This window comes from Nannobrachium achirus (assembly GCF_963921795.1).
Source record: "Nannobrachium achirus genome assembly, chromosome: 1".
NCBI classification, from domain to species: Eukaryota; Metazoa; Chordata; class Actinopteri; order Myctophiformes; family Myctophidae; genus Nannobrachium; species Nannobrachium achirus.
Window position 1 is genome coordinate 32498238 of NC_137810.1, and position 64960 is coordinate 32563197.

Consider the following 64960-nt stretch of genomic DNA (forward strand, 5'->3'; position numbering starts at 1 on the left):
CAGGGGTTCCCAAACGTTTTTGTCTCAGGGCACCCCATAAATATCTTTTTAATCCGAGGCACCCCTACATTATAATTTTCACTCCCGCCTTAAATTTATAGCATATCGTCGTTGTCGGGTGGAAACCAAACCGTTCGTTTTGTATTTATCATCTATAAAATGTACTAAACTAGTGAAAACAGCAGATCTACAAGCACACAACGCCTCGCATCGTGAGGCGTTGTGTGCTTGTAGATCTGCTGTTTTCACTAGTTTTGTGCGACAGAGGTTTCTGCCTGACAGTGATGATATTTTAGTGATTATGTTGCGAGGAAAACGTTGAGATAATATCCATTTTGGTTAGAACTGACTGAAAATAACTTTGTACTTCAAATTTAAAATGACACTAAATATTTCTTCAAGTGTCCAAATAAATTCCAAATATTATCAAATGATCTCGCGGCACCCCTGGACTGCCGTCGTGGCACCCCAGGGTGCCCCGTCACCCACTTTGAAAACCCCTGGTGTAGACAACATGTGTCCTCCGATACACGTGGGGTCGCCAGCTGCTTCTTTTCACCTGACAGTGAGGAGTTTTACTGGCGAACACAATTATCCCACACAGTTCCGCTTCCTCCTGAACAGGCACCCTCCCCTGCCGGCTTCCAACCCGCGAATGCAGCCCACTGTGTGCACCATGGAGGAATCGCACAGTGATGGGCAGGAACTCAACACCTGCACCACCCAAACACCCTGACACAACATTTTTGTTGGCTGCAAAGTATGCACATCTATAAGTTGACTCATCCAAAATTGTTCAACATCTTAGGAATATACAGCAAAGAAACTTAAACGACACTGTGCCAAAAAAGAAGAAAATGGTCTTCATACGTTCTAACATTGTTTTCGGAATATGATGTTCCACTTTTATCTATTTTTTTGTTTTACATAATTAGGTTTCTTAATCAGTGCTTTGTCATCATTTCAAGCAACAAATCGCAGCTGTGATGAAATACATCAAAATATTTCTCCCATACAACTCCCCAAGACAGCTGAACCCCCGACTGCTCCAGTGGAGCAGTGGTAAACGGTATAAGAGTGGTTGCACTGGTCAGCTCCCAGGTTAATGTCTGTGTGTGTCTGTGTGTGAATGTGAAGCAGGGCGTTCTTGAGAATTAGAATTAGTTCTCGGTGAACCTCCCCTGGGTAAATAAAGGTTAAAAAAACAAAACAAAGAAACACTACATTATAGAAATGGAAATCACCCAGAACAAGTAACAACTTTCTCGTCCCCTGTGAACATGTGTTAGTATGAGGTTTGTCAGTACAAACATTTTAATCTCGCAGGATATGAAAAACTAGAAACCTTGTAAAGAAGTTGCACTTTCAAATCTTTATGGACATGCAGGTTGCAGGCTGATTGAGACAAAATAATGTGGGTTAGATTATTATAGCCTATTTATCTATTCATCTATAGGCGCTTAAGGCATTTTGGGAATGCATTTTATTGGAAAAACAGCATGCTCTTATAAATTATTTGTCATTTAATTTATCAATATATCCTAGCGTAATATCAGCTACTGCTGATCACTACAGGTGAATTCCCAGTCTGAGACTGATACTACGAGTCAAAAGTACTTTCCCTGCAACATTTTAAATAAGAAAGTCTGACTTTCACATCAGTGCCATTGTCTAATCCGTCATGTTAACAAAAGACACATTGTAAGAACGCCAAACCTGAACAACATATAGTCCACTATATTGTTTTACATTGCCAATTCACATAGAGAAGTGTGCGTGCGTGGCTGCGTGCGTGCGTGCGTGCGTGCGTGCGTGTTCTTTGATAAAGGCCACCAGACAGAGTAGAGTCTAGACTAGAGAAGTCTATGGCGGACATTAGCCAGTCCTCCTTCCACTGTCCCTTCATACCAGAATAGTAACAGGTGCATTACACAGCATTTAAGCCTTCCAGTGTGCAGCATGTGGTCAGTAACTCTGTGTCAAGGTCAGACAGGCAGACATGGTGGAGTCTCACCTCCAGCATGGGTGCAGCTTTGTCATGGATAGAGAGGATGTGGGTGATGTTGTGCCGTGCCAGCAGCTCCCTGTCTTGAGAATCTGGGGATCGCAAGAAAAACAACAGGAGTCTCAAGTCACCACCTCCCTCCAATCACAAATCACCCCACCTAACCCACAACTAAATAAAGACTTTTCTCCGTGCCAACAACACCCTGCAGACACTCCCCATATATAATGTCCCAAGCAAATATGGCCTTATAGGTCTGCTCTTATTTTGAACTGAAAGAAAAACCGGAAAACCAGCGTTTCTAAAACAGCCCAACACCTTGGCCCAAAGCAAGAAACAGTAAATGTTCTAATCAAATTTTGTTCCTTAAAAGGAAGCCAAGCTAGGGCAGATGTGCCCATGGCAATGTTTCTCATGCTTTGCACGTTTTGCAGCATGCTGATGCGATCTATACATGCCCAGCCAGGGCTAAACCCTCTGTCAAATCTGTTTGAAAATTAGGCCCATTCCTAAACTGAAATAAATAAACCAAAAAAAGTTTTTTTGTAAAAACTGTCTATAGACTTCAACAAAGTATATTAGGTTTGAGGGTATGGATTATTTTAAAAAGGTCAAATGCAAATGGTCAATGTCTATGCACGACATGCAGAAGGTTTTACCAGGTTTCTAGGTCAGATAATGAAGTGCATGTCCTCTAGTAGTGTGTAGTTGTTGTCTATAAGATAAATGGGATTAGGGAAACCCTGGAGGTGCTGATGTTCTGTTAGAGCTGGTGACAGGATACTGGCGGTCGGCCGTCTCCCACCAATATAACAGTCACCCTACACCAACTGTTCAGCTCCTCTCGGCTTTACATGTTTAGAGTCGGAAAGGGTAGCCAAGAAACACGGCTTGATAGCAAGCACACGGCCACACGCACACTCAGCTGTTAAAATAATATTACAATATATGATGAGCAAAGCTCGAATGTCAATATAAGCATTGGTGGCATTTGTGAAATGGATGGAACAGCATCATTAAGACATTTCCTGACACAGTTTCTCAAACTTTTCCTATGTAAAGAAGTTAAGTTCTTCATAAACAGTGCAGTCTCTGGTACACAGGATTAAGTGGTGAAAAGTAACTAATGACATTTTTTCATGTAGGCCTACTGCAGGGATATTTCACTTTCAAAAAAACTTTTGGTAATTTTATCATCTAATCAGGCTTTTATGAATACCCTGAACAGTTTTTAATTAGCTTGATTGAATATTTAGATATTTGATGTAAATGTCCATATCCAGGCCCCCCACACACACCCATTGTAACTTCAAACTTCATTTTAACCATGATAGATTCATTAAAAACACCCATTATTTTTTCTGGTGACTCATACTACCCTCCTAATATGTGAGCAGGCCGTGTTATTTCGATAACTTTTTTCATTTGTTTAATAATTATTTTTTTGTATTTCATTTTTTCCATTTCCCCAAATAATTATTAAAAATAAATGAAAAAAGTTATCGAAAAAACACGGCCTGCTCACGTATTAGGAGGGTAGTATGAGTCACCAGAAAAAACAATGGGTGTTTTTAATGAATCTATCATGGTTAAAATGAAGTTTGAAGTTACAATGGGTGTGTATGTGGAGAGAGGCCCTTCCACTGCTCCCTGTTGAAAGTGTAATATCCCTTTAAGCCCTATTTTACACTTTGACTATTCTAAAATAGTCAACCTCCAAGTACTTGTAGATCATCTATTTTCAAAGAAAGTTTGAAAAATTATGATTACTTTTAAGATTTTAGAAATTGTGAATACAGGACTTTTAATTATAACAGTATTGTAGTATTTCTACATTGTGGTATTGCTTAAAAAACAGTACTTGTTCCACCGCTGTGTGGTACAGAAGATCAACAACCTTATTATCACAGAGTGTCAGTTCTTAGGAAAGGTGTTGAGTGGAGAGTCTACAAGGGACACCCCCACGTGAAGGGGGAACCCCTCCCACAACCATGAGCCTACAAACAACCATCCCTGAAAGTAATCTATTTTCTCCAACTGCTGACGAAGGCTTTAAGGTCCTTAAAAGGTGTCTCTCCACCAAACAGACTACTACACACCACCGGGGGCAAGTTTTCTGTGTTTATTCAGAACTAGGTTGATTTATTATCACCACATCAGCTATAGTTTTCACACAAAATACTTACCTTACCTATTCTGACCTGGGTGTGTCATAAGACTCTGGGTGATTGGTGCTATTTAATATGAGTTAACTTCATCAAGTGTCCCGCTAGCCAATCACAGAACGTCCTGCAAAGTTTGGTCAATGGGACCCTGGGCGAAGAACAAACTTTGAGCCGTTTGTGCCAATATGTAGGCCATATCTAGGCCACATGTAGGCCACACTTCAGTTTACTTTAGGTCCCGGACATTTCCCTTTTACGTACAAACTTGGAGCCGTTTGTGCCAAGATGTAGGCCATACTGTATCTAGGCCACGCTTCAGTTTACTTTAGGTCCCGGACATTTCCCTTTTACGTACAACAAATTTGGAGCTGTTTGTGCCAAGATATAGGCCCTATCTAGGCCAGATGTAGGCCACGTTTCAGTTTACTTTAGGGCCCAGACATTCTTCGGGAACCGGACAAAGCCAAAGTTGGAGCTTAGCTCTTCCAGGAGCACCGCTCGAAAATATGAGAACATTCCTTGAAAATATCAGTTCACAGATCACGACACGTTTTGCTGTGATACCTATTGTGAGCTTGTAGATCGGCTATTTTTGGCAAAGAGATTTGGTGTGGAAGGAGAGGACCAAGTAGGCTACAGACCCCTGAGGGACCCCGATCAACAAAGTAGGGTTTAAGTGGTTCATATTGTCTATAGAAACAGAGCTCAGTGCTGCATGTCACCACATGTCGCTTCACAGGAGGAACTGAAACGCTCTGTTAGATTGCCATAACAATAAATCATTTATATTCAGAAATTACGTGGAATAAGTGGGTGGTACTTTACCTTTGAAGTTTCCTAGATAAAGATCCGGCAGGACCTTAAGTAAGATAGAAACTAAGGTTAGAAACGTAACAATCGTAAGTCATGTTGAACTTATAAACTTTCACTTTCCAAACACTTAATGTAATGTTAAACATTGTTATACGTTATAAGTTGTTGTCATGTCAGTATTATAATTTATTTAAGTGCTGGGATCCAGTTCAATGTACTGTACCTTGCTCATTCCTTTACCCATGTCCAAAAAACCTTTAAAATAATTAATAAAAAAAAAAAGCAAAGCACATGAAGTTGAGTTCCTCAATTTAACTCCCAGATTAGACCATTCTCCACCCAGTAGCCTTTTTGTTGAAGCTGCTCAAATTCAAATTCCTCAAAGTAGAATAATCCGGTGCTCCGGTATTGCGTTGCAGCAGTACAGCCCAACTCAACAGGTAGATCATTTAGAGATTTGACATGTGCCATGTCTTTTGGTAGTCTCCTCCATAGAAAGTGCTCTGAGTGTGACCTGGGGCATAATAAAGCTCTCAACAAGTCTGGTTCATGGCTTGAGTGCAAGTTAATTCAGAATACGCTGGTTTGGGATGACGCAATGTGACCTTCGCAGAGCAACGCCTTCTTGGATATATATTTAGCCCACCAGGGATAGGTCATGGGACAGTCACATACCAACCACAAGATGGTTGAGGGCCATTCCGTCCTGGCACTTCAGGGCAGAGGAGGACAGAGCCAATAGCGAGTACTGTATATGAGGTAGTGGCAGCTGGCCATATTTGGAGCAATGACCTCTGAGGGAAGGAAAAGGCAAAATGGTATATGTCATTTTGGCCAGTTGTTTGGGTGGGCTTATGCATTTAAAGGACTAAGCTTGAATGTATACAAAGTTATTGCCAGACCCATGAAATGGGTAGGCCTACATAAGCAAATGTCGGTCTGTCCGGGTTTTCTATATAAAGGGTATATATGATGATGACATGATGATGACATGCCTACAAAAGGCATGATGTCATAAATGATGATGACAGACAGGGGTCTGGCACAACCAGGTTGACCTGGTCTAGTTTTGATGTATGTTTACTTCATGGAAATATGATTGATCTGGACTCATTGAACAATGAGCATACTGTAACACAAATGATAGCCTATACAGGTGCATGAAACAATTATATTATGGCCTATATTACTTTTCTAACGAGAGAATGCTGATGTTTTTTTGTTTTGTTTGTTTGTGTTTTATCTGTCTGTCATTTAATGTTGTATGAATTGAGTAAAAAGGGACCCCAATGCAAACAAGCCTAAAGGCTTTCCTGTGGTCTTTATCCTTTTAGTTGACCTTGTATCAGTGAACTGTACTGACTTGTAAGTTTTCCTATGCAAACTTCTAAACCTTTATTTAATATTCAATCAATCAATCGATTATTACTTCTCCATGCCTTGCGCTTTCATCCATAGTTCCCCTGTAGTTGTCAACACGGACATTCTACCACGTTCTTGTAATTTTACTCACAAATCCCCCATTAGGCTGTGTAATGAGCTGTTTTTGTTTGTTTTTGCTTTTGATGATGATGATGATGATGATAATGATGATGAGATAATGGAATTGATTGGACATTCAACAGAATGTGATTTTGTTTTATCATGTGACTTACAGTAAATGTTACACACACCTTCTTCACACCTCCTGTTCAGCGAGGTATTTTTAGCGCAGTTTGTTTTGTCTTGGGTTCCTGTGTGTGGTTTGGTTTGCCATGACAAGCAGAGAGTGGAGGCGTTTACAAAAAGCTGTCTGTCACTGTGGCTCACACATTCATTGATGATTATTAGAATCTTTACGCACGCTACGCATCTTGGATTTAGGATCCAAGTGCACGCGCATGATGCAGATGCTGTCTCTATTAATTAAGACAAACCTTAAGTTTGATATTCATATTGTTACCAATATTGTTACTAGTGTTACAACTTATCGTAGCCTACTTGTTTCCTACCTGTTATCTTTGTTTCATCCTTGAATGACAATGAATGACAACTGAATTTGATGGATAAATAGGCCTAAAGGTCTATCTATCAGTGGTGTAAAGTAACTTAGTACATTTACTCAAGTACTTAAGTACACTTTTGAGGTATTTGTAGCCAACTTTACTTGAGTATTTCCAATTCCAATTTCCAATACTTTTACTTCTATTCCACTACTTCTTGGATCCAAATGTTGTACTTTTACTCCACTACAATTATTTGAAAACTTTAGTTGCCAGTTACTTTTTTATTGTGATTATTATTACAAAAATACATTAATCACTTCATCCCTGTGGGTCATTCCTAGCATTCTGTCACCATTTCAGCCAAGAAACCTTTACAAAAAAGGATTTTAAGATTATTTTCTGAAAGAGGGAATGTTCAGCTGTCAGAAAAATATATCTTCCCAGCTTAATTAATGATTTCCAAAATGTTCTGACCAAATGCATCACACATGAATGGGACAAATGTCCCCCCTGTTAAAGGTTTGTTACAGGTTTTTAACAGGGGTGACCATGCATAACGGGGGAAATGTTATGCTTTTTTATTTTATTACTCCTCATGTAATGAAGAATATGGTATCACATTGGGAACACTGAGTATGAGTTTTATGTATCAACCATATTTTCAGAATTGTGAAAATGTATCAATTCCCTCTATAGTTTAGCGTAACAGGGCGGAAATGTTATGCTTGGCCACACCAGTAATGTAACCTAAAATATTGATAAAAAGGAAAATTAAACCATGCTACTTATACTTCTTATGGTAAATGGTTTCCTATCAAAAATATATGCTACTTTCTGAAGTCATGTGGCTAGAGGAATTAGTCAGGGTACATTTACAGGTGGATTTGCATCAGCGTAACAGGGGGGACAGTCAACTGAGGGACACAGATTGATTTAATGATTTGAAACAAATACATTAATCACAATTAATAACATTTGGTGAGAAACAGAATAGGCCTACTTACTATACTTTTTTTTGTTTGAATTGTATTAGGCCTACTTGTATTACTACCTATTTGTAACTGAAGCTGAGTAGGCCTAAAATCCTAAATATGAGCTGGGACATGGCATTTAGCTTACTTCTACTCAAACCTAAGTGATTATCTTATTTCACCCTGAGTTTTTTCTTTTTTTAATATTTTTTCTATTTTGCTTATTTTACGAGATATGCTGTAGGCTATTATATCATGGGGACACAATGGCACTTGGCATTTCCATTTAAAAAGAAAGATATAGGTCTACCGTAAGGTAAGAAAAAAAAGAAAGAAAAAAAGAGACCCGGAAGTCCAAAGTGCCTGTATCCGCGCTGCGTTCATTCCAAGCTGGTTCATTCACCAAAGCTAACTTGACGTGCTGCTAGTAAATGATTTTCAGTCTCGGTTAGACAACAAGATTTCCTTTGATTGTTTGTCTGTCTGTCTTTGAACCTGTGAGCAATGTCGTTGTGGTTACTGGGAGGACGATTCTGCACGCATAGAACTGAAATCAGAAAAGCTATGAAAGGGATCCAGATGTACTGGTAAATGTCAGCAGCATGACTGCAGTGCAAAGTATGCTGCATTTCTCTTAGGGAAGAATTCGCTTTTTTAGGTTCAGTTGTTTTGTTGACATTTGCGCTACATTTGTTTTTAGTTCCGTATATTTGCACTAGAGGGTGCTGTTGTGTAGAACATTATATTAAAGTAGCTATAGCCAACTTTTTCTTGAAAAACGGATGCTAAAATAAAAATAATGCTTTGAAAATATTTTATAAAGAAATAAGCTTCATATATGTCTTTCTATTCAAAAATGACCACAAAAAGCGTAAAACAATGATAAAATAATCATTTTGGCCATTGTCAGACAGACACTTTGTTTACATCCTAGTCTAGACTAGGATGTAAACAAAGTGTCGGCCCTACAATGAAAAAGTTGACTATAGCTCCTGTCAAAGTAGACTGGTTTGTGTGATTATTGAATGTAGGCCCACTGCATCACAAGAGGGCAAGCTTTGTTTTGTTGATGTATCGTATTCTATTTTCACTGTTAGAATTACCAAGATTATTTTATGTGTTTGCTTCTTAGTTCTTCTGTGACGACAGGAAGAAAGCAGGTAAATGGAGTGGACTTGTATTATGAGCAGACTGGTAGAGGGAGCCATGCTGTCCTCCTGTTGCCTGGCGCACTGGGTAAATAAGACAACGTGAATGCTATTAGAGCAATAGTTCTCAAACTTTTTCGTGCAAAGGACCCCCAAATTCACATGTTATTTGGCTGCAGACACCCATTGAAAATGTTTTGTGCAGTAGGGACCCCCAGAAGGGGCATGAAGTGACCCGCTGTGAGCTTTTATATCTGCTATTTTTGAATAAGCAATGTAAGGTATATGGTCCCTGGACCCCACTTTGAGAACCAATGTGCAGTAGGCTAAAACTAGACTCCCATATCTCTCCCTTTCTTCTTCTCTGACAGCTTTAATTTTATAATCATTGCACATACATAACCCCAGAGAAGGGTTATTTGTTATGAATATTATTTGTTTCTGTTTTGACCTCTCCTCCACAGGAAGTGCTCAGACTGACTTTGGGCCTCAGTTGAAGTCTCTGAATAAGGAGGCTTTCACAGTGGTTGGCTGGGACCCCCGGGGATATGGACGCTCTCGCCCTCCTGAGAGAGACTTCCCCCCAGACTTCTTTGAGAGAGACGCCAAGGATGCAGTGGATTTGATGAAGGTCTAAAGGCCCTTTTCCACCGGCAGCGATAACGATGATGATAGCCATAAAATATCACAGCGATAATTATGCCTTCATATTGATGTCCGATAAAGTTATCGGACATCAATGTGAAGAGGCGCTAATTAACAGCTGCTCGCTCAGAGCGCACCTCGAGCTGTTTGTCAGAGACCCAGTTCCATATCACTGTGATCTTAACCACATCGTTGTTGATCCAACTTTGTCGGCTATCGTTGTCTTTATCGGTGTTTGGTGGATGCTGCCGATCCACTTCAATTGAAAACCCACTTTTTTAAATCGTTATCGTCATCGTTATCGCTGCCGGTGGAAAAGAGCCTTAATCCAGTGCTTCTCAAACTTTTTAATTTCAAGGACCCCCAGTTTGGCATGCATTAGGGGTCCATTTGTTGCACACTACACTGTCAGTTACAAACCTGTTATTTGGATCCTATTCCCTAACTAATACTTTTGCTGGGGACCCCTGGGAGAACACCACTTTGAGAAACATTGGTCTAATCAATCAATGATCAATCGACCTGTTATGTCTCATTATTCTGATATTCTCCCACCCAAGCTACCTGCAGTATCTGAATCATGGAATGCAATGCATACCTGAGTGTGTCATACTGTATATCAAATGCTATGTGTGTCTTTATCAAAGGGAAGGATAGACAGTTGAAATAGAAAGTATGTGGATGAGAAAATACAGCTAAGTAATGAATTTCAAAGTCATACAGACTTACAGAGTTAATACCTTGATCTAATGCAGTTGTGGGAGTATTTGGTGCATTTGAGGTAAACATTTATACCATACATAATAAATACTAGACGTTGTGCTAAACTTGGCTAAAGCATATTAGCCTGCCTCATGGTGACCTGATATCAGTCTTCTGCTTTAGAACATACATGCCTGATTTATAGTTGGTTGTGTGTCATATGCCGATAATAGCTGACGTGTGAGCTTGTAGACTGGCTATTTTTAGGGTGTGACACCCGCGTGCAACCAAGTATAACTCAGGCTTTAGGCGATCAAAGAACTTTTCAGCTAAAAGGTTTTCCTTGGCAGGCGTTGGGCTTTCACAAGTTTTCGTTGCTGGGTTGGAGTGATGGAGGAATTACAGCCCTGATCGCAGCAGCCAAAAACCCAGGCCTCATCAACAAGATGGTAGTTTGGGGATCCAATGCCTATGTCTCCCAACAAGACATCAGCATTTACAATGGTACTAGAGCTCCACCTCTGCAGCTACAAGCGCTGCTTTTGTGAGCTTGTAGATCTTCAAGTTTTTGAATTTCTTAGAAAATCTTAGGATATAGTGACATGCCCAAAATGTGGCACCTGTGTGTGTTCATGTGTTTCTGTCTGTGTGCACACCTAGCTATCCGTGATGTCTCCCAGTGGAGTGCGAGGATGAGGCAGCCCATGGAGGAGATGTATGGATCAGAGCTCTTTGCCAAGACCTGGGAGGGTTGGGTGGATGGGATTTCACAGTTTGCCCATAGACCAGAAGGTATTGAGGTCATCCTTAGTAGTTGGTGCCATTTGAGTATAGGAACCTTTTAAAAAAAATCTTTTACAGGTTTTTAACTTTTTTCCCCCTGAAAGACGACATGTTCAGCTGTCAGAAAATATCTGTCGCTCAATTATTTCCTAAACTTTTTGACCAAATGCATTGAATGGGACAAATGCATGAATGGGACAAATGTCCCCCCTGTTACAGGTTTGTAACAGGGGGGACGTTACAGGTTTGTAACAGGGGGACATTTTATGCTAAAGATGGCAATTACTCCTCGTGTAGCTAATGAAGAATATGGTAGCACATTGGGAACACTGAGTAAGATTTTTTTAATATATTTATAAACCATATTTTCTGAATTGTGAAAATGTATCAATTTCCTCTATAGTTAACAGGGTGGACATGTTATGCTTTACCACAACAGAAATGCAACCCAACACATTGATAAAAAGGCAAATTAAACCATGATACTTATACTTCTTATGGTATATGGTTTCCTATCAAAAACACATGCTACTTTCTGAAGTTATGTGGCGAGAGGAATTAGTCAAGGGACAGTTACAGGTGGATTTGCTTCAGCGTAACAGGGGTGGCAGTCAACTGAGGGACACACATTGATTTCAAGATTTGAAACATAAAAAATACAGTACATTAATCACAATTCAATTAATAACATTTGGTGAGAAACATTAGAATACATATACTATATCTAACTATTAATTTAGCGAATGTCTGTCCGTCTGACTGCATGCTGACATCACTGGAATTCTTCAGAACAGTATTTTCTAGCACCGCTCACTTCGGGTGTGATTTCTTTTTTTTTTTTCATACCGGTAACATCAGTGAAATGATTTATGATGTTTATTTAACAGCAACTTCCTCTGTAATAATGTATGAACATCCTCATCATGGGCACCTAGGCATAATTGAAAATGGGGAAGCAACATTTTGAAGTGACAGGGGGTTCCAGAAGGGCACTGCCACTTCCCCTAGCATAAGAAAGGGCATTATTTAACATTTATTTAAGACATCTAGAAAGTTTAGATAACATATGAAGCCTCATGGGAAGAAAATTGGTGGAGGTATTAAGTTGGCCTACTTGTAGATCAGCTATAACATAACAAATAATTTGGTCCCCACTCCTGGTGTCCTCTACATTTACCCATCACAATATTGCTAGAGGTATTTGGTCAAAAATATCCTCCATATCACCCAGCTTTATTTCCTGCTTTATTTGGATAGTGACAGTGAGTACCGGTGAGACATAGGTCATGTAAAGGGCCTTGGGTCAGATTTGAACCCGATCCAGCTGCGGGAGGTTATTAGCCATAACATGGCAGATTCATTCGCCAGATCAGGGTGGCCTGGAACTTGTTTTTTTACTTCTCTAGATCTACATCTTTAAATGCTTTGTTCATTTCTATTACCTTCCAAAAAGACGACTGAAGCTTAGCTAAGCCACTTCACACTTGCTTAAGTGATGTCTTTTATTTAGGGAACATCTGTATGGACCTTCTGCCTTCTATTAGCTGTCCTACCCTCATTATCCATGGAGAGAAAGACCCCATGGTTCCCAGCTTCCACCCGCAGTACCTACTGAAACACATCAGGGGCTCGCGGTGAGGACGCATGCACACAGACACACACACACACACACACACACACACACACAAACACACACATATACGTCAACTTGTACTTGTAATGTTATTTGCTTGACACTTTTAGGTTACATTTGATGCCAGAAGGGAAACACAATCTTCACCTGAGGTTTGCAGATGAATTCAACAAACTGGTGGAAAACTTTCTGGATGAGTGACTCGTATTAAGCGACGAGGTTCAGTTGGCCAAACAAAGGCTGTTGTCTTAATCTAAACCGATTAAACAATTATTTTTGCACAATATCCTTGAATGTTGGGTGGCTCAGTCTTTGCTGTGTGATAATTTAATTGATTTCTATGTCACCTTTCTGTATTTGTCATTGAATTTCAATTACATTGTTGAATTAAATGTATATTTTGATATGATGGAATACTTTGGAATATTAGTTCTCCCTTGTAAATATTTCGTTGCTCCAAATAATTGGAAAATAAATAAATAAATACATGGCCTGATTTTAATTATTTTGTCTTTGTCTCTTCATCATTTTCTTTTATACAGTTGTTAAAATCTGTAATTTTACCTGTCTCAAACTTTCCTGCAATAAAAATTCTGTTTACATCCAGTGAAGATAATGCTTTGCAGCTATATTGTCAATAGGCTACAACGGAAATAAACCTGACATATAAACCTCTTCCAGGGGTTGCTCAAATATATCTGCTAATCCAGTTTTAGAATAGGTCAGAATTCCTGCCAATTAAATGTTCTAGGATTGAATGGAAATTAAACCTGCCAAAGGTTTAGATTACATTTAAATCCCCGGTGAAACAGGATTAGAACATTAATCCAGTTTAAAGGTTTAAACCATGTTGGTGTAACCCAGCCTGTACTGTCTTTATAGTGGTATTATTCCATTGCCGGTCCCTGTCCCTGTCCTCGCAGACTCTGGTTTCCTGTCCTGCCCTCGGTCCTCTGCGCTACCTTCTCTCTCCTCCTTCTAGCCCATATTTGTATTTTTTAAATCACAAACAAACAAAACAATCACCGTAAACCAACCCCTCCCCACCTGAGACCCATACCCACTACACACAATATAACACAAACCACAACAAAACAATACAGATATATAAAAGAAAATGTAAAAGAAAAAAGATTGAAGAAATTAAGTGACACATATGTTTATATATTTTCCCCCCAAGAGATGTATCAGAGATTCAGAGATTGACTGGAATAATGATAAATAGAGCCTACAGACCTGTAACATTTCTGATACAGGTAAGGACAGTAGGACAGTTTAATAGAGTTTTAATAGTCTATAATATAAGGTTACTAAATCTTCAGAAAGATGTCAATCAAGAAAGTGTCAACATCTATCAGGTTCAGGTACATATATGAATGAGCTATTAACCTCGCCCACCAGGCTTTCTGAGAAAAAGCCTGGTGTTCGTTCACAACAGCCCGTTTGGTTTCCGCCTAAAGCGCGGAAACCACTAGAAGAAGCGGCGTCGCTTTGATTTGGTTCCCTCCGTTTGTTTCCACAATCCCTATTAAAATGCTCGAGTAGCCTAGTGTAGTCTTGCCAGTCGCTAAAAGTTGGACTAAAAGATGCATGTACCAAACGAATTTTTCAAAAGCAAAACTACTCTGCATCAAGGAGTTTATTAGGTAGGTCCTAAAAGTGTGTCCTTGAGCGCAGGGGAATATTTTGGGTTAAAACTGAATCCGGTTTGCTCTTTCCGGCAAATTGTAGTCCTTGGAGTACTACAACATGACGTTTTGTGGTTTCCGCTCCAGACCGGTTACAAACCCGAAAAGTGAAGTGATCCCAGACTAATGAGCTATAGTGACCTCTGCTGGCCGGTGGATGCAATTATGCAACTCGTGTTCTCAGCATGGAAGAGTGGCAACCAGGAAGATCGGATGTTAATGTATGACCTATATTATGTACTTTACACTGACCAACTGACCCAACGCTACAGGTGTTACGTCCTGCGGTCCTGCAGTGCTGCCTTAGGTTATTTATGCCTAAATGTTTTGCCAATGACGCTATTTAGCTAACGTTTAGCTTGATAAACAAAAGTCACAATTTTACTTTTGACTTCTATTGCCACTGTACTGTCATCGGAAACTGGAACCCGGCAGATGATCAAATTGATAACGATCAAATCGCGTGTTGAGTTATTATGCCAAACCCAAAGTTTGTAGTTTTCGACCTGGGTAAGTAAGCTAAGCTAACAACAACAACAGCTCTTGTGTTTCTATTTCTATTTCTATGGATTTGAGCTGAGCTAAGTGCTTGTTTTACTTGTTTCAGATTATACCCTCTGGCCCTTCTGGGTAGATACGCACGTGGATCCACCTTTTCACAAAGACAAAGAGTAAGTGAAATGGTTTCGAAATGGAATGAATGAGATGAGATGTGCACACTAAATGCATTCATATTATCTTTATTATATATTGCTATTGATGTTATCTTCTGCATAGTAGACTACTGTGTTCTATCCGTCTGTCATTCAATGTTATATGAGATACATAAAGGTTTCCAAGGCTGAAATAAGCCGAAAAGCTTACATGGTCAACTAAAAGGAGATCCTAGATCTCCTTTTAGTTGACCATGAGATCCTAGATCTCCTTTTAGTTGACCATGTACAAGTGAACTGTACTGTCATGAAACTGTACCTTTCCTATGCAAACTACTAATAAAGTCTTCAATCAATCAACAATGATAAGATAATATGACATGCTGAGAATTTCAAATATAACAAATGGCCTATAACTTGACATAATCCAATGAGGCAGTCCTAACCACTGACCCATCCCATCACGTCAGCCTCATACATTCTTTGGGGAACGGAGTTAAATGGTTAACCTCAAAATTATAATCCTGTCAGTAGCCAGTACTGTTATTATCAACTCTATCAGTTAATACTAACTCAATGCCTCACATAGCCGCCCTAAGTCAACTGGAAGGAAATAAAGAATAACACAACCAGTCTATCATGAACACAATGTATAAACAATTGAACCAGGCAGAATTTTGTGTTAAAAGAACTATTGTGTGTTATGATTTTGATGCTGTACAGTTCTTTTTTTCCTCTCTTTACTCTCTTTATGCAGATTCCTTACATTTTGTGTTCGACCTAATACAATATACTTATAAAATCTGTGTGCTGCAGTATTTCCATCCAGAGGCGTAGCCATGGGTGGGCCTGACTAGGCCTAGGCCCACCCATTTCGTTTTTGTGCCCACCCAAAAAAATAAAATAAAAAATAAAAAATTATATATTTATTTTATTTATTTTATTTTATTACATATATTATATTTTTTATAGCATATTAAGTCATTTTGATGATAGTCGCATCCTTACAACAACTAAAATAACATAACATCATCATGTGGACGCTATAATGTGCAACAAGCGTCCTTCCCTGCTCGCAGCCAAGCATGTCTAGACTAGTGTGTCATGTAATTCTAATTTAGTCCATTTACTTCCTGTAAGTAGTCGACTTAAAAATAAAACCAATTGCTTATATATCATCATATTACGGCAGGGTCTTATTTTGAAATCCACCGTTACAGGAAATGCTTAAGCGTGTTGGGCTACTTGTCAAGAGTTGTTGCAGCCTGCACAATGTATACAGGATTCACGTGGATTATACTGACTCAAGCTTTTTGACTAATCTAAAGTTCATATTCATGATATGAAACCATGCTCCTGGGACTTAAAACAATACACAGCGTTTGAAAGCAGCAATAGGTGAGTGAGACTGGTTAATTACGTTCTGCTGGCTTGGCTGTTTTTGTTGTGGGAGAGGGAGAAGCGTCAGAGCTCTGATAAAAAGTTGACGGTGCAATTAAACATTTCGGTCTTTTCTCTTCATAGTTGTTTATTTTGTCTTGCACCAGTGACTAGGCTACTGGGTCAGTCTGCAATATCTCTCTGTGATACATTAGCGTTGTGCTCCGTGTGTATAGTCTTATACTAACAGGAGTGTTGTCAATTAAAATAAGCATCTCATGCCGTCATGTTACCGGCTTCTTCTCTAATATGCCATTCTGTTTTTGCACGGCTGGAATGACCCGCGCATCACTGGACACCACGCATGAATTGATTATTTAATCATGCAAACCCGACCCAAATCGCACCAGAAGACCCGATCCGACCCGAAAAACATGGATTTCTTTTCGCGCGCCGCGCGATACTCAGGCCCAGTCGCCGGTTCGATTCTGTCTACGCCACTGTTTCCATCTATTAATAATATTCCATCTGTTTCTCTTTAAAGGGGAGTGGTGCGGGATGCAGGCAACAAGAAAGTCTCTCTTTATAAGGACACAGTAGAGATCCTGAACTCTCTCCACACCCAGGGCATCACGATAGGAATAGCATCACGGTCAGCTATCAAGACATTGTTATGCCTAAATTACTACCAGGGCTCTATCAATTATGGCTTTTCATATTTACACTTTCAATTAATCAAATAATCTAGAAGCGTGTTTTTTATGTCAACGAATTGATGCAAAATGCTTCTAATATATTTATTTTAATCCATTAACATCAATTAGTCCGATTAATCCCTTAACCCCTGTTTTATACTAACAGTCATATAACCTTGTTCAAAAATAGCAGATCTACAGTATATTTACAAAAGATCTGCTATTTTTTGTTTTAGAAAAATGTTGCCTATAATATCAATTAAAAGTGATAATTCTTTATTATAGATGGATTAGTTGAACCTCTAATTACGGCTTCTAGCTATAAATTCTTTCTGAAGCTTCTGAAAAGTAATGGCTCCTCTCTGTCTGCCAGCACTGGGGAAGTAGATGGAGCCAATCAGCTGTTGACTCTCTACAATCTCAACCAGTACATCTCCTTCAAAGAAATATACCCTGGGTCAAAGGTCACTCACTTTAAAAAGTAAGTGTGACCTTCCAACTGGTTGCTGGAGAAGACTTCGCGATACTTTGGGTACAGATCGAACTACGATTGCCTATCCATCCTTTAAGCCCTCGTTGTACTACGAATAGAAACACTAGCAGATCTACAAGCTCACAGTGCGTTGCATTGTGATGTGCCTCTAGATTTTACAATTCTTGAAGATGTTGAAATTTGTTAAAATGTTTACTAATTATTTTGGTCATTTTTGGTTAGAACAGGAGGTGGTTTGAGCCGCATGGCACACCGGTACATAATTTGGTAACAAAGTGTAAATGCAATGCATCTCCGATTCACGTACAGCAGTACTGGTTTCCAAACGGTGTGCCAACGAGTGACAACCACACATTATTATTGATATACTGTATATTTGCTACAACTTTCACAGGTGCAAATTCTATACCCACAAAAAAACATGTTAACCTCTTTCATCCTGGCATCCTTACTTTGGGCAATTGTTATTGTTTTTAATTTATAACTGTTTAAACCTTTTTTTCCCTTTACAGAGTGATAAGATAAGTGATATGTAACAAGCACAGCTGATTAAACAAATGTAAATCCACTTAACATCCCTGCATGTCTCATGTGGCATTTTGTCTCTTCTTCCAGGTTGCAAGGTGCCAGTGGTTTCCAGTACAGTGACATGATGTTCTTTGATGATGAGTCCAGGAACATCTTAGATGTCGGTAAATTAGGTACAATAGCCTACTTTTCAACCTCAAAGCATGCAGTCTCATGTGTGTCTACTCTCTTGCAGTATGTGCTAGACACATTTGGGTTTTGACACTATTTTGAGAATAATTTTGGCCTATGTTTGTTGGGAAATGAAATTCAAGCTGACTTAAACTGTGCTAACTTAATTTGGTTGTTACCTTCTCATTGGTCTATATGGACACAATAATGTGAAGATGGTATCATATAAATCGTAGACTAACTATCTCTCCTTGTCCAGGTGTCCACTGTGTTCTGGTGCGTGATGGTGTCACCACGAAGCAAGTCAATGAAGAGCTGTTGAGTTTCTCCTCCAAAAAACCTACGTAAAGGCTTGACATAGATTCTTCTTTCATAGTTCCAGGTCTTTTTGATCTTTTCTAGACATGTATTTCCTGTTCTCATTCTACTATGCACACTGTTGTTGTACCCATAGATATATAAGCGTAGATACCGCTCATTGGAGCGATGCATCAGCGCGGCCACCATCTTTTGTATGGAGAACCATGCTTCCTAATGCATGAATGCTCCATGTGCAGCAGAAGGTCTCCAAAATTAAAATCGTCATGACTCACTGAATTCTCAACCGTTTTTCACACGGTTTGGTTTGTTAAAAGTTTCTAACATGTAGTTATGTTAGGATATAGTATACTTGGTTTAATAATCTGGGGTTTCATATCAAAATACCTTCTCTTACATTAAGATAATAATGGTTATAAAACAGAAAAAAGTTTTAGTCTCAAGTACTTTTACAGTATACAACTCAGGCATATTTCTTGCAGTGTAGTTATGGCAAGCTACCCTACATAGTAGAGAAAGATATCTGCAACAAAGCAGAAAGCAGAAAGTTAGATAATGTCTTTTTGCTGCACGACTGAAAATAGCATAAGACAAAGAGAAAGTCGCCTGCACTCAAGGAATCTCCTTTTCACATGTTTTTATTTACCTCAACTGGACAGAAGCAATGTACGCGTTTCGACCCTTCAGTCTTCATCAGCGTCTATATCTGTCTTAAGCTACCCTACATAACATGGAGGCGGTGTTAATGTACAGCCCAGTGATCAATAAGGTGTCCAAATATTTACTGTATGTCTATGGTTGTACTACAACCCCATCCCAGCTTGGATTTATTGCACACATGCAATGCTCACGTTTTGACATTAGGTGGCAGCATGGTACTGTTGAATTAAATGACTGTAAACAAGACTCCTACTGCCTTCTGATTTGAATTCTGGTTTACAAAGCTAATCTTCATAGAGAGCACAGTCAGAGAGTTTTGAGAGAATTTGAAACTGAAATGGGTTTTAAATTGTTTTAATTCAGATTATATAAACATCGCAGGTGATATCATATTGTAATAATATCCAAGCTCAATCTTTATACGTGCTCATGTTCTGTTATTAAATCGTTTGAGAATATCCTGTCTTTGCTTTGTGATTAATTATTAACCTGTGGAAATAATACATTAATAATAATATTCTGATAAGAAATCCCGCTCTGTGAATGCGGCTGTTCTAGTATACTGCACGCATGGCCAAATGATGGCTTCAAAGTGGTGCGTTATATTGCGTTGCTTGCTTAATGTATTCTCAGGACTTGTGATAGCAGTAAGCCTCAAATCTTTGTCTTAGGAATGTGACAAAAACCCAAAAATATTATTGAACTCTACTCTCCATGGCGTGACTAATCAATAGGGGGAAAAAAATCATTTTGGGGGTCCTTTAAACCCTTGATTCCCAGGGAGTGAATAGTATACCAGGTAACTGAAACTGTTGTCTCAGAGACATCTTGCATTAACCATAGAACAACAACCATTGCATTTGAGCTTGAATTGTATGCAAATCATATATTTTCCTACTTTAACATTTTAGATAACAGTATCATATTGGCCCAACTATAACTATTTGTTTCATTATAATGATTATTACTCAAATCAAAAGATGATGTTGACCAAAATATTCGGTGGGGTGGGGTGGGCACCCACTTGGAGAAAATTTTATTTTGCTTGGTATAATCGCTTGGTTTGGTATAATTATAGTTTAGTATATCCATGTTTGAGTCCAACTTGTGGTGCGATTGGCGAGACTAGACTACTCAATTCGGCATTGAGGTGGGGGTACAGAAACAAAGTGGCGCCAAGCAGAATCCACTTTCTAGAATTCTACAGTACTAGGCTTGGCCCTATGGCGTGGCCTAGAACGGATCACTGTCAATTCGGAGCAATATTATATGTATTTAAAGCGTCCCCTTCAGACACATACTGTATGTGTGACCGTACCCAACTACCTCTGGCCAAAGCATTTGCCAGAGGAGGCCTAAGAACAGGTGCTATGGTAATGTTACCATAACAACTATGACATCAACAACGAAATAGTGTGACGCAACATCTTGGGAATGTTTGGGGGTATAAGTATACACCATATTCCACATATTGGAACAAAGGAGGAGTCAAACAGCAGCTGGACAGTAGAACTGCACACATTGCAGCCTCTCAAACTGATACAGTATTATATATCTTTTTACATAAGAAGAGAAGCTGAAGAATATTACAACAATGTTACACGATAAAGTGTTTGGTGTTGGTTTTATGGCCGCCGCTGCCTCTATGTTTGGTTACTCTTACATGCAGAAAGAGAAGGCCTTTGAGGAATTGAACCAGACCTTCGTCAGGATGAAGAATGAATGGGAAGAGTCAAAAGAAAGACTGATAGGAAGTCTCTTCTCACAAGAAGAGAAGATTAGAAACATGGAGGAAGAGAGGAAGACCAGAGATCTCAAGATCCTGAAAACAGAAGAGAAGTTGAAGGAAATGGAGCAAGAGAGGGAGGACTGGGAGGAGCATAGACTCCAGCTGATTAGAGAAAAGGAGGCGCTGTCTCAAAAGGTCCTCTCTGCAGAGAAGGATGAGGACGTGAACCGTCAGACCCTCATCAAGATGAATGAACGGGAGGAGGATAGACTCCAACTGATTAGAGAAAAGGAGGCGCTGTCTCAAAAGATCCTCTCTGCCGAGGAGGATGAAGTAGTGAACCAGATCCTCATCAAGATGAATGAAAGGGCGGAGGATAGACTGATTAGAGAAAAGGAGGCATCGTCTCAAACGTTCCTCTCTGCAGAGAACGTTGAGGACGTGAACCAGACCCTCATCAAGAATGAAAGGGGGGAGGATAAACTCCAACTGATTAGAGACGAGGATGCACCGTCTCTAAAGATCCTGTCTGCAGAGAAGAATGAAGATGGGAACTGTCAGACCCTCATCAAGAAGGATGAAAGGGAGGAGGATAGACTAATTAGAGAAAAGAAGGCCTTGTCTCAAACATTCGTCTATGCGGAGAACAACGAGGATGTGAACCAGACCCTCATCAAGATGAATGAAGGGATTAGTGAAAAGGAGGCGCTGTCTCAAAGGATTCTCTCTGCAGTGAAGGATGAAGACCTGAACCAGATCCTTATCAAGATGAATGAAATGGAGGAGGATAGATTCCAACTGATAAGAGAAAAGGAGGCTTCGTCTCAAACATTCCTCTTTGCAGAGAATGATAAGGATGTGAACCAGACCCTCATGAAGAATGAAAGGGAGGAGGATAGACTCCAACTGATTTTAGAAAAGGAGAAGGAGGCCCTGTCTCAAGCATTCCTCTCAGCAGAGAGCGACGAGGACATGAGCCAGACACCCATCAAGAGGATTTCTCTGATTTCTCGAATCAGTCTGATTAGAGAAAAGGAGACGCTGTCTCAAACGTTCCTCTCTGCAGAGAACGTTGACGACGTGAACCAGACCCTCATCAAGAATGAAAGGGGGGAGGATAAACTCCACCTGATTAGAGACGAGGATGCACTGTCTCAAACGATCCTGTCTGAAGAGAAGGATGAAGACGTGAACCGTCAGCCCCTCATCAAGATGAATGAAAGGGCGGAGGATAGACTCCAACTGATTAGAGAAAAGGAGACGCTCTCGCAAACGTTCCTCCAAGTGAACCAGATCGTCATCAAGATGAATGAAATGGAGGATAGACCTCAACTGATTAGAGAAAAGGAGACGCCATCGCAAACATTCCTCTCTGCAGAGAACGATGAGGACGTGATGAACGAGATGAAGACAACAGAGAAGTTGGTCCTGAAAATGGAAGAGATGGAGGATGGTCAAGAGAACAAGACCCCCGTTGAGAGGGATGAATGGGAGGAGGGGGCGAAAGACAAACTGCCTGAAAATGCCCTTTCCCCAGGAGAGAAGAATAAAGACGTAGAGGATGAGACAAAGACCAGAGAGCTCCTGAATATAGAACAGAGGATTAAATACATGGAGGAAGAATGGAGGGAGAAGAAAGGGGAGGAGATGCTCCAACTGATTGAAGAAAAAGAGCCATTCTCTCCAAGCTTCCTCTCTGCAGAGCAGGAGAGTGAAGACGTGACGAACACAGCAGAGAACGAGGTCCCCGAAACCGAAGAGATGAAGGATGTTCAAAAGTGGACAAATCAGTTCTCAGATGTGTGTGAACTCATGATGGACATAAAAACAGCAAACAGATACCTGTCTCTGTCTGAGAACAACAGAAAAGTGACACGAAAGGCGACACAAAAGGTGACACGAAAGGTGACACCTGTGAGGGCGATTCAGTCGAATCATTCAGACAGTTTTGAGTATTGGCAGCAGGTTATGTGTAGAGAGGGTCTGACTGAACGCTGTTACTGCGTGGTAGAATGGAGGGGAAAGGTTTCTATAGCAGTGACTTACAGAGGAATCAAGAGGACAGGATGGGATGATGATGGTCTCTTTGGAAACAATGACAAGTCCTGGAGTCTGGAATGCACACTGGAAAGGTACACTGTCTGTCACAATAAAAAGAAAACTGTCCTCGCTGTCCGGCCTTCTGGCTCCAACCGAGTAGGAATGTATCTGGACTTCAATGCTGGCATTCTGTCTTTCTACAGAGTCTCTGACGCACGGACCCACCTGCACACCTTCCTGTCAACATTCACTGAACCTCTCTACCCTGGGTTCTGGCTTGGTAATGACTCCTATGTGTCTCTTTTAGTTAAAGAAAATGACCTTCAAACCTCCTCACAGACTCTGGTGGCCAAGTCAGCTTCACCAGCTGAAAGTCTGGACATTGAAGCGTAGTCAGAGAGCGTTCTATAGCTATACTTCTAGAACTCAAACTGTTGTTTTATACTCTGTGCTTCACTGACCTGGTCACAGCTATGCCTGTAGACTGGTATAAAGACAGAACTGTACATGGTAAATAGACTGCATTTATATGCGCCTTTCTTCAAAGCACTTTATGATGTCTTTCACGTTGACCCATTCACACAGACGGCCAGAGGAAACTATTAAAGGAACCAACTAGTAGCAGTTAGGGGTTCAATGTCTTGTTCAAGGACACTTCGACATGCATCTAGGTATCAAACACACAACCTTCCGATTCCAAGGAGGTTCAACCACCTGTGTGAATGCATCTCAAAACAGAGATCATATTGAGGATCAGACCCCTATACAGCCAGTTACAGGCAACCCTCCATGGGCAGAGACAGGATAGGTAACCTAGGCGGTTGTCAGTGGTGCCACCTGAAAGCAGGCAGGGTGTATCCCCCACATCTTCCCCCCTGCAAATCAATACAGATTGACAATCTTTAATACATTGTTTAATCTATTTTAGGGGCAATTCAATCAATATGCAATGTTTAGGATTATTAAACAAATAACATACTTTACGACCTATTCAATTGTTATTATGAATGAGATAATGATGAAATACTGTATGTGGGCCGGGCTGTTAGGAAAGATGAGGAGGAAAGGAAACAAAGGTATAAAGGTATATCTTTTATATTATTTACTACCCCCACACTGTATGTATGACGTTGTGCCTAGGACATGAAGTGGAGAACAGATAACCTCCACACCCTCCCATTGGAGATAACACCTACATTTTCACCTTTTGTGCACACAGGCCAAGGAAGACACTCTGAATATTATTTCCAATCTGTCAATGACATGTGCATGCATTACTTTATTATTATCATTGGTGTGATAATCTTCGGAGTGATAACCTTTCTAGTTTTATTTTTGAGTGGTGCAAACCGGATTTCACTTTGTGTTTTAGTATGGAATGTATTAACCAAATGAATTACTCCGTGTATGGAGATCGGTGCTCATGTACATAAAGTACCTGATGTCATGGACAGAACACGACACAAGGGAATACTTGTATACACGTGTGTCGTGTTTGCACCGCTCACTTCGCACAGGTGCGATTTATTTTTCTTTATTTTTTTCCCCGCCGGTTAGAGTTACAGGAGTGCATATTGTTGGTGACATGAAATGTACACTTACCATAAACAAATTGTTTAGGTATCATTATCACTATGTTCAAAGTGACAAGGTATGTCACCTAACCTTGTCACTGTCAATCTCCAGCTTGCTTTTACGGTGTGGAGGTTTGTCTACAAGTGGGTCTGTTTGTCAGGACAAGTGGGTCTGTTTGTCAGGGACTAATCTAGCAAAACACTGGATTTCTTTTTCCTTTTTTTGTGTTTTTTCTTTTCTTTTTTTAAAACTTATTTCATAATGGAAGTGGTCAGCCTAAAACCTTGCCCAAATATGGGATCATGTGTCATAGATGTCATAGATGACCACATGAAATCTCTGCACATGCTCACGGCTGATGAACTCAACTGTGTGGAAGGTGACCAGGTTACTGGTTAGTGGGAACTGAAGAGTTGTAATGTTATGATTATTATTTTGGTGTTCTATCCAGCAGCGCTGATCTGAAAAGTTGGCTTACAGATAATAGCGACGATAACCACTTCATTTTAACCACAGGGCGAGTCCAATAAAACCATTTAAAAAACCTTGTGTTAAACAACGAACTGCTGGGACACATTGCTTTTGTCACTGTTTTGTTGCAAAAATAATTACATACAGTCACAGCCCTACACATGGGTAAATGGGACAAGATAGGATTTCCTTTTTTTTTTCTTTTTGTTATTCTTTTTTTAGCCGTGCTAAACGCTCCCACATCTGGCTTTGTTTATCCCGTGTCTGTCTGGACCGTCATTGGTCAGTCGGAGTCACATTGGCCAAGCTTCACGTGGTACACGTGGTCATAAATAGCACCGCTCATTTCACACTGGGTGTGATTTCTTTTCTCCAAAGACAGCAACCAGGAGGACAAGAAAAAGAGGAAGTACATCTGGATTGTCAATTTCCTGACAAGGGCGTTTAAACCTGTCCCCATTTTTTGTGTGGTGTGCTTTTATCTTTTATATAATTAGTTATTATAGGCTAGATAGATGTGGTTTGTGTCCTTGTCACTACACTAATACTGACTGGTGCACTGGGGTAGGACTCCATGTATCAGAGGAGGCAGACATACTTCTCCATAGGTCAAAATAACAGTGCTCCGTTATGCTGATCTACAACCTTGTGTTGCATCCGTTTTGAGCTTGTATATTGGCTATTTTCTGAGTCCAACGCCGTCACATATGCAGGTATTTGGACTGTACCAAGAGAGTCCTACATATAAATGCACATATTGGAAAAAAATCAAACCCAGTTTGAAGTGAGCGGTGCCTTTGAGCAGTTAATTTCATTAAGCTATATATATGTGAATTCTTATGTTGTCCATTAATTTCAAGTGTTGGAGCACTGAGGCACCGCTCAAAAAGAACGAATCTCCGATCCTCACAAAGCGATACCGTACTACTACTACGGACTTTACATTGCTGTACTCAACTCCACACGGCCCGCCGCCTACATTCAGGGCCACCGCTGCATAAATCGCACAGGGAGCCCTGTTGAAGCAATAAAGATGTGGTTCCAACTTAAGACAGCGGTTTGCGTGACATTTCTTTAACGCATAAAAAAAGCATCCATGTTAAACAAAAGGCTCTGGAGCATTCAAATGTAGACTAATCATCGCGGGACATTTCACGCCACAATTACAAAGCCCTCGTGATTAGCCTATAGCATGATGAGCAGCAAGTCAGTGGCGAGGACCTTGGAGGATTTGACTGTGTGTGTGTGTGTGTGTGTGTGTGTGTGTGTGTGTGTGTGTGTGTGTGTGTGTGTGTGTGTGTGTGTGTGTGTGTGTGTGTGTGTGTGTGTGTGTGTGTGTGTGTGTGTGTGCCAGCTGCTCAACAGTGCCACTTGGTCACCCAGCGGTACCGGTATTGCAGTTGTTTGGTAGGCTACTCATACAAAGATATGGACATACAGGGACCTACACTGTGTAGGGCCATGTTTGATATAGTATGTAGGCTACACACTATGTCAAACATGGGGAGTGGTTTGCACCGCTCAAAATGGGAGAGAGGGCGAGCTGGAAAAGTGGCATTTGACATGTGTTAGGCATGTGGCGTTCCGAAATTGCATACGCCGTTCCGAAAAGTAGCATTTGGCATAACGTTCCCAAAACGGCATATGCAATTCTGAAAAGTGGCGTACCAGGCATGTGCTGTTCTGAAAAGTGGCATCAAAAACTGGAATTTGGCACGTGCCAGGCATGTGGCGTTCTGAAATGGCATATGCCGTTCCAAAATTGAGTATGCCGCTTCCAAGTTGGCATATGCCACTTTGGGAAACGGCACATGCCTGTCATATGCCAAATGCCACTTTTCCAGATCGCCCTTACTGGAGATTTAAGTGACAGGGACGGGATTACGAGCAATGGGTAAAATAAATTGAAATTAAAATGTTTTTTAAAATAGCAGATCTACCATCTAATTGAGTTCAAAAAACAAGTCAATGTCAATGTTTTTAATAAAGTTATTCTTAATAGCGAAACTTATGCATGTAAACAAAAGTGGAGAGCCTGGTGAGCCAATCACTATGTGCCCGTCGTCCCACCAGATTCCCATAAACTACCAAAACAAATCAAAAAAGCTAAACTAACCAGAAAAGAAAAACGTCAAAACAGAACTACTGAGATTTGTGGATAATTAGGTCAGAAGGAGACCTCTGAATGTTATTGTGCGCCCAGCGCGCCTCACTCCAGCGTGCCATGTATTCCTTTCATTGTCAGCGCCACTCGCTCTCTACAAAACAAAGTGGCATAGCAGGTGGCATAGCGGGAGGTTTTAGCATCCAAATTACTTACTGTAAATAGATTTTTCTTATGAAGCAAAGTTTATGTAGTGCCCATGGGGTGAAAACGGAACCGAACGATAACAGCTTTGCAATATAGCACAATGTGGAACGTTATCAAACTCTCACACTGGACAAAGTGGTTTTGAAGGGAATGAAGCTTTCTAGGACAGCAGCCCTTTGTTTTTCTTTGATTTCTTTTCCCACTTTTTTTCCCCCCTGCTTTCTTTTGCTTTTCCCCACCTGGCCACTTTATTGCTGCTTGCAGCTATATTTAAATAATTGTTATTTTTATCAACGTTGCCTGTGATCTCCTATGGTACCACATCAATACAGCATGGAATTGAGGACAAAACTAAATCTTGGCTCTGAGAGGCTAAATCTCATCAAAATTATATAAAAAGGTCTGGACCATTAGGTCTGGACCATCTATACTATAATTTTGCGAATGTCTGAGTGAGTGAGTGTCTGTCTGTCTGTCTGTCTGTCTGTCTGTCTGTCTGTCTGTCTGTCTCAGCGTTTCTCCTCGGTGGCTGGAGCAATTGATCTGAAATCGCATCACCATCAGCATATGAACACACCTGACATAACTGTGAAGCCCGTTTGTCACTTTCACAAATCGTATGCTGTATAATAGCATTTTTATGGTGTATCTAAATCTATTTAGCCTACAGTACCTTTTGTGACCACACATGTTAAGGGAGGGGCGCTGTTGTTCAGGCCATGCACAATCACACACAAACCCACACACACACACACACACACACACACACGGGGGGGGGGGGGGATCTGCAAAATCATGCAGATCGGTACACAGTATCTCTGGAGCCGTTAAATGGAACGGGTATTTCTTACATTGATGCTCCTACATATTAGCATGCAAGCACCAGTTAAAGTTACTTTCCATCCCTCATATACTGTGTGCACAGTGCACATCCCATAATCCACACACTGCACATCATTTCGGAGCTCATATCTTTGAACGGGTAAGGGCTAGTAGAGTATATATAAAAGGTCTGGACACTGTTAGCACCAAGATGAAGTCCAGTAGGTGGCGGTAATGCAACGTTCACGGATGCAAACTGATATAAAAGCCCCAAAAAGAAGAGTAGAGTACGTCATACCAGGAAGTAAGCGTGATATTTATTTATGTGATGAGCGCACGATGAGCTACGCGCCGGTGTGTTGGTGTTGATGTGCACACGCAGCTTCTAAAACAACATGAGTGCAACAGTAAATGGAACGGGAGTTGAGCCAATTACAGTGCATAATTTCTCAGAGAAGATTTTGGAGCAAGTGATTCACTTCCATGTGATGAAACTGAACGGTGGCTTCTTCCTCTGGGTGGGTTCCAGTCCAGTCCTGTCCAACCTGGCCGTTTCAATGAATAGCAAATATGTAAGTGGAACTCTTGACTACTAATCAACAGTGGTGGAAAAACATTTTTTTTAAAGTATCAATAATGCAATGTAGAAGTACTCTGTTACAAGTAAAAGTCCGGAATTCAAAATGTACTTGAGTAAAAGTGTGAAAGTGTTGGCATCAAAATGTAGGCTAGTAGGCTACTACAAAATGTTTGAAAATAGCATTGTAACTGTTACAATGGGTGTGTATGTGATTGGGGATTTAGCCATGGTATAAAATGTTAAAGTGGTAAATGTATGTTTTATAACATAATTTATATCTGCAAATTAACTAGTAACTAAAGTAATCAGACAAATGTAGTGGATTAAAAAGTACAATATTTGGATCCGAGATGTAGTGGAGTAGAAGTAAAAGTATTGGAAATTGGAAATAGGCTACTCAAGTAAAGTAAGAAGAACTCAAGTGTAGACTACTTAAGTACAGTACTTGAGTAAATGTCTTAAAATAGCCTGCTTTAAACTAAATATTCTTTATGTTGTCTTGCAAATCACATTTTGATAACAAACCTGTTTGCAGGACTCCATGCCATTGTCCATGTTGGTCCTCGGGGAGCCATCTGACACTTCTCCAAATTCCCTGGCACAGAGATTAGGTAACGTGCAAAATCTTCATGTGGCATTTACTGTAGTAGTGTAGAAAGTCAAATGATACAAGACTGTCATGTATTAATGTTACCGATGATGATGATTCCAGAAAACTACAACCACTAGTGATGCGCGGGCCGGACAATCTGTTTCTGTTCGCAGATGACTCGGCTCTCCTAGTCTCAGGCAGTGACAAATTGCAGGTCGAACAGGCCCTCAACTTTCAATTAGATAAAATCTGCACCTGGCTCAATGACAATAAACTGTCAATACACCTAGGCAAAACCGAATCCATCCTCTATGGATCTAGTCATAATCTCAGCAAAGCATGCATCTTTTAGAGGCAAACCTGTCCAGTGAAAAGATTACGACCAAGGTAATAAAAAAAGTAAAAGAATCAGTTTCCTGCAGAGGATCGCCCCACTGGTCAATAGCAAAACACTGAAGACTAGGGTGCCGTCCAAGCATTTGCGACAGCTATCGTGTCCGTATTGTTTGAGAATGAGGGGGTCCAATTCATTGTCAATGAAGGTCACGTGTTTTTTTGTCTCTTGCAAATCTCTTGGCCAAAAGACAGCCTTCGGTTGAGCAAGAGACACGGCAACGACATGAAACCACGTGACTTACATAGAAAATGAATTGGACCTCCCCTCCGGCCCTCATTCTCAAACGACACAGAGAAGATGTCTCAGCATATATGTGATTGCGGCCTAGGAGGTGCACTTATTCTGCCCCTCATTGACTACAGAATCCTCGTATGGTATCGTGACGCCCCAAATCCCTTAAAGTTAAAGCTCCAAACAGCCCAGAACAAACTGAAGTCCTGCCTGGCCTTTCTTCTCGGGCCCACCTCACTGCTTATCACCACATAAGCGTGGGGTGGCTCACAGTAGCTGACAGAGTACAGCATCTTGCAATGGGCCTGGTGTACAAGATACACGGGGGCATCTCTATGGAAGTGTTGTCACTCCGACAATAAGAAGTCACTGTCGGAGTGGCGACATGTCAGAATGGAGAGAGCCCCCCAAGATACACTACACCACCAAGATACCCATGTACCTGACAAACTACCGTACTTCAAAAACATCAAGGATATCCACAACTACAACACCAGAGGCAGCTCTACTAATCACGTTCAGCCTTTCTTTGGCTCTAAAAAAGGGTCAAATTCGTTCTCCTGCTATACCACTAACATGTGGAACGCACTCCCGCAAGCCCTAAAGGAGAGTAAATCCCTAACCTCTTCAAAATCGGTCTGAAAAGTTACCTACAGACGGCTGATACTAGTAACTTCTAAATGGACTAAGCCCATACTCACCTCCCCTTTTCCACTATAACCATCTGCTTCTGTATGTTTTTTCCTTCTATTCTTAATATTTCTGATTTTATAATTGATGTTATCCTATGCAAAGTACTGTGTCGTATCTCATGTTATGAGATACAAAAGTGGTTCCTGTGTAAATATGCCGAAAAGCTTACTAGGATCTCCTTTTAGTTAACCTTGTACTAGTGATTTGTACTGTCATGAAACTGTACCTTAACTTCTAATTCCTCAATAAAAAAAGGTTACCTGTGGTGCGGGCGGGTGGGTCAAGATTTCAGACTCAACTGGCTCATGTGCAAAAGAGGAAAAGAAATCACTCGCCCCCCTCTCTCGAATCTGGTGATTAATCAATAACCAACAGGATTTAATATTGTCCGTCTTATTAAAAAAGACAATGTCTACATAAAAAGGAAACTTAGATCGGGTATTTTTTAACATATTAGGCTAGACTAGCTGTCCATCAAGGGAGGCTCACTGCCGTTTCACTTTACCGCATGGGCTCTTTACACTACAGTGATGAGAACGCCAGTCTTTTTGCTGTCAAAAAACAAAGAACCCCATTTTGAACAACATGCTTGTTTATTTAGCCCATGACAATATTGTACTACTGTAGACCTTTATGTAAAGCGACTTTGGGTACTTACGTAGAAGAGCGATATATAAAGATGAGCTATTATCTTTTTTTTTTTCACTGCGGGCAGGCGGATTCGTTGATTTGTATATTGTTCTTCGGGGCGGGCGGGTTATGTTCCGTGCGGGCTGCAGGTGTTATGAAAAAAACTCTTACCATCTCTTACAACCACCAATATTTGCAAGCAACTTTACAGAAAAATAAGCCCAAAGTCGCTTATACTGTAATGAGTGCACATGGCAACACTGTCTGGAGCCTTGGCGTACAAACATGTTACTAATAATTGTCTTTTTTTGCTTTGCAGCCAAGAAGACCATGAAGCAGGTGTTTGTTAGTTACAGCCTTCCAGTGACAAATTCAAACCTTTCACTTTTGGTGGAGGAAAGAATCAAAAAAGAGATGGAGCTTCACCCTGAATTATTTTAACCCTCAGTCCTTTCAGGAATGTCTCTCAAGTTTTCAAGTGTCTGGATTGTAAAGATAAATGTTGATTTCCCTTGCCCCTTTATTTCTTAACTTGATTGATATGTTCTACAGTCATACACATTACACAGACACCAAAATGATCACATCAAGTGTTCATTTATTGACATAATCAATAAATTAAGTGGTTTATTATCAAAACATGTATGCCTATGGCTTTTTGTACAAATGTGTTGTATTAAAAAATAACACTTAAAAATCAAAATTAGTGGTTCGAGTTACTTTGGGCTGTCTCTTTTCTTTTCCACTCTCAAGTACTGAAGATATACAAACTAGCAAACTATACAAGGTGCTCCAAATATGTACCATGTGTTCGTCATGATAAAAATGTGGAGGTATGCATACTACTGTGCATGGAGCTTTGGCTCCATTACTGGGAAAAATACGCGAAACTATCTGCTGTGCTTTGTATGTGTCCACACACAGATTATCAGTGAATGGCACAAATACATACCGTACTATTGCAGTGAGTCCTAAAGAACAAGTACATGGTAAAGTGATCTTGTACACAATGTACACTAGTAGTAACATCTACAGTAGGTCAGTCCTAAAGCTGCTCTATTCTATTCTCCACAAAAGTTTATTTCAAAACCTCTATAAATAGTGCTTTCTGGCATGGCTCACCATTATGTCAGGCTAGAGTTACACATCCTAAGAACAGGATTACAACCAATAACATTACTACAGAACGGAGAACAAGGAGTGAAAGGTGGACTGAAATATTATCTCGCTAAGTTAAGGAGGTAATTCAAGCAACAGAAATGTCCTTGTTAACAGGACAAAATAAATACTGGTTTTCTTATTTTACACCACATGCTCTTTTTTGTAAAAGAACACAACCTTTATGATGAAGCCATTTCAATGCTGAGATGTGTCATAAGACATAGTAGGCTGTTCAGTATAGCGTCCATTCAACTCAGAATCATTTAGCATTAACCAGTCTCCCCAGTTTCCCCACGGTCTGCAAAGGTCTCCGGCTGTAAATAATATCGAACAACCATCATACAACCCAAACTGAACAGAAGTAATGCTTGCAATTTAAAGAAGCATTTACACTGACCTCACCTCTGAGAATAAAGTGCCAAATTGGACTTCTGGTACAGGGACCACAAATCATTAAAGATATACACAAGTATAAATCCATTTGTGCCCTTTCATGCAATTCAGAGTGGTAGTGGTTAAGCCAATCCCTGGATTTCTAACATGTTGGCTGAAAAATCATAAACACCTGATTGTGTCCTTGATATTTAGTGCAAAAGAACCCCTAAATTTATAGAACACTGAAATCCTCTCACCAAGTCAAACTTCACACTGAAAATTCATAGAGCACATAATTGAAAGCCTGTCTGACTGTTCTTCAGTCTTTGCCCGTTAATTTGTATTCTCTGCTTTTGCTTGCAAATCATAAGTGTACATACAACTAATGCAGTGAAATCAATTCACTTGAGCACCATTGAAAACCTTTAAGTCTATATCAAGAACACACATTCACTTGAGAGAAACTCCGCATAGTACAAGATTTTTGGGGCAGCTCCTGAATGTACCCTGAATCATAGTCTTAAATATGTTACCGCCACCACCACCTCATCCTGGCCCTTAACAAGTGTCCATCTGTGTAATTTAAATAATTCATTGGGTTTTGTTTTGGTTCTACCTTGAAAAGACTCCTCTGGTTTCTTTCAGAGGCTTGTTACCCCCGTACCACTGGACCAGTCTAATATCAGATCGCTTAACAAAAGACCACCGCTATGACGCTCGCACCCCATTGGCTACAGCAGCACAGTTGCCAAGCACCTCTCCTCCAGTTGCTAGGGCATACGAGGCCGGCACCGCTGCCAGAGCGGTGGCGACCGCCACTGTGGCGCCCCCGGTAGCGGAGAGGTGTAGTGGTGTGTCATGGACGCGGGAGTAGTCCCGGTCAGTCTTTGTGAGGAGGAGATGCTGCTCTCCGGGCCGGAGCAGGGTCTGGCGGGTGAAGATTTCTCCGTCTGCCAGGCTCTCCGGCAAAGGTTGACTCCTGGTCTCAGGTAGCAACAGCAGACAGATGATGCACAGCAGGGTGCAGCAGGCGAAGATCACATGATGCAGGAAGTAGCCCTTCTGGTTGTGGAGGTCCATGATGGGGGCCGTTAGCATGCCAAAGCCAGCACTGGCCAGCACCAGGCCCAGCCCCCCACCCCTGTACAGCAAGATGAGAAGCAGAGCTTTAAAAGCTGGACAAATATATATATATAAATATAGTGAAAAGCAATCTACTGTATGTTGCCTTCTTCTTCGTCAAAACAGGTAAATCCACTCTGCTCCCGCATTTAATGTCAGGAGTGAAATAAGTCCACGTTAGCTGGTAAACTCACCCAAGCAAATACAAGGATACTTCATCAATATACATTTAATTTCCTATTTAGTTGCAGAACGTTTTCTAGAGCTTTGCAAATAGATCTTCTTTTGAATTCTAGACATTTACAATGTATACAGGCCTATATTACACAGCATTACCAGAAGAACTGTCAATACAGTATATAAAAGTAATTTCCATATAATAAATAAATAAATACTGTTGTTTAGATATGGACTAGTAATATCAAAAGTTGTCCCTTATATGTTGCCCTGCCTTAATGGATGATCTGACTGAATTTGCAAACAATGGAGGTTTTTGGCTGCAAAAGTCAACTGCACTCCAAGTGTGCTTGCTTGTCTGCATTGCGCCACAAGATGGAGCCAATTAGCAACTCTAGAACAAGAGCTGAGCTAGTACCATTTGCTTCAATTTCTTGACCAGTGAAGTGTATAATTGCAGATTAGCGGTGAGGCACAACCTCTATGTCTGTGCATGTATAAGTGGAGACCACTATTGGTACGGTGTTAAGCTGGACTTGCTTTACTGTGCCATTTAATACAATGGAATCCACTAGTAATTTCTTCTCTTTATTCAAACGTTACTTTGACTTTGTTTAACCAACAATAACAATTCTCATAATCATAATTACAATATTCATTCTCACATATAAACTCTCAAATGAACATCTTTGCAATGCTTCCATTTTGTTATAAAACTATAAATCTGAATATTGATGTTTTTTTGTACTGGCCCCTCATTTGAGGGCAAGAAATATACGTTTATTTGGCAAATACATATAAATGTTTTTTGGCATGTTGGAAATAGGGATTTCCAACATTGCTTCTTTATACTGTATGAAAGGCCTAATGTTTCATTTGCAGCCATAACACTGAACAGTGTTGTGTCTTTCTGAAATGCCAGGACATTAACAACTTCACTCCAGTGATGTCACTCAGGTAAAATCTGAGAATGTGAAAACTACGACCCCTGATCCACAGAACTAGCATGGATATTTAGCTAAATTAATTTCCTTCTATGCTTGGGCCTCTCATCCACATGCAAACAGTGTTTTCAGTCGCTTAGGGAAAGGGACATTTCACTTTCAAACATGTTTGGGGACATTTTATGATCTACGCAGGCTTTTGTGAGCACCCTGGACAGTTTTTAAGTTGCTTGATTCAGTACAGATATTTGATATTATTGCCAGACCCAGGGGGTCGGCCTACATAAGGCTTTGTCGGTCGGTCTGTCGGTCCCTCTTTTCCTCAGTGTGCCTGTCCCTTTTTTCCTCAGTGTGCCTGCTCATCTGCCCCTCCCTTCCCTTGCTGGGCTGATTGCCTTGAGTGCCGTCACCTGTACAGGACCAGCTGAGTTGAGTTGGCTGACGAGCTGCTGACACTATAAATTCCTCAGCCCATCTACAAGCTCACAAACATTTCCAGCTGCTCAGCCTATACAATCCTGTGTGTTCATGTGTTAGTTCAGTGCCATACTAGTGAAAACAGCCGATCTACAAGCTCACTACGCTTTGTTGCTGAGACTATAAAATCCTGTGTGTTCATGTGTTAGTTCAGTGCCATACTAGTTTTCATTGCGGGTCTGGCACGACCAGGTGACCTGGTCTAGTTTTTTATCAGACACACACCCCCTTCCTATACAAAACCATTGTTAACCCAAACTTGTAACTTAACTTGTAACTAATACGTGAGGGGGTTGTGTATTTGATTGCTTTTGTATTTATTTATTTATTATAGGAGGGCAGTATGAGTCACCAGAACCAAGGACATGGCTGTAAGTGTTTATGGAAAGATGATCCTAATCAGATTGATGTAATGGCTGTCACTAGGGCTGTGATGGTATGGACTTCTTAACACGATGAAAAAGGACACTGGTTTGGACGTTAATTCGCAAAAAGAAAGGGGAATAAAGAAAGGGGAATTTGTTCTGTTAATATGGATTGTATCATAAATATAGACTATAGCTATAGACTATAATAATAATCAACAATGAAACGCAACAATGTGACATTGCACACCTTAATCAATGGGTTCACACGTTTGTCACTGCACTGGACCTAATGAAAACCACAGTAACACTGGCTTTTATTTTACAAACTCACAACCCCCCCATAGCAACAACACATTGCAAGCTTGTAGATTAATTTCAGCAAAGAGATTTGGTAGAGGGGAACAAGGGAGGGTAGGGTACCATGTAGACCACTGGGAAACATCAACGTCAACAAATATAGCATTTAAGCGCACCTGATGACAGTAGGGGTGATCTCGGCACAGAAGAAAATGCTGAGGGTGCTGACAGCAGAAGAGGAGAACATTCCGATAATGGAGAATGCCACAGAGAACTTCCTGTTCAGACTGTCTCTCAATACTACACAGAGAAGGAAAATAATAAGTCAGTCAGTATTAAATGGGATAACACACGATAGCATTTAATCACGGTACATTGGGAACCATTAAAAAAGTGTGGAGGTCATTGTATAATTATATATCAACTTCTCTGAATCTTTTACTTTTCATTCAATCAGTTACTTTTTAACCACTTAAGCCCTATACATTGTGTCATTGATGAATAGTGAAAACAGTGAAAACGGCGACCTACAAGCTCTGTGAGCTTGTGGATCTGTAATTTTTGCTCTTTTATAAATAAAATAAGGACGCCGTATTGAAACTTGTTAAATATCTAACCCAGTCATTCAATTAGATATTACAACATCAGGCAAACTTTTACAAACGTCAAAAGAGAGGTAACAAGCTCCGATCCCTTCCCCATACTCCCAACTGTACCTATGTCGTGGCGGAGGCTGTACTTCCCAATCACTGGATTCCATTAGCGAGCATTGAATGAGAGAAGAAAAAAGGAGGATGACATTAGAGAGCACAAATAAGGGGTTTTGAAGTAGAAGCAAAGGGAAATGAGAACAGTCATTAGGTTAACCCTGAACTGTTCACAATGAAAGCCTGGAATAATGACCACATACTGACAGAGGTAGGTCAAGACAAGGGATGCTCCAGTTAAACTGAATGTTCATTGTCATAAACCCTTATATACTAGCTTCCGGCAGCTACACGGCCCTCACATCTAGAGTTCGGCCCTATCTTTTAAAATAGTGAACATAGCCGATCTACATCGACATTTGAACTAAATTACGTTTTTCAAAATAGTTAAAGATGCCTAAAAAGTTTACGTATAAGGGTTAAGGCAAGACGGCCAATAATGTGCATGACTGAAACAACACATGTAACTAAATGGACTGACATGTTTTAACAGAGAGATGAATCCCTGTGAAATAATGGTCCGGAAGAAATAAAACGGGAGGCATTATTTGTGTCCAACGCCTCCCGGTCAGCTCTTGTTGGCTATTGCAGGCTCAATATTCCATAATTTCAAGTCATAGATCTCAAACATATTTAATAATTTATTTGAGACTTTGAACCAGTCTGTGATTATGTCTGTGAACCCCTGATTCCAATCAGTTCAAATCGGGAACACTCTTGTGTTGTGGAGGGGTCAGTGTCATAAATAGAGAGAGTTATGACACTTACGTTGACTCCCATTGTAAGCGTGGAAAGCGGACGTGACGTCACTATTTAGCGTACTGGAGTCTGGTGATATTCCTGCTGCTCTTCAGCCTTGTCCACCTCCATTGTAACCAAGGCATTTTCACTCGCTGGTAAGTAGACTAAATCACGTCTTTTCCCCCATTTAACGCATTCATGGGCCTCTCCAAGTTAATTTAAGTACATTTTAAAGTCAATAAAGTAGTCAAGTCAATTAAGTCAAATTTCTTACATTAAACATTAACTAGAGCCGATTAAGTGAAATAATAATGTTGCCTACCTTGGAGAGACCCATGAATGCGTTAAAAGGGTGAAAAAGACGTGATTTAGTCTACTCCAGCGAGTGAAACAATGGAGATGAACGGAGCTGTAGGAATGTCACCAGGCTCCAGCGACGCGGTCTGCGGTGAGATCAAAGCGTGATGCCACTCTCCATACACTGCCCTGGTCAATTAGCCTCTAGTGTGTAGACAGCTTTATGTAATTATTTACCCTGTCATTTGTTGACTAGGGTTCATGCCATTCACTCTGATCTTGCACTTTGTGAAAAACTCTGGATAAGATTGTCTTCTACATGCCAAAATATGTAAATTATAATTGTAAATCAAACATGTTTTTGAATTTCTTTCGGTTTAGCTGCCTGGTCATCCAAGATGATATTCCTATGATAGCATGCTGAACATCTACCTATCATCTGTAAGTGGTAACTCACAGTTGAGCAAGCCCAGCTGAAGTAAGGACGCCAGGGCAGTGATGATCATGAAGGTGAGTAGGCCTCCGCGACGGCCCATCAACCCCACCGCTGGGCACAGTGCCAGGCAGGTGGCCACAGCGATGCCAGCCATGGTGAAATAGTCGGTGTGGCACATGGCGGTGGGCTGGGCCTCAGGGTCCATCATACTGCGGGCAAAGCAGTGGTGAATCCCATACCCTGTCAGACTGCACGCACACACACACACACACACACACACACACACACACACACGAGACAAAGAATGAAACACTGTCATCTCAGGTAAGTGTCAGTACTAGAGATAAACCTACCTTTATATTTCTCTAGGGGAGGCCAGCTCATGTGTAATTCATTCATAGCCACTTAACATAACGGATGTTCATTAGCAGAAGGGTCTGTGTTCAGTCACAAACACACATTATACTGTATTATTATACAAAAATACAAACACACACACACACTTACGAGTTGACACAGAGCACCACAATGTTCTTCCATAGGTTCCTGGTGGTCATCATCTTCACAATGCAGGTCCTCTTGGGTTTCTTGTGCAGTTCCTGCTCCAGTTCTGATGACAAAACACATGAAACTCAAGACACACACCGAGACCTTTCCTTGGATGAATCCTCACGCCTTCAGTACACAGTAAGAAATGCATCACAAGACATCTGGGAAGGTAGCAAGAGCCCTACTGACTGTGCAACATCAGTGATTTCCAAATCACAAATATCGGTTACAGTGTTGTCATCCTAGACTCCTGAGGCAGGAGAATACAATACCTCACGCAATCACAGTGGGGGCTGGTGGCAGAGAGACGACATACCATGAGGGGGGAAACATACGCGCATAAATAAATAAGCAGCGCAAATAAATATCAGCTAGCGGCCTTTGTGATGACAGGCTTTTACGAGTGGACTTTTGAGCCTCGGCTCATTGACCACTGGGGATAAACTGCTTGTGACAAATTACATTTGTGTCTTGTGCTTGGCTGGGGATGAAAGAGGGGGAAATGATGATAAAGCAGGCATCAATTTTATCCACAACCTAAAAGTATTTATTAAGCGATCCTCCGTTCTGGTGACTGTGTTGGTACTGCTTCCTATTGCAAACAGTTTCACTGTATGAACCTGTGAGTGTAACAACTGACCTTTCGGATGTGTAGAAAACACACAACATGAATTAACATTAGATCATGACTGATTCTGTCAGCAGGGTGCGAGAGGGAGATTGAAAGAACCATGAGGTTACGTGGTTGTGCCTGTCTTGCACTTTACGCACTGTGGGACATGACACCTGTGGGATGTTATGGTGCTGTGCCTCGCACGCATTATGCCCTGTAACGAGCCTTCACTGTTGTAGACGTGTAACGTTGACATGATGACAGCGGACGAGCATACACCCGCATAATGCTGGTGGATTTGGAATTCAAAGAATGGGAGGAAGAGACACAAATTAAAATATTTCATCCGCACAATACCGATCGGCATTTCTCTGACCCATATCTGCCTTCCCCACAGGCATCCGTGGATATAACCGCATTCCGGGCATCTCTATTTTTAATGAGTCAGGATGCCTGATCCGGAATCCTTCCTCACCTGTCAGAACGCCACTGGGCTCGGTTGTCAGGTCGACCCGGTTCTTCCGGGCGATGCACAGCATCATGGCTTTTGACCTGCGGTAGTGCTGGGTGGCCAGCAGCCAGCGTAGGGACTCTGGAAAAATCCTGAAGAGAGACAGAGGCCCGAGAGAGAAAAGAAAGACACCAGAAGGGGAAGATGAGAACAGAATATGTTAAGTGCGAGAAGGGGAAACAGACAGAATGTGTCTTGGGAAAAGACACAAAGACAATGGAAGAAAGAGAGTATTGTGCGTTGGTCTTAAACACAGCGCGCTGTGTACTGCGTGCCACTGCACTGCGTAGTACAAATGTGCAGTGTACAAGCCGTGGCCTGGTCCTGACAGCAACGGCTACCAAACTGGCTTAGCAGAGTCCCTTCAGGAGGCGGGACTCACCAGACGTAAGGCAGCATCAGAGCGAAGGGGCTGATTATGACGATCTGGAGGACCTGCCAATCATCCCGGTCCGGCCAATGGCGACACAGAGACGCCACACCTGGCATCAGGAGCTGCCCGCCCACCATCACAAAACTGGACACCATGGTCATGGAGAAGCGCCAGCCTGGCAAGCACAGCTCGATCCCTACGGCGACACAGGGAGAAAGCGGGAGAGAGTGAAAACCATGAGGTTTGAACAAAGGGGAGAGAAAGTCAAATAGACAAGAGTTAGCCCTTTGAGTGTTGGTTCAAATTCACAAGCTGGACAAAGCGCAAAAACAAGTACACTGTGCGGTTGTGTGTGTGTGTGTGTGTGTGTGTGTGTGTGTGTGTGTGTGTGTGTGTGTGTGTGTGTGTGTGTGTGTGTGTGTGTATGTCTGTGCGTGCCTGCGTGCGTGCGTGTGTGTGTGAGTGAGTATACTGTATTTATGTTGTTAAATTAAACAACAACCTCAGTGGTCTGCTAGAATGTGATGAGATGTATCTGTTTAATGGTGAGGCCAACATCTAATTTCCTCCATAAATAATTAAGGACCTCTCCGTTGCTCAACATTCCCCATGAGAAGGCAACACCGGGCCACATGGACTTTGCACTAACTATTTGTCACTAGGTTCATGGGGTTCGGACAGTCTGTGAAAGTTTCACAGTGTGCCCTGGCTTAATTTCTCTGCCTGGCCTCCTGTCTCCTCCTCTCCCTGCTGCCAGTAAGTTGGTACAGCCCAGATGGCCTGGTGCAGATGGCAAGGTCTTTAGAAGGTGACCAATGGAGAAGGTAGGTGGGGGGTTGGCGGTTTACTCGCTAAACGGGGCTTGTACTGTCACTTCTCGTTGTGGGGACTAGAGAAACGAGAGGGCGAGCGCCAGGATGGAGCTGGGAGGGGTTGGGGAATATCCTACAGGAAAGTGAGGAGAGGAGCAGAATACAAATGAGAGAACGCAGAGAACTCCCTCCATTCATCAGTTTGTGGAATGACGGTGGAATGATAATGAAGCCTGCGAAAGGAGAGAGGGAGAGAGAGACACACATGCACAGAGAAAAGGATAGAAAGAGAGATGCTATGGCTGTAGTATCAAAGTAAATACGGTCACTGCTACCCTATATTACCTACTGTATAAGAGAGACCGATAGAAATGGCTTTGGTGCAGCAGAGGGTAATATAAGAGTAAGAGGTCCAATGAAACAGTGATAGAGAACAGGAAGACGAGAAGGTAAAAAAGGCATGAGTGTGATTCCCTTCCCCCCCTTGTCCCTGGTGTACAGTACAGTACAGTACAGCTCCCTGCAAATCCTCCCCCCAGGATCCCAAGCAGAAGGAAATTAGACTGACCCCCAGTTTGACTCATCCTTAAGTCTCTTCTGTATCTGTCTCCAATGACTTCATACGTTGGTTGGTGTGTGTGTGTGTGTGTGTGTGTGTGTGTGTGTGTGTGTGTGTGTGTGTGCGTGCGTGTGTCTCCGTCTGTTTTGGCAGCCAGCAGCACGGTGTGTCTGAGCCACTGCTGTAGGCCTACATCTGTTCCCAAGCCTCCAGTCGACAGACATGGCATGACGGTTCAGACAGATCCCAGTGGAAGACCCTGGCAGAATAGAATCAGCCTCTGCTGGTTTCATACCACTGACAGAATATAAACATATAATGCATACATTTCTATACAGTCTGGATTGTCTCAGAGTTAACCACATGAACCGCATTCTCTCGAGAGTCATGATAGTCAAAGGAAGAGGGACAACTCGAGTGGGCGTTCCTTTTCTTTGACGATGGCTAGCCAGATTGCATGAACCGTAGCATCCCTATTCTGATGTGAACGTTCTGCAACAAATAGCAGATCTACAGATCTCAGATCTCAGAACGGAGCGGACATTCAGTGAAAATAACAGATCTCTGTCTATCTTGTAGATTGGCTTTTTCGGCAAAGAGATTTTGTGTAAAGGGGAAAAGAGTAAGAGACCAAGCATATAGGTGGTTAAGTGGTTATTGGTTAAACTAAAGCTATAGAAACTGGGTGAAAAAATGGGTTGCAAAATCGCGGGATAAAAATTATTTAAAAAAAAACTAAAGCTATAGATTTTACTTTATTCCCCGTATTTGGTGAGGGTTCATGCCGCTTTCTCTGATCTTGTACTCGATTTTATGGAGAAGAACATTTGCTAAATGCCTGAATTGTAAATTGTTTTTATGTGCGGCACTTTATGTATGAGACGGCATCAACCAGCTCCTTATGAAGGCCAGGCTTGACAAAGAAAGATGATAATAATAATAAAAGAAATCATGGCAGTGGCAAGCAATCCCACACCAAACCCCCTGGAAAAAAACAAAACAACACCCCACGACAACCCTCGAGGGAGGAGTCTACTGGGACATCCACATCCTCTCCTAGAGTACACACACACACACACACACACACACACACACACACACACACACACACACACACACACACACACACACACACACACACACACACACACACACACACACACACACACACACACACACACACACACACACACACACACACACACACACACACACACACACACAGCAAGAGGGCCTTTTGTTGCAGTTGAGTGGGAGAGAATGGCTCCTCTCTTGATTATCTCACTGCCCCCCCTTCACCTCCACCGACTCTGCCCTCCCTGTGGGCTGACCCCCCCTCATCCCGTCTCCTGCCTGAAGTGGCTCTCAGTACCTTCCCTCTCTCTCACTCTCTCCCATCAGCCACCATCCCCATCCCCCCAAAGCCAACGTGCCCACGACACACACACATCTCTCCCCTCCTACTCCTCCCTTCTCTCCATCCCTCTTATTCTTTTCTGTCAAGAAGCACCTACTCTGCTGTCTTGTTAGAACCGTAGCGGGTGACGGGAAAGATGGGGGGGGCGGGGGCGGACACAAAGAAGAAGAAAACAAAAACAATGGGCTGAGAAAGAGTGACACCGAGAGGAATGTATGCATTTGGCCAAATCAATCTGTCATAACAAAGGGCTGACACACACACACACACACACACACACACACACACACACACACACACACACACACACACACACACACACACACACACACACACACACACACACACACACACACACACACCAGATTGTTTAGTTAAGTAAAAGTAACAATACCACAATACTCTGTTACAAGTAAAAGGCCTGTATCAAAAAAAGAATCGGGAGCAAAAGTACAATTGTAAGCTTGTAGATCAGCTGCTATTGGAATAGCCAAAGTACAAAATAGTGTTAAATGCACAGTATTTGCCTCTGAGATGTAGCGGAGTAGAAGTACCAAGTACCTTAAGTACAGTACTTGAGTAAATGTAGTTCCACTACTGCCACCATCTCAGCGTGTGTACCAATGCTCTCTGGGTAATCTTGCCTAGGGCTTAGAGTGGGAGCGCGTGCACGTTGCATACAGTATACGCTCGCGTGTGTGTGTGTGTGTTCCGAGGCGACAGGAGGAGCTGGTGTGATAACAGCTGCCGTCAGGGTGGGATGATATACACTGTACCCCTCCTGTGGGTTTGAAGGAGGGGGAGGGGGGGACAGGACGTGGGATGATAGTTCTGTTTCCCAGCTGAGTCAGCATGAGCCATCCCCAACCACACACACACACACGTTTGTATTACTTACTATACTTGTGAGGACATCAACATATAAACACGAGTTATGAATGGTGAAAATAGCACACACACACACACACACACACACACACACACACACACACACACACACACACAGCATGTCTGTGCGATTACCTAATAATCTCTGAGGAGAATAGGAAACAGGAGACATGACCCCTGCATCGCTGCTTGAGAGCCCGCAGTGAGAAGAGACCAATCCCCGTTGGGGCCTCGCCACTAAACCCTGTGATCCACAGAGTCAGGTTTTACCTCTGTCACGCACCGTTCTCCACCCAAACTGAAGCTCACACAAACACAAAATTCTGTTCAGAATGATGTTTTTTTTAGCGTGGATAGTGTTCTGATCCCATCCTATACAACAGTGGTCTCTGGGAGGACCCCCATACAAATCCTGTATGGGGAACACAATATTTTATGATGGGGGTCCATGGCCACCATCATAAAAGTGATGGTGGCCATGCGAACCACTGCTATACACTATCCAAATGGTCCTCAACTTTCCAGGCTGTGACCCCCAAAAACTATTTGAACCGTGGACCCCCAACCCTCACAAGCACTTGGCATTGTAGGAGTTGAGGCATTACATTTAGTTTGACTCGGTTCCACAGATACATTTTCAAAATGTTTGCCTCATTCTTTCTGTTTGACCAGTTTTATAGTATCGTTTGTTGATTACTTTTGAACAGCAGGGGCGAAATCCCCTGAATTCATGGTCTTTATTAATTTCTTTCTTTTTTTATTAAAAGGGTCTTAAAAGTCCTTAAAAGGTCTGAGGACCCCCCCCCAAAATAATGTGGAGAGCCCCCTGGGGGTCCTGAACCACAGGTTAAGAGCCAGTGTACTATCCAAGCTGAGCAGTATGATGACAGTGCACGGACGGAATGGCAGTAGGTTTACATTACATGCTGGATCAATGTATTGGATGCTCTTTAATGAGAAAGGTAAAACAGAAATGTCTTATCTCTTGTTATTTTCGCCATTCTGCCTCTGTGGTATTGCCTGCAATTAACCAACCAACTGCATGCTTCCAATGTACACCGGCACATGCATCATATGATATGCCAAGCATGTGCATGCCATGTCATATGCGTGTTCTGCCTTGTTTGTAATATGGACAGATATTATTCTAGAATGTGCTAAAGCACTTGTGTAGACAGAGATAAAGGTATTTGTTTGGACGTAGCCTGAGTCATAGCAGTGAATCATAAATTGGCTTCTGAATTAATTAAGTTCGCACAACAGCGAAGTATACACAAACATCCACACATAAATAAACAGCATCTCATTTAGAATGGTAAACAAGCTCTGGTCATCTCCAGTGGAGTTAATTTGCTGCTGCGCTGTGTGTGTGCAGCAGTGAGATAACAGAATGATGAGAGATTTTATCAGCAAGAGCCGTTGGCCACCGCGTCCACGTCCATGGACGCGGCCGTGGACGCGGCCGTGGACGCGTCCATGGACGCGGCCGCGAAAAAAACGGCCGTGGACGCGGCCAGGATGAACAGGTTTTATCTGTCCGTAAATGTGGTTTAGGCCGCGTCCACGGACGCAAACGGCCGGCCGTCCCGGCCGTGGACGCAGACGGCCGGGGACGCGGCCGAGGCCGTGGACGAGGCCGTGGACGAGGCCGCAGACGCAAACGGCCGGCCGTGGACGAGGCCGCGAAAAAAAGGCAGTGAAAAAAAAAAAAAAGGGTGTCTATTGTATGTATTTTTTGATGGAGAGTTCAAATATGACCTTCTTTTTTGCATAGGACAACTCTAACCTGCATCAATTGGTATTTTATAATTGCCAATTGTACCCTATCCATCTAAAAAACAAATTGGATGTCTATTGTATGTATTTTTTGATGGAGAATTCAAATATTACCTTCTTTTTGGGATAGGACAACTCTAACCGGCATCAATTGGTATTTTATAATTGCCAATTGTACCCTATCCATCTCAAAAACAAATTGGATGTCTATTGTATGTATTTTTTGATGGGGAATTCAAATGTTACCTTCTTTTTTAGATAGGACAACTCTAACCTGCATCAATTGGTGCATCAACCTACTTACTACCTATCTATCTATCTATCTATCTATTTATTTATACTTCACCTTTAGTCCAGAAGAGAGTTCAGCCTCAGGAACTTGCACACATGGAACTGTGTCATGACTGTGTCATGGAGCTAAACAGGGCTATGTTAAATACTCACAATGAGTCTGATGGACCAATCAGAGTGGTGGTGGGGGGAGGGATCAACAATAGACAGAAACTGGGTAATGCTTTGTTAACTGTCCCACCTAAGTCCCTGCTAGTCTGAACAAACATCACCTTCCCTCTCATAATACTACTACTACTACTACTACTACATTGATATAAAGCTGCTCTTGCATTTGAATGCAAGTCTGACACAAGTTAAGGTTAACTTAGGTAGTATTTCATTTTGCTGGCTTTTAGGGTCTGTGTGTGAGTGTGTAGGCTCACAAATTATTATAATTGTCATTAAGTGACTCGATCTATCTATCTATCTATCTATCTATCTATCTATCTATCCATCCATCTATCCATCAATCTATCCATCTATTTATTTATACTTACTGTTTACATTTTCTATAAATATTTATTTCTATATAAAACTCAGTTGTGTGGAGTTATTGTGTGCCTTTTCTTGTAGCTAAAGAGTCCATTTGTTCACTAGACATTAAGTCAATGTTACTATTTTGAGTTGAAGCTAAGTGTTTTATTGCTTTGTGGTTTAACATGATTTAAAAGGCAAATTCATTGTTATGGTTACTTTAGAAGACTGCTTTTGCATTCATGAGTTAAAAAGAGAGCCAAGCTAATTCAAAGAGTTAAGTTAAAGGAACACAAAACATGACCTAACTCACAGCTGCCATTGGACAGACAGTTACAACATACTCTTATCTTTCACAGAACAGACAATTATCATTTATTTTATCTATTTGAGACTATGTAGCTGCTCTAGGGGAAATAGAGCATTATATCAGCCTATTCAATTGATAATGACCAATGGGTGCCAGTTTCTAAGTAGTTAAAGCATATTAACATAACAATATATGTGGCCTAGACATGGATATTGCCCAATCAACTCGTAATCTACAGAAATGTCCACCACATCACACAGTATAAAACCTAGTAGGCTTAGTGGATTACCTATGTTAAATCATGTCAGGTTAGTTTGGTTCAAGGTTCAAGTATAATAATTTATGAGACAAAAATGTAACACAAATGTGCACAAATGTACAATCACATCTAGGCTAGAATGATAACATAAAGTCCTGACTACTCCTTGTTATTGTGGTCCTAAATACTACAATGATTAGTTTGGATGCATTGCTTCTATCATGTCCAATTAAAAATAAATACATTACATACATACAGAAATCTGCCTTCTCCTGTATTGTATTAGTGACATTCATTATAAATAGTAAAATAACAGGACAGAGCAAAAAAGGCCTCTGTTGTGTCTTTATCTGATCACATGCAATCAGACACTCACACTGCACAGCAATATATAAACTTTATTACAGGCTCAAGGCCCACAGGGTAAGAAGACAATACATTACAAAGATAATAATTTAAAAAAACAACAACAGAGAGTACATTCACAGAGCCCCACCGGAGCTAAATAGGCACTCATGCCACTCATGCCAGTGTCCACTAATGGTAGACGTGTACCTGACAGAGCTACATCCAGGGTCTGTCATCAGTCTCCTGTGGCTGTTATAATGAACACAAACAGATCAGAACGTAATTTAACATACAACAATGTACGGGATTCCTTTCTATTAAAAGCAAAATCATCACCGGGTCAAAGTTGTTGCTTGGTTCTCCCCATATAAAGGCATGTAGGTAACAGTAACATGATATTATGTCATGAATGATAAAAGTAATGTTTAAACACTTGGATGTGTGTGAGTTTATCTGGAGACTTACTCAGTCTGTGACTTACAGAGATCTTGATGGTCTTTGGGTTCCACCTGTTCATCAGAATTGCCGCTGGTGCCGTCTAGAGATTTCATCTTCACTTGAAGTCTGGAGTCTTGAAATGATGTACAGTGTATTCTGGACAATTGTGGACACTCTGCAACTAACCTAACCTAACGCACACTATGTGTTAATGTTGATCAATATAATAATTTAAAAATACAAAGTTAAGTAGACCTAAGTAAGAAATAGTAAATACATTGTAATAATACATTGAAGGGGAAATGTAGAAAAACAAATGCAACTCAGCATTGAATTTATGGCAAACATTTTGCTACTCAACCCTTTCCAAATAATATACAATTAAGAAGTGGGATGTTCCACTTAGTAAGAGAAAGAATTAATGAAATATTAATTTTTTAAAAAGCTAGAAGACTCACCTATTATAGTAACCATGTGAATTGCTAATAGTGTTATGGGTCAGATGTGTAAAGATCTATCACATTGTATTGTTCTTTTCAGACTCAACAATAATAATGATGATGTTACTTAAATGCTGATCAATGTGTGAATCTGGCTCTTATCAGGTGTGTGTTTTCTCTCCCTGTCCTGTGCTGTCCTCAGTTAAACCAAGACAGTGCTGTTGTGACCAATGTGGAAAAAGCCTTCAGCTCAATTTATTATCTCAAAGTAGACCAGAGAATTCATACCGGAGTGAAGCACAATGTGGGAAGTATTTTGCTCGTCTGGACAATTAAAAGATCATAAGCGTTCACATACTGGAGAGATTGTTGTGACCAGTGTGGGAAAAGATTTGTTCAAAAGGGGATTTTAAGAGAACACCAGAGAATTCACACTAGAGAGAAGCCCTATTGCTGTGACCAGTGTGGGAAAAGCTTTACTCGATTGTCTTATCTCAAAATACATGAACGAATTCACACAGGAGAGAAACCATACAGCTGTGTCCAATGTGGGGAAAAGTTCAGTTTAACGGCTGCTCTGAAAGTACACCAGAGATTTCACACCGAAGAAAAGCCTTACTGCTGTGAACACTGTGGCAAACGTTTCACTGTAAAATCTAGCCTCGTACAACACAAGAAGATTCACACTTGAGAGAGACCTTACTGCTGTCACCAATGTGGGAAAAGGTTCACTCTGAAGACGGCTCTGAAAAGACACCTGAAAATCCACACTGGTGAGAAGCCATATACTGCTGTGTCCAGTGTGAGAAAAGGTTCAGTGATATGCATCATCTCAAAGCACACCAGAAAAATCACACTGGAAAGAAACCTTATTGCTGTGACCAGTGTGGAAAGAGCTTTCCTAGACTGGAACAAAGACACAACAGAGGCCTTTTTTGCTCTGTCCTGTTATTTTACTATTTATAATGAATGTCACTAATACAATACAGGAGAAGGCAGATTTCTGTATGTATGTAATGTATTTATTTTTAATTGGACATGATAGAAGCAATGCATCCAAACTAATCATTGTAGTATTTAGGACCACAATAACAAGGAGTAGTCAGGACTTTATGTTATCATTCTAGCCTAGATGTGATTGTACATTTGTGCTGTTTACATTTTTGTCTCATAAATTATTATACTTGAACCTTGAACCAAACTAACCTGACATGATTTAACATAGGTAATCCACTAAGCCTACTAGGTTTTATACTGTGTGATGTGGTGGACATTTCTGTAGATTACGAGTTGATTGGGCAATGTCCATGTCTAGGCCACATATATTGTTATGTTAATATGCTTTAACTACTTAGAAACTGGCACCCATTGGTCATTATCAATTGAATAGGCTGATATAATGCTCTATTTCCCCTAGAGCAGCTACATAGTCTCAAATAGATAAAATAAATGATAATTGTCTGTTCTGTGAAAGATAAGAGTATGTTGTAACTGTCTGTCCAATGGCAGCTGTGAGTTAGGTCATGTTTTGTGTTCCTTTAACCTAACTCTTTGAATTAGCTTGGCTCTCTTTTTAACTCATGAATGCAAAAGCAGTCTTCTAAAGTAACCATAACAATGAATTTGCCTTTTAAATCATGTTAAACCACAAAGCAATAAAACACTTAGCTTCAACTCAAAATAGTAACCTTGACTTATAATGTCTAGTGAACAAATGGACTCTTTAGCTACAAGAAAAGGCACACAATAACTCCAACAACTGAGTTTTATATAGAAATAAATATTTATAGAAAATGTAAACAGTAAGTATAAATAAATAGATGGATGGATGGATGGATGGATGGATGGATAGATAGATAGAGTCACTTAATGACAATTATAATAATCTGTGAGCCTACACACTCACACACAGACCCTAAAAGCCAGCAAAATGAAATACTACCTAAGTTAACCTTAACTTGTGTCAGACTTGAATTCAAATGCAAGAGCAGCTTTATATAAATGTAGTAGTAGTAGTGTTATGAGAGGGAAGGTGATGTTTGTTCAGACTAGCAGGGACTTAGGTGGGACAGTTAACAAAGCATTATCCAGTTTCTGTCTATTGTTGATCCCTCCCCCCACCACCACCCTGATTGGTCCATCAGAGTCATTGTGAGTATTTAACATAGCTCTGTTGTAGCTCCATGACACAGTCATGACACAGTTCCATGTGTGCAAGTTCCTGAGGCTGAACTCTCTTCTGGACTAAAGGTGAAGTATACATAAATAGATGGATAGATAGATAGATAGATAGATAGTCAGTCACTTAATGACAATTATAATAATTTGTGAGCCTACACACTCACAAACAGACCCTAAAAGCCAGCAAAATGAAATACTACCTAAGTTAACCTTAACTTGTGTCAGACTTGAATTCAAATGCAAGAACAGCTTTATATAAATGTAGATAGATAGATAGATAGATAGATAGATAGATAGATAGATAGATAGATAGATAGATAGATAGATAGATAGATAGATAGTAAGTAGGTTGATGCACCAATTGATGCAGGTTAGAGTTGTCCTATCTAAAAAAAGAAGGTAACATTTGAATTCCCCATCAAAAAATACATACAATAGACATCCAATTTGTTTTTGAGATGGATAGGGTACAATTGGCAATTATAAAATACCAATTGATGCAGGTTAGAGTTGTCCTATCCCAAAAAGAAGGTAATATTTGAATTCTCCATCAAAAAATACATGCAATAGACATCCAATTTGTTTTTTAGATGGATAGGGTACAATTGGCAATTATAAAATACCAATTGATGCAGGTTAGAGTTGTCCTATGCAAAAAAGAAGGTCATATTTGAATTCTCCATCAAAAAATACATACAATAGACACCTTTTTTTTTCTTTTTCGCTGCCTTTTTTTCGCGGCCTCGTCCATGGACGCGTCCACGGCCGGCCGTTTGCGTCCACGGCCGCGGCCTCGTCCACGGCCGCGTCCCCGGCCGTCTGCGTCCACGGCCGCGTTCACGGCCGTGTCCACGGCCGGGACGGCCGGCCGTTTGCGTCCGTGGACGAGGCCTCGCGTCCACGGCCGTTTTTTTCGTGGCCGCGTCCACGGCCGCGTCCATGGACGTGGACGCGGCGGCCAGCGGCTGTCTCTCGATTTTATATAAGTCTTGAAAGAATGAGCGAGAGAAGCCATGAGTGCATGTGGAAATTCTCCCTGGGAGAGAGAGGCAGAAGGGAGAGAAGGCGAGGGGGTGAGAGTAGGGGAAAAGAAGACCAGAGAAGGACAAGTGAATAGCGAAATTGGTCAGAGAATGGTTCATTTGAGAAGGCAGAAGACTTTGTAGAGGACTGTGTAAACTGAGAGTGTAGCCTAATTTGTCCTACAGATGCCTCACTCCCTGAACATAACACGTTCTATTTGTTAGTGTACCATTGTCATCGGTGGTGGATTAAGGTGGTCATGGGGGTGCCCCACACAAAGAGTAGCCCTAGGATTAAATGTTTTGCCCCACTCTCGTGTGGGGCACATGCTTAGCTTTCATAACCATGTAGATCTGAACCATGTGTCCAGCTATGACATCGGTCATCCATCAAGTCAGTCAGCTGTGGAGTATCTATAACGTATGACTCCAAATGTGGGCAAGGTTTCATCCTGATCCAAGCCCCTTTGGCATCCAGTATAAAATGTATGTGAAAATTATTAGTGGACTAGGTATTTCTGCTGTGGTCTACTGGCAGTGCACATTCTGGCTCTGATCAGTCCAGAGATTTGCAAGATTAGCTCTGGAACCACTCACACTGTGTAAGAAACATTTAGTGCCATGTAAAAGCTTGCTTACAAGGCCAACGTGCACATACTCGTGATACACTGGCATACACACACATTGAAACAGCCATTGCTATAAACAGCAAAAAGCATTTAAAGTGCAAGCTGGTAACAGCTTTTAGCTTTCTAAACCCAACAGGTACAACATCAGCAGCAGTACAGAACACACTGTTTTACCAAGGCAAAATCACCCTTACAGAGACATAAAACCAACTGCTGTGCAATATTCCAATAAGACAACCCCATAGAAATACAATAAACACAGCAGCGCATAACTGCAATAATTCAACAGAAGCCCAATTATACACAGGCCTATTATTACTACCTGCAGCCTTTCTTCCTTGTTTTTCTGACAGAGATGCCCTTAATGAGGCTGGAAAATCCAATTTGCGCAGAAAATTACTTTCAATGGACATCTGAGACAGGTGATTCAGTCTGTTTTGCTCCATTGTGGATAGTCTATTTTTAACCAGTCCCATTTTTTCTGTTTTTTTCAGCCATTCTGCTTTTTGTTTTTTTGTGGTCAGCTATCATATTATTTTCCTGGCATTTTGATGCTATGCTGTCCAGTAACAATCAAACATTATTTGAACATATGGCCTGCAAGTGGCCACATGATCATCTATCTAACCAATCGGCAGCTTAATTCGTGTTTGTTATGGGCTAATAGGGGCCACAGGCTTGTTTTTCTCTGAAGTAAACTTAAACAATTGAAATATTCTGGCCATGCTGGAGCCTTCCACATGTGGGGCCCTGAGCTGCAGCCTAGGGCATCCCATTAATCTGTACCCGCTTGTCATGTGCGCGTGCGTACACACACACACACACACACACACACACACACACACACACACACACACACACACACACACACACACACACACACACACACACACACACACACACACACACACACACACACACACACACACACACACACACACACACACACACACACAATACCATGCAGCTTTAATATCAATAATCAATATGCTTCTTAATGAACACGACTCCTTTGGATGGAGTCTATTCAACAGGGTCATGCTGGTTCATATGGCCATGACCCCTAACCTGATGAGGAGCTCAACAGGATTGTACAGCAAGCTCTAGACAGGATTCTGAACATTATGGCCACTTTGACCAGAACACATGGCTCTAGGTTGTGATATTTCCACAACAGACAGACCCACTGTCCCTCCCACTGTCCACTTGTATTAACCTGCCCACAGCAACATACAAGGTATTGTAATCAGTACTTTTCAGCTTGTGTTTACAGTATGTCGGTGCATCTTTGTTAGCAGATAACTCAAGATGCACAGATTTAAGCTTGGAAAGAATGATGAGTAGGCTGTCTAGAAGATTGATTGATTGATTGATTGATTGATTGAATACCTTATTAGCAGTATGCAAAAAAAATAATCAAACCTCGGTTCGAAGTGGAGCGGTGAATTTGAGCAGCTGTACCCTATGTGAGTGAGTGAGTGAGTGTAAACTGTGCCGGTGAGTGTGCCTGGCCTGCACAAAACAGCGCCCCTCCTTTAACTAGTGTGTTGTGTGTGGCCACTCAAGGTATTGCCCAGGCTACGGACACGGCCAGCCAGCCAGCCAGCCACCCAGCCAGCCACCCAGCCACATACCCACGGATATACCTGTTCATTGGGAGCGCTTTCACCGCTCCAAAAAACAAGCACAGGGAAGGACAGTTACAATACAATGTCTGCTAAGAGGATTTTAAACCCAAGAAAGCCTATGGCTCTTTCCATTGGGGTCCTTTGTACTCAATTCATTCAAAGAAATAGAAACAACTAATGATCACGTTTTTCTAGTTCCACGTGTTTTTATTCACCATCCGCTGTGTGACAAATTTCCCATCCGATTTACAGTGTCTATCATCTGTAGACTGGAAGCTTTGAGCATGTTCCCATTATAGGGTATATGGCTCAATATTCCCCATACTGTAAATAGGACAGCATGGCTTTACATGTCTGTTATTGCCTGTCACAGTATGAGCTTCAAAGTGAGGTCACCCATTCATTCTACTGCATTGCATCTAGACATGCACACTCCCTCCGCACAGAGGAAAGCCATGTGATAGACACATCAAAAGAACAAGCATATACTGTGGTCTGGTCTCTAACATACATACACAGATAACAATACACACATACACATATGTTTCTCTATGTCTGACAAAGAGTATACATATACAATCAACTCCCATTTTTCAAAATAGAATTGGCCAAGATTACAGTGTTTTTGTGTGTATATCTGTGTATAGTCTTTCGATTACAGACTTCTACATTGCTGCAAAGTGAAAAGAGCGACCAAACTTTTCCTTGACGATGGCTAGCCAGATTGATCTGTGTATGAATGTGTACATTTTCAAATCTCTGTGTGTGAGCCAACAAGAGGGGAAAAATAGATGAAAAGCAAGAAATGAGAGCAAGAAAGCTAGAGCAAGAAAGCTAGAAAGATAGAATGAGCAGGTGAGGGAGAGAATGATAAAGACGACGAGAGAGAGAGAGGGAGAGAGAGAGAGCTTGTGTTAAAGCTGAGTGAAGCCTGTAAAATGCTGATGCAGTCTGAACGCAACTGAGCGAAAAAGCGGCTAGCAAAACTATTTCCCCCCTCAAGTACCACCAGTGGAAATGAAATGGAACGGCTTTGTCAGCTTCCCCTTAGAGGAAGGGAAGCAATGACCACACATGCACACACAAACACGCATACATTACAGACAGACAGCGAAGGACATTTACGCACATAAACATGGACAAAATATGACTGGCTCCAGACATGCCTGTGTTATGAAACAAATGTTTTCTGAACACATGATTGCTTCATGGCTACCACCACTCAAGCAGTCGCAGACCATCAACATACACACACACATACACATTACATACAGAGACATGAACCTGAACATTCCTAACATCTGACTGTCTTGCCATGAGTATTGTGCCTCTTAATAACAGCGCCAATGAAATAAATTCCCATGTTTTAACCTCCTACTTGACAATGAAATTAAATGTTTGGATTACATGGCAGACATCACACTTACACATTACTAACATTTGTACTTTCTCTGCCGCTGCCCTAGCCTGGGGATGACTTCAACTCTCTCATCTCTCGCCAGATAAGAGGTATTCATTTGGTTTGGTTTTTCTCTTCCCCGCAGAGATTTATTACTGTATCAGGAGACCCCATGCAGGGAGGAACAAAAGAGCCCCCCCCACCCATTGCACATAGTGTATGACTAATCTCTAGGCATGGTGAAAGAGAGGGGTCCTAAAGAGGAGGCCAGCGGAGGAGGAGTGGACAGAGAGAGTTGGGAAGAGTGGACTAACTTCCAGGCAGAGCTTTGGGGATGACAAATAAAGGGAAGAACCTTTGAGACGGAAATGTGCACACCAACAGCCTGGCCAAACCAAACTTTTCCCCGTCTCTTCCGGTCCTCACTGATTCGATCGGTGACAACACAATGCTAGTGGAGAGGTGGGGGTGGGGTTTCGGGGGCAGCTGCCTGCCGCTGTGACAACAAAAGGACAGGGCAGCGGGGACAAAACTGTCACCACAGCACTAACAACACTGACACCGAGAGAGCAAGAGAGGGCTGCCTGGGGACAAACCCTCAGGGCAAAGAGATGCAGGAGAGGGAGAGAGAAAGCAGAGAGATTTACAGAGGAGAAAGTGGACAAATAAAGGAATAAAATGTACAACAGGGAGCGTGGGAAAGAACAGGCTACAGGGGAGAGCGTGTGCGACAGCCAAACAGGGATTTCAGCTGTGAGGAGAACTGCAGTGTATAGAAGGACGTGTCTACTTACTGAGCACATAGAGGGAGAGGGTGAGACCTGCGAGGCAGAAGCCCTCGAAGAAACGCAAGGTGCTGAACGTGGTGATGTTGGCGGAGAAGGCCACACTCAGACCGAACACCAGCACAAACAGCGCAGACAGCATCATGACCGGGTGCCGGCCAAACCTGAGCAGGGACAGAGAAAGAGGTGGGGTGGGGTTGGTTGGTGAGGGGTTATACAACGGAAGATATCTTGTCAAACAAAAGGAGATGACGCTTTTGCTGTAGTGGAAAAGACCACTGGTCATTTGTTATCATTTCCCTCACATTCTTTGCACTTCCTGGTTTAGGGGGCAGTAGGTCACTGGGTCACGTCGCAGCTGTCGCCTGCCTAGCCTGCACTTTTCTTTACATTGTTTCCATAGCTACTGATCCCACCAGATGAGCGTGTCATGGTTCTTTCTCACAGGTCAGCAGCTTAATTATGAAAAGCAAAGTAGGCCCAGGAATGTATTACTACTTATGTGTCAACATATACACATTATAATAACAATAATGATTTAATCCCCACTCCTTTGGGGTATTTTTGTCACTGTATATTTGCATATACGTAGGTGAAATTTGGCCGCTGCTTTTGATTGACATTATTGATATTAATGTATGTGTCTATATACACATTTCCCAGTATGTTACGGTATAGCAAACGCAATACCACTCATGCTGTTCTGATTCTCCAGCTCATCTCCCACTCTGTCCTCTTGTCACTCGTGAACAAGACCCCAAGACACTCAAACTACGGTACTTCACTTGGGACATGGACTAATTTCCCTACCTGGAGTGGATAATCCACCGGTTTCCTGCTGAGAACCATGGCCTCAGATTTAGAGATGTCAATCATAATCATAGCTGCTTCACACCAGTGGCAACCAGGGGACCTTTGGTCTCCCCATTGTTTTCAATGATTAAAGCAATTTGAAATATTATTACACCCATGGCCGGCTTGCTATTCATTACGGTAATGAGCTTGGACGCTTGCTGCACAATATGCAATCTGAAGTCCAATCAATAGCAACTAACACGTCTATCAAATAGGCTGCACTCAACCATGTCTGGGTGAATGTATGTATGCGAGTTGTTTTTGTACCATCCTGTAGCTGTATTAGCTGTAACTATGTTTGATGGTGATCTTTTCTGACACATTTTGAGTAGCCATGAGTCAAAGGAAACGATAAGAGGGAGACATACAGTATAGAGAAAGAGAGGAGAGAGAGAGAGATTTGCAGACAGTATACATAGTTGTGAGTCTGCTAAATTTAGCCGGGTGACTTAATTAGCCATTTAATTGTTCAAAAATGTGTACGACTCGGCTGCATGGTTCATTCTGCACAGAAACGTCTACTCCCCCCCCCCTCCCTTTCCATCTCTACTAACCCACACACACTTGTTCTGGCACCCCTGCTTCACCATCAACTGCGAAGTGAGAACTAATCGTTAGAGCTGGAGGTCATAGAGACTGATGATGCCATCAGGACCACATAATCTGGGAAAAGCAGTGATGCAATCCTCAGCTCACTGAACTGTAAACTCTCTCCTCCACAACTGTGCCTCAACATCCTGTCCATGAATATACCACACAGGATAGGTGATAAAGCGCAGAGGTTGGATGGCCCTTAGTAGGGCCCCCTCATAACATGAGGAGCATTCAAAACAATGTTAATCTATGTATTCCAGTGTTGATCAAATGCTATTTTCTCATTCTTGTTAATAGACAAGATTGTGTGCACATCTCAAGCCTATATTCAGGCCAGGTGCTGGACATCAAGGTATCAGATAATGGAAGGAGAAAAACGCCTGCACACTGTTCATATGCTCCAAAAACTTACTTTTATTATAGGCAACTGGCTGCAACGTTTCGACTTTACGTCTTCATCATTCTTGTTAACAAATAAGGATATGGGTATGTGATAAATCCAACCAAGGACCAGCAGATGCAGCTGGGACCTAGGTTGTGACAAAGCTTGATGGAAAGATTGGGAACATACTGGTACAATACTGACAGTATTATATACACAATATTATAGGAACTGAATTTGAAGGAGACTTGAGTCTGAAATGTACAGAGGGCACAACTCAGGTACACACACACACACACACACACACACACACACACACACACACACACACACACACACACACACACACACACACACACACACACACACACACACACACACACACACACACACACACACACACACACACAGAAAGGGGGGAAGTAGCATACCAGTCGGCCATGACACCCATCACTAGGTAGCCAAAAATGGAGCCCACCAACAATGAGAACTTGGCGATGTGCACCTTCCAGGCAGAGTCACACACCAGATTCCACTGCAAGAGAGACAGAGACAGAGCAACAGACACACGGAGGAAAAGAAAATATCAAAATGCATCAACATTAAGCGTTTCTTTTGTAGAAACAACTGGGCACAGACCTACTTCAATTCCAGCTCAATATTAAAGTATACACACAGAGAGGAACCAACTCCTGAAAGAAATCTCGGACGTGCGTGCTACTTCGATAATTCATGAAGGTAGAGTGTGCAAACATGCTTGACTCACTTGTGAAATATTCACAAAGTACATGATGAGGGAACGGAGGAGAGAATGAGAGCAAGCAGAATGTGTTGTGTGTGATCATGGCTGTATGTCAGTCAGTCATGAAATCAATAGTTTGTCGCTCTTTCCTCACAGCCCATGGGTCAGTGCACAGAGTACCGCAGCTCTCCACAGCTCTCAATCAAGGACGTGTGTGTGTGCTTGTATACTTGTGAGGGCAAAATGTCCCTGTGTGTGCACTTGTATTGCTACACTTGTGTGCGCACAGACAAGGATTCCAGATCCCTGATGCAGCTGTTGTGCGTGTGTGTGAAATAGTATCATTGTTCAGCCATGACTTACAGTACACCCCACTGTGCAGTGTGCATCCAACTGTGTACTAGGACATAGGGCAAAAGAGTGAGGCGAGAGAGACAGACGGACAGACAGACAGACAGACAGAGAAAGGGGGGAGCATGCTTATTGGTTATGATCGATCTGTTTTAGTGGTGGAAAGGCCTCTGGTAAAAAGTGATGGATTTATCCATGGGCTGTGTAGACCAGCGCATTATCCTTTCTGAGAAAAACAGATACCTGGCACAGTACAGACGTCACTCTACTTGTGCACTGACTGAACACACACACACACACACACACACACACACACACACACACACACACACACACACACACACACACACACACACACACACACACACACACACACACACACACACACACACACACACACACACACACACACACACACACTATTGATGCATGCCAGGGGGTAAAAGATCTACAGCTCTCAAAAGTTCTAGTTACCAGCTAAGCACTGCACACATGCCTGCACTGTCAGCAGCCAAGACGAGAAATACACACAGTCTGGTACTTCTTATAATGAGGTCAGTGCTTAACTGCCAGTGTTTTGTTTAGGTCCAACTGTCCAACACGGCAGAGAGCAGAAAAATACACACACAACAGTGGGGAGATGATGAAGGTGGAGGTGATGATGATGATGACGATGATGATGATGATGAGTTTTGAGTTGGATCACTGGTTCTCAAGGTGAGGTCCAGGGACCTAAATGACTCAGTGAGTACCAAGTGGACCCTTATGGCTCCATTGGTACACTGAGAGTTAAATGAAAACACATATATCAGAGATAAAAAATCTAAACAAATGGAGGAACATGGGTGGCCTAAAGCATATCACACTGGGGGAGAGGGGCTCCATGAAATTAAAACGGTTTAGAATCACTGAGTTAAGATGAACACCCTGGGAGATGTACTCTGCCGGCCTATCTATCTGGTGCACACTCAGTTACCTTGGTAACCACATTCTGACTGAGTCCCGTCTGCAGCTCTAGCTTCCACTCCTTGCAGGCGCACAGCAGACTGCCGGCGTCTGCCCCGTTGTAGCTGTCGTTGTCGGCGTGGCTGTGAAACGCGGCCGTGCCGCCGGTCACCGGCAGGGAAGCCGCGGTCCAGTTGCTCTCGTTCCCGATGGGCTGCACGCACGTGCCACGGGGCTGCGCGAGCAGGAAATAATCCGAGAACTGGCTGAAGCCTATGAATAACGCCGGGATCCAGGTGAGCACCACGAGCTGCTTCTGGTGCCTCCCGAACCCGCCGAGAGCCGGCAGCACCGAGCCGTCGACGTGCGGCAGCAGTCTGGGCGCTGCTGCTGCCGGGTGCTCCAGCGGCGTGAAGCCGTTCTCGGGCGGGTGGTCCTGCGCCTCCGGACGGCCGGCTGCCATTACGACCCCGGCCTCAAAGACAGCGTCTCTGGGCGCAATAACTGAGCTCCGCAAAGCCCCAGTCCGGCTGCCGTCCACTCAGCGTAAAACAAACCCCGTTGACACAAAGGAAACCCAGAGCGCACTATAAACCCTTTGGGTAGCCGACAAAGCAGACACAGAACAGGGGGTCCTAGACTAGAGAACTCGTGCAGACGCGCTGCCTGGGATCACCGCGTAGCAGTAGTCGCCCTCATGACGAGTTGGATGTGACCGACTGAGTGATGTCCAGGTGGGGTAGCCAGGAGAGGAGGAGGGGGGCTCGAGCAACGCTCCCAGAGAGATGTGGGCTCAGACAGACGGGCACGATCATCACCAGTGTAGACTCTGTGTTCCATGGGTAACAGTCCTATTGCTGAATCCATTCACCTGTGATTGAATCAAGCAAGGGACCTGGCAATGTGCGATGCGTGCCTATGAATCCATACCACTAAACAGGCCACTTAAACGTCAATTATCCCTCCATCCGTGCGCGCCACAGGTATTATACCTGTCCAAATTGTGAGCCGTCGAAGGCGAGGTGCTCATCGTACAATGAATGATAAGCCACGCAGAGTTATAAATCCACGCCGGTCCATTAGAATTTAGAAGCGTCCTCCTTGTTGTGACACCATGTTGTTGTGTTTTTCCGCCGTGCCGGCTGGGTAATCAATGGAGCGCCGTGCACTCACTGCCTACAGCCTTCCAAAGATGCGCTTGGAACACAGGCTGGATGAGGGAGAGCAGACCCCGCCCCAGTGGTGTAAAGTAACTCAGTACATTTACTCAAGTACTGTACTTAAGTACAATTTCGAGGCACTTTTACTTTACTGGAGCATTTCAAATTTTCAATAGGCTAATTTTTCTTCTACTCCACTAGTAGGTCTACATCTCAGAGGAAAATATTGTACTTTTACTCCAAGACCACGACAATTATTTGAAAGTTTGAGTTAGATTTTGATTATTATCACAATGCGTTGTGATGTGACCTTGTAGATCTGCTATTTTCAACATATCCTTTTGACACTTTATTTTATACATTTGAAAACTTGTCAAATGTGACATTCATCTGCATAAATACAAATAGTTTCTGCTTTAAAAAAAAAATCTGGACCTTTAATTGTGACAGAGTATTTCTGCATTGCAGTATCGATATTTTTACTTGAGTAAAAAATGTGAGTACTTTTTCCACCACTGCCCCGCCCTCCGCCGGTCGTGCTGCGCGCTGTGATTGGAGAGCGTTCAAAGGGCGACTGACTGCACCACTGATAGTGGAGTGGCTTAGTGACATTACCGTTACGGAGCGGATAAAAGCACCAAACTTTGCATGGGCCTTCTTTATGACCTACTGAAGGATTTTAGATCGGTATACAAACATACATATTCAAAATACCCCTATAGTGCACAAAAGTTATCTTGATCAAAAACTGCAAAAAACGCCTATACTAAAAGAGGGTTAAAGCTTGCCATGTCTCCTCCTGCTGCTAGTTTTTACATCATACTTGCACAGGGTGTCTACAGGTAGTGTCTTGACATCCCAGAACAGCTAGAATGACAATATTTGATTCCATTATGAATCATTTAGCTTTTAAATAAGGCCTCATTATAGGCGGAAATAGCAAAAAAAATAGATGTATTTTATATGATGATTCAAGACACAGCACATGAAGTATTATCCATCAAACCTTTAATACAATCATACTGTTCAAACTCTACTGATTGAGACCTAAACTAAAATAAATGAAAGGGAAGAAGGATCGGGACAGGTCAGCTAGGGCTGCAAGTGAACATTCGGGGATTCAAATGTTCGTTCGTTACGTTGGCAATCGAAGTTCGAAATTAATGGGTTCAGGTTTTTTTTAGTTTTTTTCTTTTTTTTTACACGAAAATAATTATCAGAATGTGATAGTCCTATTCAGAATATCACATTAATAGACATAGCCAAATACGAAATAAGTTAGGCCTACCGGTAAACACTAACAGTTACTGGTGACCATTAAAGTAGTGTGCCAGAACAGCTTGGAGCGATCAAGGACCGTCCTCCGCTCCAATTCCGCTCCTCTTGGGGCGGCGAACCAGCCTCGCTGACACACGCTGGTTGACAGTAGAGTGAGAGCACTCTCAGCTGGGCAGAGATGGACTTGTTTGTCCTCTGAATAGCGAACACCCATCCACGCACCCAAAGATTAAACAGCCTTTCTCCTAAGCATGAGCAAAGATGGATTTCATTGCAAAACCTTAAAGGATCTATAATGTGATTTCTGGGGTTGTTCAGCCCGAACGCGACGCGCTCCGACGCAGTCACCAAGTCTCGATTGGGTTGGATTTTCCAAGTGTTAGCCAGGGTGTTAATGCGGTCACGCATCAACGCGTTTTCAATGGATAAAACAGCGCATTTAACACATTTCCTACACGGTTTTAGCTGGTTAAAGGTACAGTACGTTCGATGGTTCGATGGTCCGATTGTTCGGTTTTTATTCAATCGAACGAACCATCGAAGGTTCGATGGTCCGTTCGGAAAATCCCCCCCGAAGTTCGAATCCCTAAAACAGGGCTAGATTACAGCCTGGATGACCCTCCTTACTCCACTAAGAAGTAATCTGCAAGGGAGACAGGCAAGAAAGAGTGTGTTGTCATAATTTAAACAAATGGACATGTATATTTACGTGAAAACTTGGTGTATTGGTGTACCTTACTGTACCTGCATGGTGTCTATTTGCGGCAGTTGCATTTGTGTCCAGAACAGTCAAGATTTGCATTGCTGCATTTACAACTGGAACAGTCCCCTTTACACACACATTTTATCAGCTCTCTTCAGGCAATGGAGACCTCAGGTATGCTTATCCACACTGGCACCCATGACCCTGATGCATCCTTGGTCCAGCCAAAGTCCTTTGGAGAAGGAGGCGCTTGCTGTGTGTCTGTGCTGGTTGCCCAGATTCCTGTCTGAAACACAGCCCATTTTGCATGCTGGAGAAGTTCATCCTGCATGGGAGGTAGTCTATCCATCGGCCGACTCTCTTGACAGAAGAGTTCCTTCCTTGTTTGATTGGTGGAATTCAAAGGACTGGATTTATTGTGCATGATCACAGTTAGTCTTTCAAGCGTCTGGAAATGTTCAGAGTCAACATGTAGTTCCTGGAATGGATGCTTTGCCAGGTACACAAATGCTTCTGTAGCAGCAGCACCACAAGCCAGCAAGGATCACGATGACATCAGTGTCCACAGTTCGAACAAGATCCGTCTTTGCTCCATGCTTCAGTGCATGTTGTAGATGAACCACAATCCTTGTGTCTGCCTCCTCATGGTTGCAACATTCCATCATGCTACTGGAACCAAAAGCTTGTCCTGACATCGCTTGGCCTGATGTAACATATACAGCTTTGGTTGGTGGCCAGCTGAACTCTTTGATCTTAGATGTTAAACTATTTGGTGGTGCTTCAACCCTTGACTGACATCTATGTGGCTTTTGGCATGGGAAAAAGACTCCGGTTTTATCACATAAACCACATCTGCAAAAGCCTGGGGGAACCCAAATCTCGAGGTCTGCTTATGTTCCATGCATATTCAGGCTGTGACACAACATCTGCATTCAATGGAAAAGGCAAGAAGTCAGCTTGGAAGGCCTGGAAAGCCTATGATCTTGTGACGAATCTTGTGCGAACTGTGGACACTGATGTCATCGTGATCCTTGCTGGCTTGTTGATGCTGCTGCTACAGAAGCATTTGTGTACCTGGCAAAGCATCCATTCCAGGAACTAAATGTTGACTCCGAGCATTTCCAGACGCTTGAAAGACTGACTGTGATCATGTACAATAAAGCCAGTCCTTTGAATTCCACCAATCAAACAAGGAAGGAACTCTTCTGTCAAGAGAGTCGGCCGATGGATAGACTACCTCCCATGCAGGATGAACTTCTTCAGCATGCAAAATGGGCTGTGTTTCAGACAGGAATCTGGGCAACCAGCACAGACACACAGCAATCGCTTCCTTCTCCAAAGGACTTTGGCTGGACCAAGGATGCATCAGGGTCATGGGTGCCAGTGTGGATAAGCATACCTGAGGTCTCCATTGCCTGAAGAGAGCTGATAAAATGTGTGTGTAAAGGGGACTGTTCCAGTTGTAAATGCAGCAATGCAAATCTTGACTGTTCTGGACTTTGCAAATGCAACTGCCGCAAATAGACACCATGCAGGTACAGTAAGGTACACCAATACACCAAGTTTTCACATAAATATACATGTCCATTTGTTTAAA

General features: G+C 42.0%; 5 protein-coding genes across 5 annotated transcripts in view; 3 read left to right on the top strand and 2 right to left on the bottom strand.

Annotated features, from left to right (window-relative positions):
- The window catches only part of LOC308287156 (dual specificity protein phosphatase 22-B-like), a gene marked incomplete at both ends in the record, with an annotated part of 14966 nt that extends 9739 nt beyond the window's left edge, over positions 1-5227 (bottom strand). Inside the window, 3 exons of the mRNA XM_080728276.1 lie at positions 2015-2097; positions 4996-5029; positions 5207-5227. Of these exons, the coding sequence (XP_080584402.1) occupies positions 2015-2097; positions 4996-5029; positions 5207-5227 (138 nt within the window). The remainder of the gene's footprint in view (positions 1-2014; positions 2098-4995; positions 5030-5206) is intronic.
- Positions 5228-8328: 3101 nt separating this feature from the next.
- On the top strand, positions 8329-13325 carry bphl (biphenyl hydrolase like). The gene is made up of 7 exons (XM_080722007.1): positions 8329-8526; positions 9072-9175; positions 9552-9718; positions 10785-10938; positions 11095-11226; positions 12728-12851; positions 12961-13325. Exons 1-7 carry the CDS (start codon positions 8444-8446, stop codon positions 13049-13051), a joined length of 855 nt encoding a protein of 284 aa, XP_080578133.1. The 5' UTR covers positions 8329-8443; the 3' UTR covers positions 13052-13325.
- Positions 13326-14766: 1441 nt separating this feature from the next.
- mdp1 (magnesium dependent phosphatase 1) lies at positions 14767-19857 on the top strand. Its single transcript, XM_080726201.1, has 6 exons — positions 14767-15048; positions 15146-15209; positions 17116-17223; positions 17640-17747; positions 18375-18460; positions 18718-19857. Exons 1-6 carry the CDS (start codon positions 15015-15017, stop codon positions 18804-18806), a joined length of 489 nt encoding a protein of 162 aa, XP_080582327.1. The 5' UTR covers positions 14767-15014; the 3' UTR covers positions 18807-19857.
- An 8867-nt stretch (positions 19858-28724) lies between these two features.
- On the top strand, positions 28725-33664 carry psmg4 (proteasome (prosome, macropain) assembly chaperone 4). Its single transcript, XM_080735768.1, has 3 exons — positions 28725-28956; positions 29500-29575; positions 31827-33664. The coding sequence occupies exons 1-3, from the start codon at positions 28780-28782 to the stop codon at positions 31946-31948; spliced, it is 375 nt and encodes a 124-aa protein (XP_080591894.1). The 5' UTR covers positions 28725-28779; the 3' UTR covers positions 31949-33664.
- An 87-nt stretch (positions 33665-33751) lies between these two features.
- slc22a23 (solute carrier family 22 member 23) lies at positions 33752-60747 on the bottom strand (the record flags this gene model as incomplete). Its single annotated transcript, XM_080743606.1, has 10 exons — positions 60254-60747; positions 58616-58719; positions 56363-56517; positions 40665-40851; positions 40247-40374; positions 39117-39219; positions 38631-38857; positions 37145-37177; positions 36605-36728; positions 33752-34184 (listed from the first exon to the last, which is right to left on the bottom strand). The coding sequence occupies exons 1-10, from the start codon at positions 60683-60685 to the stop codon at positions 33752-33754; spliced, it is 1926 nt and encodes a 641-aa protein (XP_080599732.1). The 5' UTR covers positions 60686-60747.
- Between the last annotated feature and the right edge of the window lie 4213 nt (positions 60748-64960).

What these genes read in the sequence shown, in the direction of transcription:
- bphl (XM_080722007.1), top strand. Translation starts at nt 8,444, where the DNA reads ATGTCGTTGTGGTTACTGGGAGGACGATTCTGCACGCATAGAACTGAA. An exon ending in CCTGTTGCCTGGCGCACTGG is followed by an intron (nt 9,176 to 9,551) that starts GTAAATAAGACA and finishes TCTCCTCCACAG; the next exon opens with GAAGTGCTCAGACTGACTTT. An exon ending in GTTTGCCCATAGACCAGAAG is followed by an intron (nt 11,227 to 12,727) that starts GTATTGAGGTCA and finishes TCTTTTATTTAG; the next exon opens with GGAACATCTGTATGGACCTT.
- mdp1 (XM_080726201.1), top strand. Translation starts at nt 15,015, where the DNA reads ATGCCAAACCCAAAGTTTGTAGTTTTCGACCTGG. An exon ending in CCTTTTCACAAAGACAAAGA is followed by an intron (nt 15,210 to 17,115) that starts GTAAGTGAAATG and finishes TTCTCTTTAAAG; the next exon opens with GGGAGTGGTGCGGGATGCAG. An exon ending in CTTAGATGTCGGTAAATTAG is followed by an intron (nt 18,461 to 18,717) that starts GTACAATAGCCT and finishes CTCCTTGTCCAG; the next exon opens with GTGTCCACTGTGTTCTGGTG.
- psmg4 (XM_080735768.1), top strand. Translation starts at nt 28,780, where the DNA reads ATGAGTGCAACAGTAAATGGAACGGGAGTTGAGCCAATTACAGTGCAT. An exon ending in TTTCAATGAATAGCAAATAT is followed by an intron (nt 28,957 to 29,499) that starts GTAAGTGGAACT and finishes ACCTGTTTGCAG; the next exon opens with GACTCCATGCCATTGTCCAT. An exon ending in TTCCCTGGCACAGAGATTAG is followed by an intron (nt 29,576 to 31,826) that starts GTAACGTGCAAA and finishes TTTGCTTTGCAG; the next exon opens with CCAAGAAGACCATGAAGCAG.